Here is a 50,632-nt window from a genome sequence, read left to right as displayed (position 1 = left end):
AGTCTTCCCAAGAATCCCCTTAGACTTTTTAAAAATTACTCTCTCTCCTCTGTGGTATACAAAGTGGTTGGGGTTAGATTCATCAAACCCCCTCCTGTTTGCCTCCTGTCTGTCTCCCTACAAAGAGATTTTCCATCTCACAGACCCAGTGTGAGCTCTCACATGGATCAGGAGGAAAAGCCACAGAGCCCAGATCGTCAGCAATCCAGAGAGGGGGTGCATGTGAGAGACTCCCCAGTGGGTGAGGGAAGCGTCAAGCCATGCCAGGTGCCCATCTTGAGAAAAGCCAAGCCCTGGGACGCGCTGGAGTCGCAGGGCCCAGAGGATGGGAAGGTGGCAGGGGTGCACTGGGGCTAGGAGGAAACCAAGACTTTCCTGGGAATTCTCAGTGAGTCCTGGATCCATGAGAAACTCCGCACCTGCCATCGGAACCGCTAGGTGTACCGGACTGTGGCTGCGCGGCTGCGGGAGCGTGGCTTCCTGCACACCCTGGAGCAGTGTCGCTACCGGTTCAAAAACCTTCAGAGCCACTACCACAAAGCCAGGAACAGCCACAGGCCGGGCACCTGCCCCTTCTATGACGAGATGGACGCCCTGAGTCGTCCCTGGGCCCTTGCCCACAACTTCGATGGCTTAGAGGTGGCAGGATGCCTTCTGTGCAATGGAGGGGACTCCAAGAACCACAGGGCAGCGCCGGGACATGCGACAGGAAATGGAGGTAAAATGGCAGAGGAGCCCAGGAGCCATGTTCCCCAGCCTTTGAGGGGGAACCACAGTGGTAAGCTCTCCCTGCCATGGCCCCTCAGAACGGGGAGTCATGTGGGAAGCTCAGGGGACATGCTGATGGTCTGTCACGATGCTGTCACTAATGTGTATCTGGAATGGCCTTGCCAGGAGGAAATCGGGATTTCTTCAGAGGAACACTATTTACCTCTTAGCCTCAGGTGTTGCTAGAATCAGCCCTCTGAGGAACCAACAGGCCGGGTGACTCACAACCACCACATTCAGGGTTTAGCTCTGCTCTGGAGCAAAGGGATCTCCCTGCCTGCTTTTAGTAACAGAGGAGAAATAGAAGAGAGAGGTTATTATAGAAACAGAGGAGAGAGGTTGGAGGTACTTAAATTTCAGTTGTTTGTGCCCATCTAAAGAGCCCCACAGATGTGAACTCTGCTTATATTATATATACAAGTCTGCCACCTAAAGGCTTGTATGTTCTTGGGCAAGTTGGTTAACACCCCAGGCCTGCACTTTCTCATCTGTAAAATGGACAGTGACAGTACCTCCTCAGTGGGCTCTGTGAGGGTCCTCACATACTGTGAGCTCTCAGCAAATGTAATAATTATTATTAAGAGAGATGAGTGCATTGTCCTGTACTCCTCACTTATGGGGGCAATTTCCCGAGTCATTCAACTTTCTCTTCTGGAAACTAGGATTTTCTGGGAGGTGCTTCCCTTCTCATTTCACTTACCACTTCCAGGTATGAGAACACAAAGTGAAGTACAGAACTGCATGGCTCTTTCTGCTTTTCCTTGGGCAGGACTTCTAGGTCCCCAGCCAGATGGGGTCTCAAGGCTGGGCAGAAGCGAAGAGCTTTGGAAGGATGATCTCTGGGACTTCGAGGCAATTCGGGAAGGTTCCTGTACAGGTGGGAAATGAGCGAAAGCTACTATTCCACCCCCGCAGGCGTCGGGCCTGGAATTCTGAGCATGGACAAGCCAGCACTGGGCAGGGGCTGGGAGAGGAACCCAGGCCCTTGGCCTTCTGGGCTTACCATTCTGAGGTGCTGAAACCATGGGAGTGGGGAGAACAGAGATAGGCAGCATCCGGAAAGCCTGTTCCCCTAACTTTGCACCTTAGTTCCTTGGAAAGTAGATTCAAATTATTAGTGTTTATGACTTCCCTCTTAAATTTCTATCTGAATTTAAGTATTATCTATCACTTAACCAGGTAAATAGAAGTAAGTGTGCATGGATAACCCCCAAATTAAAACTACAGTCAACCTTAGATTATTGGAGGAATGAATTTCTTATGGTTGCAATGAGCTCCCGTCCCTGGTGGGGTTCAGTCATTTTTTCTTCTTCTTCTTCTTTTTTAATTAAAGTTTATTGGGTTGACAATTGTTAGTAAAGTTACATAGATTTCAGGTATACAATTCTGTACTACATCATCTATAAATCACATTGTGTTCACCACCCAGAGTCAGTTCTCCTTCCATCATCATATATTTGATCCCCTTTGCCCTCATCCACCACCTCCTTCTCCCTTAGGGTTCAGTCATTTTGATGAAATATTATGGCATCCAATAAATAATACTGTTCGTCCCCCACTCAGATTCCAGACCAACTGAGAGAGAAATGAGTAAGACACTGAGATCGAAATGGCAATGTTCTAACTGGTGCCACTGTTGGAGATTGTGGCTTAGGGGTGTGGCCACAGTGGGCTTCCTAATCCTGAACCCCAGGACTGAACCACAGGCAGCACTAGACAGCCACAGTCTCACCCTGCAGGGTCAGTCTTCACTAATGATATCAGCTCGTTGATCAAAGAAGCCATTCCTCCCACTTGTAAGGAAGGAGATGGAGAAAGGCTCAGAGAGTTATTCTGAGCATGTCCCTCCACCTGGACATTAGTATCCAAGAGAAATGTGGCTTTTTAGGACTGATTCCAGTCCATGGGTGAGTGGCAAGAGAGGAGCCGAGCTTGAGGGCAGAGCCTCTGAAGAGTAAGAAGCTGCTGTGACTAAAGAGGGAGAAATGGGATGGGCCTGCACACTGCTGACTGGCTTTTTCTTTGCCTTTTTCCATGTGACCTTGTTTAGAAGTGGGGAAGTGAGCGAGCCCTGGAAGCCTGCTGGTCTTAGCTGTGATTCAGCCATATTCCAGCTCATTTGTTCCTGGTTAGTGGAAAGGTGGCCATGTCCTGTCCGTTGCCATCAATAACGTGTTTTGAAGTATCCAGTAAGGACCTCTCCCACTGTTTCCACTCTCCCTGAATTCAGAAACTAGGTTATATGTGCAGTTTCATTTCATTCTTTCAGATCTTGAAACAAGGCCAGAGAATGAGAATTCAAGCCAGGACATTTCGGAGCAATTACCTGGGGCATTGTTAGAAAGATCCAAAACGATGCTTCCCGATACCTTCACTGGTGGAAAGACTGACAAAGTGAGTATGGGGCAGAAAAGCAATGGGAAATAGCCTTAGAACATGGACAAGAATCCCCGTCTCCTCCAGAAAGACACTTAGGTAAATTCATAGGCCCTCAGGGGACCTACGTAGCAGAAAAATCCAGTACGTGTTGTGACTGTGGGAAACATTTCAGCCAGAGCTCACATCTAACTGTCCACAGATTAACCCACACTGGCAGAAAGAAACTTTATAAATGTGGCCTCTGTGGGAAAAGCTTTGGCCGAAGCTCACATCTGGTCTGCCACCAGAGGGTCCACACTGGGGAGAAGCCCTACAAGCGCCCTGACTGTGGGAAGGGCTTCAGTGACTATTCAAGCCTCACAGCACACCCGAGTCCACACAGAAGAAAGGTCTGTATAAGTGTGGGGAGTGCTGGAAAAGCTTCAACCACCCAGCGTCAGTTCTCCTTCCTTCTCATTATGCACCAGAGAATCCACACAGGCGAGAAGACCCATAAGTGTAGTGAGTGTGGAAAAAGGTTCACCAACAGCTCACACTTCAGTGCACACTGGCGAAAAACCCTACCGGTGCCGAGTGTGGGAAACAGTTCAGTAAGAGCTCCACCCTCATCAGCCATCAGAGGATCCACACGGGAGAGAAAACCTACGAATGTCTCAAATGTGGAAAGAGTTTCAGCGACCGCTCAAACATCATCACCCACCGGCAAATTCACACTGAAGAGAAACCCTATGGATGTGGGGACTGTGGGAAGAGCTCCATTCAGAGCTTGAGTCTGATCATACACCCGAGAATCCACACAGGAGAAAAACCCTACAAGTGCAGTGAGTGTGGAAAGAGATTCAACCACAGTTCACATTTCAGTGCACATCGGAGAACCCCTATGGGGGAGACTCTAAGCGGAGGAGCAATGTCTTTACTGCATCCAGTGTGAGGACACGAAGGAATCTGTCCCCGAAGTGGTCTGTGCTGCTCGTGGCTCTAAACCACGACACCCACAGAGGTGAAGGGAGGATACAGATCCCAGTCCAACAGACCTTTTCTTGTTTCTCTCACTGAATGCTCACTTGGCTTATGAGACAGTACTCGGGGCTTTCTTACCCAGGCTGTTAGAACAGAGACCAGTTCTGAATTTGACTGCATCAGCATCTCAGTGCATCTTCACTGTGATTCTGTGCCTTCATTTTCACAGGTTGGTAGTACGAGGCTGAGATTCTTGTCCCTAAGACACTGCCCTTGAAAATGGGGGAGGCTCCTGTGCTGATGGCACTGACGATGGATCAGCCATCAGATGGTGGGATCAGCTGCAGAGCCAGCAATGGCTAAGCTGCTGCTTCTCAGAAAGAGAAGGGCAGCTAGACACAGAGATATTAACTACATACACTTTAAAGGTCTCCACTGTTCTTTATGGGAGGGTTGGGGCCAGGACACGTCTACATTTCTCTACATCCCTTTTCTCAGAATTTACATGGAGTTAATTGAGAGGAAAGCACTCTCTTATGTTTAGGGGAGGGAAAAGGAGAAAAGACCACTGCTAGAGGCTGACTTTCGAAACCATAACCTACTCTTCCTCTCAACATATTAGGTTGAACCACATGATGTTGCCATTTCTGATCTATAAAACCAGCAATTTCAATTCAACCTAAACAGAATTTTTGCACAGCAGAACTACTCCAATGCCAGCAGGGCTGCTGCAGAGCCTTACGGCTCATACTTATCCTAAAAATGGGACTGGGACTATGGATGTGGCCCAGCATGACGCAGTGAGGAAAGCCTTCTCTGTATATCTACCCAGAGCAATACTGAGAACCACGCCACTGCCTCAGAAGACCCTTGGTTGGAAGGTTTACCTCTCTATCACCTGCCTCTGCCAAGTCCACTAGGGCCTGTCTGTACTGGCTGTCCAGACTCCACGCGGGAGGCCATGTGCAAGTCAACAGGTCCCCACCATGGGGGCGCCTGCAAGAGCAGAGTCCCTGCTGGGGACTGACACACAGGGCAAATGGTGCTTGGAAATAAACCAAACTCAGCTTCTCCCTCTTAAAATAGTTTCCTCTGTGTGTTGGATTTAAACATGTTTTCCCACAAATTTCCAGAAACCCAACAATTATAAAACAAAGCACAATCTGCATGTATCATGACTGTATCTAACTAGACTTACAGAATGACTCTTACGTCTTTTTCAAGAACACAAAGAACTTACCCAAGTAAGTGCTGTCTGTCAAAAGTAGTCACTTCGATGGGCTGTGGCCTTTATACGCTGTTGTCACTACTGAAGACTTTCTTTGAGTTTTGCTTTACGGACCGTCTTCATACCTTAGAAAGCCTCATATCCACGTACTTCCTGCAATGCACACGTGTCTGGCACACGGGAAGGCTAAGTAAAGCCGACAGACAGCAGTGTGCTTATTATCTAGCCTGGTGCATTCCTTATCTGCGAGACTTGCTTAGCTCTGCCCAATTTCTGCTTTCCAAAAACAATCCCTTCAAAGGGTGTCAATTTGCTGCCACTGAGGAGATTTTTCAAAGAGCCCATTTCTGGAAATGGCTTTCAAAGATGTAGCCCAGAAATCTGAGTTGAGAATTTGTATGTGGCCAGGAAATAAATCTGGTGTGGGTTAGTTTAAATCAATTCACTCTTTTCGATATGAAATTCTTTACGAAGGTGGAAATTCCTATCAAGTACGTCAGGACTATATCAGGCCGCGTGGGACTTGCAGATTCGCTTTTTAGTGAGCACGGTCCCGGCCTCCCAGCTGATTCGGCCCAGGATGCGGGCTCCCACTCACCTGCTTCGATGACACTCCGCCCCAAGAACATGACCTTCTCCCTGGACTTCTCTCCCGGACTCCAGCCTGCTCTTTAACACTGCTGCACCGCCCTCCAGTCCAGAAGAGAAGGAAAACACGAACAGCACATTCACTGAGTATTCAGCGGGCCAGGCCATGCCGAGCACTTTATTTCAGGGTCTCATTTCACCGTCTCGGCCGCTCTGCGAGGTGCTACTAGGATTCGGTCCATTTTGGAGACAGGACTTGGGCCCCGATCTGTCTGACTCTGACACAGGTGTCTCAGTCACTATGTCACACAGTCTCCCAACTGTGCCAACTGCTGGGAGCCACAGCTGACGTGGCGGTTAGGCTGTAAAGTCAGTACCTAGGGAACGACTGTGTATGGTCAGCATTGGTCTTGAGAATCCCTCCCACAGCCCATTAGGTAAGGACAGCGTCTCTCTCAGGCCTGTGAGATGCCTACGTGCCGAAAGCCCATGGGATTGAAACCTGTCACACACAACTGCTCCGAGTGAAGAACAGCCACCAAATCTTTACTGTGACAATCATCCTACCAGATGATTTTTCATATATTACTTCTGAATCCCCAACAACCCTACATGGCAGTTACTAATATTGTCCTTTTACAAATAAACAAACTGGGGCTAAGAGAGGCCGGTTTACTTGCCCAAGGCCACTCAGCTGGTAACAGGGACCTGCGGTCACTTGAGTCCCAAACCAGTAGTACCCTGACTGTACAGCAGCTCCTCCTCTTCCTCGAGGCCTGGCAGAAACCCCTGGTGTCAGCGGGAGGCCCGGGGGTCCACCCAGTCCCACACGTGCAGAGACGCGTCACTTGCTGCCGAGAGCAGCGTCCTTGGTTTGCGGGGGTGCCAGGTGTGGGTGGTGACCAGTGGAGCGGCATCTGGCGCATTACCGTCTAGGAGGATGTGACCTCTGTGAGTGAAGAGAGGTTCTGCCTGGCCCTCTGTTCCGGCCCAACACGTAACATCATGGACCTGGACCGTCGCATCAAAACCTGAGGAAGAACGAGAAAACAGGACTCACCGAATCCCTCATGTAAGTTCTATAGTTTGTTCTATTGCACCAAACCAGGCTCTGGGACAAGGAACCAAACTGTAAGGAGATACTTAATGGCCAAATGGAGGGCATGGGACACCTGCCCTCATGCTGGCAGCTGCCAGCTGCACGGGGCACGTGGTGACGATCTGTTGTCCGTCTGTCTCGTGCCAGGACCGAGGCTCATCCTGGACAGATGTTACTTGATCTTCACAACTCTATGAAGGAGGTACTAATATTTACCCCCGGAAACTGATGCTTCAGAGACTTTTCCAAACCTTTTCCACTTGCCCCAAATTCTAATCCCTCCACATCTAGGTCCCGCTCAGCAGACGGCCTTGTCTCTTACTTGAAGGGACACACAGGAGCCTTTAGATCAACATTCTCATGGCCCCCCATGACCTAGTTATCCCCACTCACTCCACCCTGCTGTCTTCTAGTTACCAAAGAGCCAGTCCCCTCCACCCAAGCTGGGTTCTTCTGCTCTTTCTGGATCCTGCCATGATTCATCATCCTTTCTTGCTCTCTCTCAACTATTCTTTCAACCTTTCCCCGCTCAATGGATCCTCCCCACTGGCCGTTAGATACGCTCACATACTCTCATTCAACTAGACACTGCGAGGCCAGACCCAGGAGCCTGCTGACCCCGGGGACTTGCTACAATTCCCAAAGCAAGTAGACTGAGAAGCACCCCTGAGCTCCTCTCACTTCTCTCTGGTGCCGCCCAGGGCTGTCCTAGGTCTTACTATCTGCAGCCCTCTTGACCAACCTCAGAACTGAATTCCTGCTAGGACAGAAAAGGCCTGCTACCAATGTGTGAAAGGTTAGTAGCCAGGAGGGGGAAGGGCTACCCCTGAAGAACGTGAAGAGTTAATGTGTGGCTTCCTGTGAGCAACGTGAATTTCCGGAGCCAGGTTTATGGCGGGGCCAGAGGCTCGTTCCTGAGCGCCCTATATTCCCCTGGAAGAGACAGATCAAATAACAGACACGAAGTCCTGCTAGCAGTACCTGAAATGGCCAAGCAGTTGTCCAGGCCTGGAGCCCAAGTCACGTGCAACAGCTCTGGGTCAGGGCTCGGTGAGGACACTGGGCACTGGACTGAGCTCACCGGGTGGCAGAGATCCCGGGGGTCAAGCAGACAGAGCTGCCCATCTGAGCAAAGGCTGGCAATGCCCCTGCTCCCAACTTCTGCACACCACCTCCCTCCTCCGGACCCAGCGCTGGGGCTGACGTTCTCTGACGGTGCCCACTTCTGGCGGGTGTCCACGAGCCCCAGCCGGCCCGAGGTGCAGCAAAAGGCGAAGGTGTCTGCACCCAGGACCTGCAGGCTACTCAGCTCCTCACTGTCACTGACACCTGGAAGAGAAAAGCTGCTGGAGTCAGATGGCTCTGGCAGTTTGGCAGGGTGGGCTGGTCACAAGTCCCTTCCTTGGGGAAGCACCCCAGTCCCAGAATGGGAGCTCCTGGAGGCCAGGGCTTGCCGCTCATTCATATTGGGTCCCAGCATCTCACACACAGGGTTAAATTCAGTTCAAATGTGGCTGAGTAGGGCTGGGGAGCGGACATGGCTGGAGAGGCTGGCAAGGGATGAACTGTGGCCGTACCGGAGGTGTACGTGGTCTTCTGGGATGCCAGGTCCACGACCTTCAGCCCGCTGAGCCGCACCCCATGGAGGACCCCTGGTGCCACTGATGAGAAGATGGCCACCCGGGGCCAGAGACTCGCCTCTTTCTCGTGCACAGCGATGGTGCTGACAGCTTTAATGACATCTGCGGGAAAGTGGGAGAGGTGAAAATCCAGGCTGTTAATGAAGGTTTGAAGCATTACATGGTGAAAACTGGTCAACATTTACAAAGTCAAGGAAGAAAGGGAGCTGACAGCTGGCAAGACAGGATGCGGAGACATAAACACTCTGCATTATGTTTACATTTTGAAACTGTCAGAAGCACTTTAATTCCTTTATAATTTGTCTTATGAACTGTTTTGCAAATGGGAGATAAAGAATCACAGCCGCCATCTCAAAATCCCTCAAAGCAGTTCTTGCTTTTTACAGTTTTGTGGAGAACAGATAAAGTAAGAGAAAAAGGAAGAACACACTGGAGGTGTCATTTACACCTTAAGTGAAAATAACAGGTACAGAGTTCATGAACTAATATTACTTCTTCAAACACATGTTCTATGACCTCAACAATTTGTTGAAACCTTGCAGGTAAAGGTTACAATACAAATGTCTTTGTCTTCAAATGTAAACTGGACAAGAAAGTCCACATCCATTTTACAATGCACAGAAGAAAAGACACAACCTCAAGTTGAATCAAATTTTGGTTTTATCTGTTTGTGTCAAGCCTGCTGGGTTAGCAGGCACGTTCTCTGAATCTACATTTGAGGCTTCTCTTAAAAGAAGCCATGTACAACCAAATTCAAAACAAGTAGTTCGCTACACAAACTACTTAAAGGGAGATGCATATTTTTGATTTTATATTTTCTTGCTCCAAGAGGGGTGGGGGGTGTCATTATGTGGTTCCCAGATTCTCTGAAGAAAAGGAAGATCTATGTTTGTTTGTTTTTTAATTCTAAAAGAAAGGTTAAGAGTCAAAATAAGGAAGGAAGGGATGAGAGAAGAAACACCAACTATCTGTGTGACTGAACAAGTTAGCCTGTCTGGGACAGAGTCTGTTCTCAGACTCATGAGAATTCAATGAGATCACACATGGAAAGTGCTGAGTACAGTGCCTGAAATATAATATGCACACTCATTAACATTGCTATTCCATCTTACAGATTGTTGAATCTCAACAAGCATCTATGAAAACGTACAGTGAACCAGAATGCCAAATGGCCTGTGACAGCATTCTGTCTCAGCCTACTGGGGAAAAACAACAACTAAACTTCCCCATGAAGATCTGAATAGGCATTTCACCAAAGAAGACGTGTGAATGGCTAATAATCCCATAAAAAGATGCTCAATATTATTAATCATTAAGGAAATGTGAAGGAAAGCCACAATGATATACAATTTCACACCCATTAGAATGGCTTTAATAGAAAAGACAGACAACACAAATGTTGGTGAGGACATGGAGAAATAGGAACCCTCATACATTGCTGGTGAGAATGTAAATGATGAGGCCATTTTGGAAAAGTGTGGAAATCTCTTAAAAAAAAAAAAAAATCAAACATAAATTTAGCACGTGACCCAGCAATTTTGCTCCTAAGTGTGTATATAAGAGAAATGAAAATGTACGTTCAGCAGAGACTTACATTAAACCGCAAAAGTAATTGTGATTGAAAAGGTTAAAAATAATTGCAAAAACCGCAAATTACTTTTGCACCAACCTAATATGTGAATGTTCTTAGCAGCCTTGTTCGTTGTAATCGCCAAAATTCAGATCCATCAACTGGTGAATGGAGAGACAAATGTGGTACATCCAGACAATGGAAAACTATTCAGGCATAAAAAGGCACAAGCTACCGATACATGCTATAACATGGTATGACGTGGGGGACCTCAAAAGCATTATGCGAAGTGAAAGAAGCCAGATATAAGAGACCACATACTGCAGGATTCCATTTATAATGAAATGTCCAGGAAAGGCAAATGTTATTACAGAGACAAAGAGTAGGTTAGTGGTTGCCTGGGGCAGGGTGTGGGCATGGGATTAACAATAAATGGCATGATGGAGCTGACTGGGGTTTCAAAAATGTCCTAAAACTCATTTATAGTGATAGCCATACAACTTGTTAAATTTACTAAAAATCACTGAATTGCATACTTAAATGGGTGAATTTCAATAAAATTATATGAACACCTGGAAGCTACAGCATAAGACAAGTGACAAGAAACAACAAAGGAAGGCCACTAGGGTCAGTGACCACAAAGCAAACAAGCACAAGAACTGCCTTTCTGCAGCAGCGACACTTGGGAAGAAGCCAACAAATGCAACCAGTTCCTGGGAAGCATCCAGGTGGTGTGGCGTGGGGACCTGCTGGCCGGCAGAGGATCACACAAACAAAGGGACAGTTCCCAGAGCAGGCCTGTGCATCTGAGGCATACTTCCACGCTGGCGAACGATGCTCGAATTGAAGGAGGGCTGGAACGGCTGAATCAGGGCTACAGGATCTGGCACCTAACTGAGAACCATGAACCCACTGCTGGAGGAAACGCTATTTCCCACGAGGGAACTCCCATCCCCTCCCAGAGGGAACAGACTGACACCCTCCGCTCCTTCCCCACTCCCCTCTTGGGGAGCAGACGGACTTCTCTGAGTGGGAGACTGATCAGCCCCGCCTCTTGCTCACTCAGTTTTCCCTCCCGAGGCTGGCATGCCTGCAGAGAGATGACTCTTCTGCCTCCCCCTTCTCCAAGCGGTGAGCTCACCTGAGCAGCCCTAGCTCTGCCCTCACCTCTGCCCCTGCCCAGGGGAGAGGTAGTTCAGTAGGTGCTCTGCCTATAGTCATAGTGGGAAAGGAGCAGGAGGTGTCAGTCGGTTCCCTCTGGGTTGGTAAATTCGATACCTGAAGTGAGTTACAGGAACCTCCATTTGTGGCTTGTGTGCCACGCTGTGGTTGCTAATTCATTTCTGCCTGCATTAAATACACACTGCATCTGAATTCCTATCTGACTCTGAATCTACTTCTTAATTTGCTCAGATTGGGGGGTAGAGGTGTGTGTCAACCCCACATAGTCAGTCACTCACCACTGTCCTCTGCGACCTGCCACACCTTCAGGTAACAACCTGGAAGGCCACTGGTCACCAGCAACCTATTCAGGATGGAGAGGAGATCTCAGTCCCGACAGCGGGGAGCTCACCCACATACACCCTCCTCAGCCCCCAGCTTTTCCCCTCTCGAGCCCACTCAGCTTGGGGTTCCTACACGCCCCACCTCAGGAAAGCTTACTGCAGGACGGCATCATCCAGACCAGTCACCTCATTTCACAAGAGGAGCAGGCTCACTCCACTTCAGGGACAGGCCCACAGCTCATGGAGAGTCATGGGACTGAGCCCAGGCTTCCATGTGGCCTGATGTGTCCTAGAGAGGACACCAGCACGGAGCCGGAACACACAGCCCTGACTCAGACTCTCAGCCTCTGCCACCCGAGCGAGAGCCCCAGCCACCCACCATCAGCTCTGAGAAACTACGAGCATCCTTCTACTCAGTCTATTCCCTGAACAGCTCCACAGATCTGTGAGTTACAGTAGTCGAAAAGTCTCTGAGGGGCCATGATGCCGCCGAGCAATAGTCTTTGTATTCCAGAACTGGGTGTGCTCACATGTGCCCATGTGCTGAGAAAGAGGCAGAATACCCTGACATTTCCAGTCACTCCATCCTGAACGGAAGGTGTGGGTCACAGAGCTGACCATACCTGGTGTTTGGCACGTGTTTCAGATCAAAGACAGACCTGTCGGAAAACCCTCCGTGGCATACCTTGAAATCTCTCTCCGGGAATAAGCCCTGAAATACAAAGGGGTGGCTGATCAGATAGAGCCTGCTCTGCATAGGAGTGTTTCAGACGAGCTCTAGGTAAGAATCAGATTCCAGCCGGGCAGGAAGCCATGGAAGCTGCTCTGCTGGCAGCAGATGCTTCTCTCTGGAGGGCCTCAGTGTGCTGTGATTTGTCAGTGTGGGTCTCAGCTGCCTACAGGGACAGTTTCCTTTCCTGTATCCAAAACCCTTCTCCTAACCTTCCACCAGCCTCCTTCACTCTAGCACAAGCATACTCCAGGCCTTCTTAGAGGAGTGACAGAGGCTTAACAGCTTCATCGAAGCAAGCTGCAAGGTACCAACCAACTAACACGTCCCCATTTCTCCTGCCACCTCCCACTGGAAGTCAGGTAGGTTCTTCTAGCAAAAAAAATATAACAACTACCTCTGATACCATTGTTTACTGTATCAGGCACTGTATTTAGTGCTTTATCTATTTTATCATGTTGAAGTCTTACAACCACCCTGTGACACAGCTTATCCCTGTGCTAAAATAACAAAACTAAGGCAGAAAGCTTAAGCAACTTTTCTAAGATCACACAGGGATTTTGTTGTGAATTTGAACCCAAGTCTGTCTACCAAGTCCATGCTCTTAGCCACCAGACTCTACCATCTCTATGTGAGGAACCGCAGGCAAGGAAAAGGAGGCAGAGGAAAGCGGACAGAGGAAAAGCCAGTGATGAGGTGGGAAGTAAATCACGTCTCTCCTTAAGGCTCAGTCTGGGGGAGCTCTGGCTCAAGCTTTCGGGGGTGGGGTGGGGAGATGAGAGCATTAGGTAGGAAATTCCCCCAGGGCAATAGGGACAGGGCTGCCCTATCAGATGAATCAGAGTGATTTTATAGCAACATCAGCCAGCTACCAACTCTTTTCTTTTTGACACGTTCTCTCCTCTTGTCCTCTTGCACAGTGACCTTTTCTGAGACTCCTACTTCCAAGAGTATTTCTTGTGGGTTCATCCTCCACCTACTCCTTAAATGTATGCCCTGAGGTTCTGTCTTTAGCCATCTTCTCCTCTTATTTCTTGTTCACTACACATTCATCCTCGGGGATCTTAACCATTCTAAGAGTTTCAACCGCCCTCCAGTCCCTTCGGCTCCCTAAATCTATTTTTGATAAAGTAAAATTGACCTCTTTCTCTAGGAGCCCTCTGTAAATCTTGGGACATTCCCTAGCACTCATCTCTGTGCATCTCTGCCTCCCCCCATCAAACTATAAAGGCAGGCCCAGTGCTTGTCTCCCGACCCCTGTCTCTCTTTCTAGAATCCCGGACAATATCTAGTAGACAATAGGAGCTCCATAAAGATTTAATAAATGAGTAAAAGTAGACACATATACACAGCATTTATACTTTAAGTTACCTGGTTTTCTTTTACTGAAAGTCTGAGAGGTAACACCAGATGAAGAATCTCATTTTTTTTCAGGCTTTCGTAGCCAGCAACAAAGACTCCTGGAGAAAGAAGCAGCAGTAGCTGTGACAAACTGCTAGAAAGATTCTGGACCATAATTGGGCCTAGAAACTCAACCAAACCATCCAAAGCAAAGATACCATTGCCACTGGTATTCACGCAGCCTTGCACTGGAGGATGGAAGAGACCTAGACCTTAATAAGGGGAATGTAAGTGCTGACGGGGTATAGAATTGCTACAAGTGATGAAGAGGCTCTCAGAAGAGTGGGTTGGGTCCCTCTGGGCTGAGCTCCTGAGCACCTGAGGGGATTCCATATTCTCATATACCTTTGTCCTCAATCCATTCAAGGACTCGAGTGGCTCCTGAGAGGTCGAATGCATGGAAATCCTGGTACCTGCATGATAGGGACACAAAGTCACACGGTGCATGGCCCCTTACAGCTGTTACAGAACTCTGAGAGGGCAGCATGGTTCAGTGGTTGGGGGCCCAGGTTCTGGAGTCAGAAAGACCCGGTATCAAGTCTGCTTACACATTTTGCTCCTTGTGTGACAGGGACCAGGCCAGTCACCATTTCCCTGAGCCTCCGTCCTCACCTGTAAAACGAATCTCCCAGAGTTCCCAAGGTTGATGTGAGGAATCAATGAGATAACCTGTGTTCAGGGTTCAACTCAGAGGTTGGCCTAAAATGATCGGTCACTTAGTATTAATACCCTCCACAGCACTGCTCTTGCCAGCACCTCACACAACCTGCGCGCCCAAGCTTATGCCATTTCCCAGACGCGGGAGCCGAGGCCTCGGCGGAGTTCTCTGTACGGCCCCGCCCCGCAGTCAGCGCTGCGCCAGCCCACCCCAGGATTCGCTACGGACACCACCTCGAGCCCGTGCGCCCGCCAAGCCAGCGCCAGGCCCGCATCTCCGAGCCCAGGCCCATACGACTTACAAACGCAAGGATTCCACCAGCCAGTCCTCCGCGGCTTCCATGGCAACTATCGCTTCCCGTACCCCACTTCCGTCTGGGAACCTTCCGGGGCGGGAGCCACCCTCTCGCGAGAAGTGGACGCGACAGGCTCAGACCTGGAGGGCGTGGCCTCAGGTCAGGGGGCGGGGCTTAGAGTTGCGTGACTGCCACTACCGACGCAGTGCGCCCTCGCCCGGCTAGTTCCGGGGTTCTCCCGGCAGAAGCCCTGGAAAAATGACATCGAGTCAGGGATTCCCAGGAGGTCAGCTTCGGGCGGGGCCTGAAGGACCATATACAGCCCTTTTTACGACCGGATAAGATACAGGATGCCCGGTTAAATTTGAATTTTGGATAAACGAATAATTTTTTTATTATAGGTGTTTCCATACTGTGGGACATCTTACACTAAAATGATTCGGTTTATCTGAAATTCGAATTTAACTGGGTGTCCTGTATTTTTATTTGCTAACTCTGGCAAACAATCTTATCTAAGGCCAGAGAAGAGCGTAAGACCACAATGGGGTCTGGATCCCAGCTGGGCCCTCCTCTCAAAGCTTGGCACGAGGATGAAATGAATGGGAAAGCAAAGCCCCGTGGCCCGGTAGTGTAGGAGCTCCCTTTTACTAAGGAAACAAGATTTGCCCCTGCCGGTAAGTGGTAGAGGAGAGAGCAGAACACCCCTGCCTAGCACAGGACCTGGCATACAGCAGGTGTCCAGTACCTGCTTGCTGAATGAGCGAACGAATAGGAGTTGTGAGTCAGTGCCAGGCTGGTGCCAGGCCTACCTCACTGAACACCTGGTTCTCCAGCCCCCTTTCCCTCCCATCTCCTCAGACACGCTGGAAGAAGAGGACCAGACATTCTATGTAAAGGGCAGGGTTTTATTCACAACTTCAACAGGGAAGCAAGAAATACAGCAGGAACATAATTTGTGTCTGCATTGGCGATATTCCTGGCAACACCCCCAGAAATCACAGTATTGGAGTAACAGAGATTTGCGCCCAGGATTTACACCCAGATGGGGCCACTACCAGGGTCCCATTCAGCACCGGCCCTGGGTGGGCACAATCTAAGCCACGTTGTCGTATCTTCCTCATTAATCGCTTCACTTCTGCAGCCTTTGCACCAGCGGCCTCCTGTACTGAGGGGGAACACACAGAGGAATTGACCTCGGCAGAGGAGGCAAATGATAGGGGCCTCCTGCATTCCTAAGTGCTGAACATCTGCAGAGGTAGGCAGCGGCAGGCTCTTAGCTGCGGCAGTCCCCCCACCCCCCCAGCACCCATGTCCCTGGAGAAGGGCCTGAGAGGGGTCAGGGCAGTGGTTTTCTCACATAACAGCCCGACCTCACAGAGTGGTCATGACAGTCAAAGGAGATCATGGAAGTCAAGTCCAAGGATGGTGCCTGGCCCTCTGCCAGCGTCAGTGTTGTCAGTCCCCACCCCCAGCTAACCCCCAGACCTCATTTCTGCAGCCCGTCCCCCAGGACGAGGTACTGTTTCCTCTGAGTCTCTATAGCTGGTCAGCACATTTCCGGCCTTCAAGACCAAGGAGGTTAACAGCATCTCCCTTCAGACTCAGCCCGCCCCAGCCACGCGCTCACATCTGAGGTTCCCAGGAGCTGGTGGCTCTGTGCACGAGGAGGGTCAGGAAGGCTGACTCAGCTGGACTTCTCTACAGCATGCACCTCCTTTCTCTCAAAATGTACGCACTATACGCTGGGCTCAGTGGGGGGTACATAAGTGAGTCAGCAACAGGCACTGATGGGGAGCTCACAGACTATAACAGCTTCCATCTATAAGCGCTTTCTGTGCTCCTGGCATCATGCTGAACATGTGACACAAGTGGTCCCAGTTAATGGGAGATGGGCATTATTATGCCCAATTTAGTGATGAGGAACATGAGGCTGAGAGGTTAAGTGACATTTCCAAGGTCACATGTCTACTAAGTGGCTAGGTATTGAGTATAGTGCACTGTCACCAGAACCCACATTCTATATCACACGACCTTCTGCAAAGAGCAACAAAGTACCAGGGAAGGTGGTATAGGATGAGGACAGCACCAGGAACAGGGAATAGATGGGCTGCCCCTGTCCCAGGCTAGAGACTAAAGCTGACTTGGCTTTAGCTTTGGGGCCTTGAAATCCCTAGGTCAGTGGTTTACAACCAAGGGTGATTTTAACTCCCTCCCCTGTCCCCAGCCAGAGCACCTCTGGCAGTGTATGGTTGTCACAATTGGGGAGGTCGGGGGGTGCTCTAATGGATAGAGATAGGGATGATGCTAAACTTCCTCCAATGCACAAGACTGCGCCACAGCAAAGAATTACCCAGCCCAGAATGAAGCCTGCACAGGTCACTGAGGCAGATAACAGACTTGGAAGAGCACCGGTCAAGGTGAACAAGGTCGGACTCTTGTCTCGGCTGCTAACGGACTCTTCTCTTGCCCTCTCTGGGCCTCAGCACCCCAACTCTAACTACAAGCATACACAGGACACGATAAGGGTGGACAGCCGGAGCGGGGCAAGTCTGTGTGGGCAGTGGAGGGAAAGTCCAGCTACAAGGGGCTGGACACTCCTAGGCTATGACTTTAGACCGGGCAGCTGGTGAAGGGGAACTTCCGCCCCCACTTCTTGCTCTGTGGGGTTTGCTGGGAAGGCCAGTCAGCTTCCTTTCTTTGGAGTCCTCTCCCTCTGAACTTTGGATCACAGGGAGAGCCTAGAATCCCTGGATTTCTGGGGCCCATCACACCCTGGCTGGGCAGTTACACCCTAAGCTCAATGCTGGACCCAGGGGCAACCTGGCTGAGTCTCTCTCCTGGGCCCGAGGTGGGGGTCTTGCTCACCTGGGTGTGAGGTGCTGGGGCGATGAGCCTCGTGCCCAGAGTTTTCTTTAGCAGGAGGATCCTGAGCAGATCATGACTCAGCTGCAGTCTCTGGTCCCTCAGGGAGATTTGGGGAGCTGTCCCCAATAGCGATGGGCTGGGGGGCTCCAGACTCTTCTTGCCCATGAAGTGACCTAGAAAGGAGGTGCCAAGGCACAAGGAAGTCAGGGAGCGAGAATCCTATCCCAGTGGAAAGCTACCCTTCTCTCCTACCTTTCAGTTCTCATGGCAGGAATATCTGCAATCTTCCTCATCACCCTCTTCCTCACCAAAGAGCCATAAAGACCCCTGGATGGTGGCAAATCCTGTACCTCAACTTTTTCTGAACAGGCAGAGGGTGTGAAGATGGCACAGCTAGGAAGAGGGTGCGATGGGCCAGGGAGAAACTCTGCCAGTTGTGCTGTCTGCTTAGAAGAGGGATGGAAAAGAGCAGGGAAGGAAGTGGAGATGAAGAGGTCCGTGGAAGGTAGAGGTGCAGAGAGAAGCCACACAGGTTAAAAGAGGAGTCAGCAGAGTCTTGCTTAATGGAAAGGACACCAGCTAGCAGGCAGATGTAGGATCCAGCCCCAGCTCTGCTGAAAACTGGATGAGTGATCTTAGTCAAGTCACTGACCTGAGTCTCAGGTTCCCCATCTATTCAATTAGATGAGGCCCAGGGTTCCCCAAGCCCGGACACTAATGTCTATGGCTGAGGGATGGCCAGAGAAGGGAAAGGGGGTGAGAGCAAGGTGTGGAGCGCTTGCCCGGTCCCGAAGACTTACCGGTGGCCCAGAGGTTGCCCCGCGGGTGCACTCGGATCTTGCTGGCCAGGCTGCGGGGGTCCGGGAGATCCCAACTGAGCCGGGCGGCACTGGCAGTGAGCATAGCGAAGAGCAAGAGGCCACTGATCCACCGAGCGCCCTCCGCCCGCAGGGCCATGGCTGTGGCCGAGCGTGCCTCTGCCACCGCCTCTGCCACCGCTGCATGAGTCTCCGGGGCCCGCCCTGCCTGCTTTTAAACCCGCGCCCCTGGGGGCGGAGCCTGCCCGACGAGCCCGCCCCGCGCGGCCCCGCCCTCCCAGAACCCTCCCAGCTCGTCAGCCCTTTGGCCCTTTCTCAGGACAGGGGTTTTGGTCAGGGACACCCACGACCTGCAAGCTCGCACTCCTGCCCCTCGTGGGCACCGCATCCGTGTGGCGTTCTGGCCCGAGCCCACCACCTTCAGACTAAGGACGTGGCCCTCCACCCTTCCCACTCCCCTCCCCTTTGGGCCAACACAGGGTTACTTCGCCTCTGAGCCTCCCTTTATTAGGGTAAAAGTGGGGGATGCCTCCTGCTGTGTCACACAGGCGTTAGTGCCCAGCAAAATGCCAAGCACCAGAGGAGATCCCTCCCTCTTGGGACTCGGACCGGTCTCACTGCCAGCACTCGCCAGGTAACTAGAGCTCGGGATGGGAAAGGAAAAAGAGGCACAGGATGGGCTAGAAGAATGATGGATGATGAGGTAAGAAGCACCCCCCCCAACACACACGCGCACGCGCGCGCACACACACATGCCCTGGGGAGAGCCTGGCGTATCAGTTGAGCAGGAGGCAGATTTCTGGGTCAGGGGAGTGAGCACTACACCAGGAGTCCATATACAAGCTGTGTGACATCCTCAAACCTCACTTTCTTCAACTATAGGATGGGAATAACCACACTGCCCTATTTTTAATATTTTTACATTTTTTAGCAATTGTTTTGCGTGGCAGGAAGCAGTAGCCCTGTAGACTGCCCTCTCACTTGGCACTGCCTCCTCCCAAGGAGCCGTCCAGCCTTGTTGTGGAACCAGCCTGGGTCAGTGGCATCACTTCCTGAGTAGGGAAGACGCTGTGCTCCAGAACACACGTGCTTTAGCTTAAACGCTAACTGAACACCAGTGTTCAGAACACTGTGCTGGACACGGAAAGAGAGGAGACAAGAGATAATTCCTGGCTCCCAAGGGAGTTTACCATCTCGTCGGACGGACGCAGGAGCAGGGTGCAGACCAAGCCCTGGACTCTGGACTGTGGCTGTGACAGAAGCTGCTCGGTAATGGTGCTGCTCTATGGATCACCACAAGGGGAAGCGTGTACGAGAAGCTGCTTGGCATGCCGAGCTCCCAGGAGAATGACACACAGGACACGGACATTCCACCTCCAGCCCTGGCTTTCCCCCCAGACCCCTTGCTTATCACCCCCACGCTGGCATTCACACCTCTGCATTCTTGTCACTGCTGCACCACGGTGTACAGATAGAGCTTTGCTCACCTTCCCATAGCAGTCACCCCCTTTCCTCTGCATCACTCCACACCCTCCTATCTCCTCTGGTCCACGGATGGCAAAGGGAACACACAGGAGCTGCCACTGAGTGCTGCCTCACTTAAAGGCCTGAAGGAACCTTATCTCGTAAGTTTCTCTCTCATTTTATAGCTGGAAACAGGTTCATGGTTGAGCCACTTGCCCAGATGTCACACGGGAATCAGACTTCAGGTCTGTTCAGGCCACTCTGTCGGGGCCCCAAAGTCACACAGGGCAGAGGATGCTTTTCCTAAAGCACACCCACTCTGTTTGACCATCCCAAATTCAAACAACAAGTTGGTCGCGATTTCTCCAGGGGAGAGGCTGACTTAGTTTCACCTCTCTTCTGGGACTCGGCTCTGATAGGTTCATTTACATGTCAGCCAAACCTCCTCTGACACAGCCTGGGTTCTCAGCTCCGAGACTGACCCCAGATGCCCCTGGGATCATTCTGTCTGTCAGCCTGGCACTGGACAAAAGGGGCCTCTGAGGACCCTGGAGAAAGAAGCAGGGCAGCAGCTCCACAGCCAGCTACGAAACAGACTTAGGAATGAGAAGCAGTAGGCAATGCAGAGAGGGTGGCTCGACCAAGACAGCACTTCCGCGGGATCTCCTGGGAGTAACAGGCTCTAGGTTTAAAATAAGGCCTCAACTGCCACTGCCTGTTCCCCAAAGTCCACTGTGATGGCAAAGGAAGCCCAAGGGCTTCCCCTACCCCCCGGGAAGACTGACAGTGAATCACATGGGGAAGCTCATCAGAGTTTCTACAACATTCAAGGACACCCACGGAAAACGCAGGAAGATTCACAGTACAATCCAAAAGAGGATTAAGGCAGGAAAGATGAGTGGCAAATCTTGTTATCACCAACATCAACAAAACATTTAAAGGACATGTATATTACTGGTTGCTGTATTTTCATTAAATTGGAATCCATCACAAGTGACACCTTTCACAACTGAATCTGTTGTTTTCCAAAAGCACCTGCATGCTCTTTGATCACGAGCACTATTCTGATGTAGTCAAACAAATGGAGAAAACCAGAGTGTGGACTTCAAACACATGAAAGGTACAGAGGACAACACAGAAAGTGAAAGCAGAAATTTAACTTGGACGGAAATGAGTCTAGTAAAACGAAATGACAACTAATGTAGAGCTGCTCAGATTAGTAAAATCACTCCCCCCGCAACCCTGTGACCACAGATGCCCATTCTGCGGGCGGGGGAGACGACGAGAAACATCCTGGGGTATCTCAGGTCCTGCTCTTTAGTTTCAGAACGGGGAAGGGACTGCAGAATCAGGAAAAAACAGCAGAATCTTTAAGAGAGATGGAAGGGAGAATCAGGAGTATTTGATACTATTTCCCAAGTCAATTGCCAAAATATAAAATGTTTTTTAAGGCAATATTCATAGGAAGAGAAAATATCTGCATCAAGTGAGAAAATGATGACAATCCCAGCAGTGGCGAAGCAAGCTACGTAGCTGCTGTTCAGACGCTTGGGGAAGTTGCGAAAACCTAAGCTGGCGAGAAGCCCCAGGCCCAGCCTGTGTTAAGTATTTGGGTGTAATAGTCACGTGTTTCCAGGAGCATTTCAGTAGCTGAAATAAATACTCTTTAAACTTCAAAGAGGTTTAAACGCTCGGAAATTCACCTGAGAATCTCACTATTTCTAGATTGACTAATCTGAGCAAATGGACGAATAACCTAGAACCTCTACGGAAGAAATCCCGAGGGCCTTGCAATTGGGGGGTTTATTCCAAGTAAGTCTCATTAGACTTTATAAAGGCAGAAGGACTGCGTTATGACACCCAGCACCAGGACATGATAAAAGCGACCGACTTCGAGTTCTGGCTCTGCCATCTATGAACCAGAAGATGCTGGACAAATCTCTTAGCTTCTGATTTCTCTCTTTTGTAAAACGGAGTTTGTTTTGAGGACGAACTGAGAGCAAATAAAGCTGCTATAAATTCAGAAGCACTTAGCACAGCACATGGCAATTCTAAGTGCTCAATATTATCAGCAGGATCCTGGGAAAAACAAAGCCTGCTATAAATCTGAAGCCCACTGAGGGGGGAAAAACAGATTACCTGGATAGCAGCTGAGGCCCTGGTGTTGAAAAGACAGCCAATCAAGCGCCTGTTACATCATGAGCTGCTTGAGGAACTAAAATGTTAGCATATCTACCTCTGCTTTAGACCAATCCCAAGAAACGAATTCTATACAAGGTTCTCTTTTTCACTTATGTAAGCTGTCAGGAGGACAGCTTTGATCAAACTTACTTGCCTGACGTAGTGCAAAGTACAAATCCTTTTAACAAGACCCCCTGAATTAAAGCTGGAATCCAGCTTAACAAGCTAAGTAAACGGGCCAATTAAAGTAAGAATTCAAGAGAAATGAGTCTTAATCGAGAGTAGGTGGCATTCCAGGCACTCCGAAGGCTGGCAGAACAAGAATCTATAGCTTGAAGTCACAGACAATATAATAACGGAACTACATATGAGAGCTGAGTAACTACTGTTTTTATAATACAAACGTAAGAAAAAGCAAGACACAATATTCTCGGCTGGTGAGGGTAAGAGGTCGAATATGACAGACATGAGGGGGACTGCATCAGAATGGAGAGAGGTACGAAATTTGTATGTTTCTTAAAAGAGGTCATGAGTTTTAAAAGATTACAGAACACTCTTACTAGAAAGCTAGCTGAAGGCTCCTGGTCTTCTGTGAGGCGCCCTCTGCAGAAGAAGCTACACCTACACTAACGACCTTTCTCGGACACAGCTCTGTGACAATCATGAGGCTAATCCACACAGGGATTAATGCATAACATCACACAGTGTCCCTGCAGTGAGTTCCCAGGAGGGAAATTTCTTGGTCCTCAGTATCATTACAAGATTTTTTAAAAAAAATTCTATGATGCCCATTCCATAAAACACAGAAATGATTATTTCCCTTTTTACATTAACCCCTAAGGAGTTGAGAACCAATGTTATGGATCTCCTCCAGCAAACAACAGACTCTTTTGATGTCGTATCACTCCTTTTTTCATCCCTTTCTCCTCTCACACTTTCAATTATTTGCTATCTTATCACATGTACTAGATGTACCTTTATGAGCCGCTGCAAATCCCTTTTGGAACAAAGCAGCGTATAAATAAATCTAAAATGTGCAAAGCGCTGTGACAGGGACTCAAATCAAAGGCTGGTCTTGCCTTGAGGCCTTCGAGGGACACACATCGCACAAAGCACTCTGGGCACAGTGTCCCAGAGAAGCATGAAGAAGGTCCAGGCAGCACTGAGCAGGAAGTACCGGACGCTCGAGTGCTTAGTCGAGAATAAAAACACTCTTGAGTTCCCTATGCATCTATCGTTGCACTTAGGATTCTCGGCGGAAAGAATCGGTTTACACGTTGCCCGTGCTAAGGCCCTGAATTACTGGCAGAGGAGGGACCTGCCTTACTCATCCTTGTATCCCCAGGGCCTAGCCCACAATCTGGCGCAGAGTAGATGCTCAATAAATGCCTGCGAGATGAGAAAGCTTTCAGCAGGCAGAGCAGTGAGCTGGCACTGCAACCAGCATAAGCAAAGACTGGGTGTCTGTACAGGGAGGCCAGTGGCAAGGGTGTAAGAATGTAGGGTCTGCTGAGCGCTGAGGCTGGAAAACACCCTGAGGGCCTAGGATGCTCCATGACTCCTGGAAGGGAATGCCCTCACCATTTTTGGATAATCCTGGCGTATTCTAGTCTCTCCCACTTCTTGGTTACACAGAATTCTTTCTACATCTAGACTCACCAGAGCTGTGTCCTATCTGGTGTTTAACTTCTAAGAGCCTGTCTGGTATTGCTCACAGTCTAGTGAGGGAGAACAGTGACAGAGATCAACCTGGCCGGAACACAGCCTGAGGAGGCGTCCTGACGGAAGGGACGTCTTCAGGAAGGTGACAACCCATTCAGCCACCAGAATCAGCTGCATCACTTCTGAAGCTCCACAGAGTGACGCCTGTCTAAGAAGGCTGCCCTCAGATGCTGAGACAGCCCCACCAGCCGTGTTCTGAGGGGTCACCCGGACTTGGTAGCACACTTCTGCAAGGGATTCAAGGGTCACGGAGCCTTTATTCCACGCCTGTGCTCTTGCTAGGGGCTTAAGTTTAAAGACGGGCCAAGCAACTGGAAGTGTCGAGAGCGAACAGAGACACAGGACTAGAACTGAGGACAGGCATCGTGAAATAACATGTAGGGACTTAATAGTTGGAGTAAGGAGAGTGGGTGAGTAGCAGCCAAGAGACAACCCCGTTACCAATTTCTCATTTGAAGTTTTATCAATTCTTATTCTCTTCAATTCCCTTCACTCACAACGGCTAAGCCTTTCCAGATGTCAGAGAGCTTTTAATTCCATTAAGACACCAAATTAAACATCACTGGCAGTTTCTTCCATTTTTCAAAGAGCTTTTAAAATACATTATATTTACTAATACAATGTCCCAGTTTTAAATCTTATGTTTTAGCACTAAACTAGACCACATAAAACTGGGACTATCATACCTGTCCCCACAAATCACCTCTTTTATTTTGGCTAATAGAGCAATTCAAATATTTTCACGTGCTTTGATTAGTTTTCAGAGAAATTTAGCTGTTGCTTCCAACTAGAGCATCCAGCAAAGGAGGAAAAACAGTAATTTCATAAAACTGGGTGTGAACATAGGCAAGTGATGAAAATATTACTGTTTTCCTCCCAGTACGTATATAAGGAGGAGAAATCTGGATGGCTGAGGACACATGGACACGGCAGTTTACACTCACGCGCGCTGGGGTCACCAAGGGCACTGGGGTCCCACTGCTTCTCCCCAGGGGAGTCCCAGGAAAGCCGGCTCGGACCCTGATGCCACTGAGCGGTCCACTGCATCCTCTGTCGGCGGTTCGGGGGACAACGGAGTCGGTAGCACTGTCCTGCCATTCCACACACAGGGGCGATTTCGGCACTCTCCTTGGCCCATGAGAGAATGGAAGCACTATCGAAGCCTCGCAGACAGGTAGAAGGAAGCACTTGTCAGCAGTGATCTGCCAAGTTTCATCCTCTGTTGGGATCATTAAGAGCCCATGCCCAAGGCCTGACGGCTAAAGCCTTGTTAATGGATTTAGGACGGCACTACTCTCCACAGGGGAGGCCTTCGGAAGATGAATTGTCCCTAGTCTCATTCCATTAGCATTGAAATATGAACTGACTTCCACCTCAGCTGAACAAACAGTAGAAACTGTGCATTTCGCCCAACACAGAAAACTTGCTTCCTTTGATATTTCATATTAGCCCGAGAGAACGGAAAGAATGAAGAGCATTCTATGCTTAAAATATATCGCCTGACCCTACTCTCCCCATCAACAGCAAAAGAAGAAAAGCACACCTGGCTTTGCACTCACCCCAGAAACCTTGCCTTCTGAAGTCTACATGAACAAGGCCTGGAACTGAAGACAGATCCAAGTAAATTGGAGTTTACAGAAAACAAGTAGCATGCTTGCCCGCCAACACCTCCCTCGCGCCTCCTCCAGCTGGAACATACTGCCTTCGTGGACACAGGGCTGAAAAGTCTCAAGTGTAGAGAAGGTTGAGTCTGTACAGCAAAGTAAGATTTTCTGAACCTCTCAGTAACACTAGCGGGGTTTATACACATTGGGGTCACACCCTAGTCAAGAATCAAGTTTATGACCAGCGGTTTCCTAGGAACATCCGTCCCACTGGCTACTTTGGCTTCACAAAATCAAAAACACAACAAACAAACAAAAAACAGTGGTAGTATGAGGACAACCTTCTTAGCTGAAGGACTGTTTACACCAAAGCCTTTATCTCCCCCAGGGGGGGCTAAAACCCAGCGCAGGAAGGCAGATGCAGAAGCTTTCCCGACAAACACAAGTCAGGGATAAGTTCAATATGCAAAGTCTTTTATTTAAAATTTTGCAAAGTTAAGACTTCCGACCACCTCAGTATATGCCATTCCCATTAGGAGGAATGATGCTTCAAACTCGTGCAGAGCGAGCTGCGTGTTCATTTACAGCACTCTGTAGGCACTTTAGAAGTGAAGCGTGGCTTCAAAGTACAAACACTGGGGGCTTTGGCTCAACCTTTTAATATAAAAAATTCACGAATGTACAAAAATGCGAAAGTGTGACAATGACAACATATGAAATCCTGTGATTGAAAGTCCCCTCGAGTGCACGCGGTGGTGCCCACACACCCGCCCACACAGACTCTGGCATGGAAACACAAACTAACGCAAACCAGTGCTACCAAGAAGTGCCACCACGTGTGCTCTCCACGCCACCAATCACAGACCAGTATCTACTCCAGACATCAGTAACAAAAAGTGCGGCATCTTCCAGGAACAGCAAGGCAGACTTCTTACTCCCGATGGACCAGCACAAATAAACCCAGCAAAAAGAGCACTGCGTACTAGAGAAAAGAAACACAGGACACAGTCAGAGAAGCCTTCACAGGTCACACGTCTTCCGAGTTACTGAACTGGCCTTGGTGACCAGGAGACATTACTCAACTATCCAACTAGCTTTCCGTCTTTTAACTGTAATCTGTACTTTCCCAAATGTAGCAAAAGATCACGTTTTTAATGAAACATGTAGGACAGGATCTTACCTTAAATTTAGGATAGTCATTCATGAGGATCGTCACAATCCCAATATAAGGAACAAATCTAAACAAACAAACAAAAAACTGATGGTCACGGAACTTCCTCAGTAGCTGTTATAACATTCTCAGTTCTGACAGAAAACGAATTTTCCATTCACGAAGCCCATTCATGTATATACCGTCCTATTAATCCTTTCCACAGCCCAGCGAGAGGGACGTTAGGAATAGCACCATTTTATAGATGAGGAAACAGAGGCTCCTGCACACAGCACGTGGCTCCTGTGCGGTGGGACCAGCACCACATCCGAGGTCTGAGACCTCGAGTTGGTGACTCTAGTGCTACACGCTGACTCAGTGCTGGGGCTGGGTGGTCATCATAAGCTTCAGGGAACTGTCTGTCTAGTTGGGGAGACGAGGCAAACACAGGCAGGACGTTACAAGGTACTTCATGCTAAGTGTCCAAAAGTGAGAGTAAGGGTCCTGTACCAGGACTTAAGATTTCCCCATCCTCATCCTCTCATTTCTTTAGATTTCCCCATCCTCATCCTCTCATTTCTTTAAACACCTGTAACCTGGCTTTGGCTCTCTGAATCCTGCAACTTTCTAGAACAGTTTAAATCACCATATGCAGCAGACCAGTCTCAGCTCCCACCTTCCTTTACTCTGCAGCATTTGACTTTGATGGTCACAAACTTGCCCCTGAACACCCGTTCTCCTTGGTTTCTCTAACACACCACGTTATCTATTTCCACGCCTTCCTTTTCACTGCTACACTTTTGTGTTTTTCAGTAGCTCTTTCTTTCCTCTTGCTCCTAAACTTTGTCCCCTCAAAGTAGGTAAAACCACCTGTTCAATAAACTCATGGCACCTGACATATTTCCTTTGAAGTCTTCATCACAATTTCAATTACATAGTTAGTCGTCTAACTAGCTGTACAGTATCTGTCTCCCCTAGTCGACTCTAAGTTCTGTTGGGGCAAAAGTGATGCCCATCTTGTTCCCCACCGTATCTTCACACCAAACCTAACACCCCACACACAGCAGACATCTGGTAAATACTGCCTGCCTGAAAGCTTGAATGTCCAGGCCTCTTCTTTCCTCTTTCCCATGGGGATCTCATTTTCTCCCAGGACTTCAATTCTCCTCTCAACACAAAAGACTCGTCAACATCGTAAGAATTCAAGGCAGAAAGAGAAAGATAGCAGGGTACCACAGATGTGCGAGGAAACAGCAGTGGACTCGAGCTGCCTGGGTGATACGGTCCTAGAGCCTGTCCTGGAGAAGGGAGGTTGGCTGAAGTGGAGACTGACCTTTTCATACTTTAAAATAGCCCAGATACTTTTATTCAGAACATCCACAACCTCTGCACCATGCCAAAGGTGCACAAACAGAAATTACCTCCCCCATAAAAGCCTGAGGCCAACTTGAAAAACAGAGGTTTGGTCTTTGGTACATTTCACTTCCTTTCAAGAACTCCACTTACTTCCGGTCTCCTGTCGTCACCCTGTCCTGCCCCTCTCCCTTCTGGCAGCATTACCCAGACCTATCTCTCTCTCCCCCCATCCCCTAACTCCCATTCCATAGGTTGATATTTCTTAAAAACTTAGACCTCTGTTGTCAGAATCACTTGCAGCTCGCTGTATCTTCCCCAGATTTACTGAATCAGAGCATCTCTGGAAGGTGGGACCCAAATGACTTTTCTGCACACCGAAATACAAGCAGCACAGCTCGAACAAGTGAGATGCATGGGACAGGCATGTGGAGGCAAACATTACCCCCTCTTAGGGCCCACACTTTAGATTCAAGCCTTCGGGCCTCTGAGAGCTGAAAATAACAGTCACTACAGGTCGGCACAGCTAAGGTCTAGGAGGATGGATAGAGCCTCTCTCTCTGTATTTTTTTTTCCATTATTTAGAAAATTAGTGTCTGTACTCAAACCCATGTAGATAACACCTTACATATGTAACACAGTGCATTACTCCTGTACAAATGGAAAAAAATGTTTAACGTTTCTAGACCAATATGGCTATAGATTCTCTCTATATTTTTAATACACATATTTTTCTTTTTAATGTAATAACTCTGCTATCTCTTTTGTCTCGTTTATAGCACCTTCATAAAAACAACAGCTTTCAGTGGGCAACAGCTTAGCTCTGTCATCTACTTTAAGAACATAAAGGCAAGTGCCTGGCAGTAAAATGCAGATTAAAAGCTCTAAGAGTATCCGCGATTTCTGTTAAGACAATATCAGGCTGCTAATTCTGATCTGATCACCCATCAGCAGCCCTTCTCATGGGCAGAGACTTCTGCAGTTACCTCTACGCAGTATCTACACTTACAAGAACCACAACTTTTGGCTCCCAAGAATCACGAAGTCTGCTTGTGAGTTATCCATGGAAACATTTTCCCCCAAAGGCTGGTTTTTCCTTGCCACCATGAATGACAAGGAAGCACCTTGATCTGTAGGATAATACAAGCAAAACATAAGGCTGCCAGAATATGACAGGCAGTCCAGAGTCAAACAAAAGACTTAAGTTCTCGGTATCACCACTTCCCTCCATGGACGGAGACAGCAGAGAGCGCATAAAGCTATCATCAGTCACCTTAAATTCAAGTCAGTTGCACTGTTTTCCTCCCCTGCTCAGATGAAGTCTGCTAAAGTAGAGTTCATGATAAGCAGAAGGTTTAAAATAAGTAAAACAAATGCCACACACAAAGCCAACTCCAACACCAGCCTGGGCCAAGTTGCCATCTAGAAGGCAGAGTGTGGGTATATACATGTCCTGGGTGTTCTGGGATTGAAATGCTGCTGAGGATGTAGCCTCAGGAGGGAGAACTACCTACTGGGAGACAATACTCGTCAGCTGTTAAAAGGGGTCTGTGTCTGGGAAGTTTGGACCCAGTAGCTAACTTACAAAGGATCATTGTTTCTGTCCCAAAATGACCTGCCTCAAATTCAGTAAAAAGTACATTTTAAAAGCCTCACGCGTGAAACTGATTTCAGTCAGCAGACAGCCCAATTACTCTGCTCTTTCCTTATGTTTTTATTTCCTCTTTCCATTGTCAGTATTTCTCTATCCCCTGATCTGCCAGCTTTCATTCTTTACTCCTGTTGCTCTCTACTCTTCTTTGACTAACAGACCTTCTAGTGCAGAGGTGTCCAAACTGTGGCCCGCAATCCATTTTTAATTGGCCCGCAGCAAATTCCAAAAATATATTTAGTTTACTTAAATAAACCAGGTGAGGCAACACATACTTCACCTCGAGTGAGTGGCCCAGCTGTTTGTGTATTTTACCACATATGGCCCTTGGTAAAAAAACATTAAAAAAAGTTTGGATACCCCTGCTCGAGTGTCTTTCAACTCCTTGAATTTAGAAAGAATCATTCCTACTAAATACTTAGTTGATTCAGTATTAGTTTCATTTTCTAAAACTGTTTTTATTACATGTTACAACATGAATGAACTTTGAACACATTATGCTACATGAAAGAAGCCACACACAAAAGAATATATATTGTAAGGTTCTATATAAAATGTCCAGAACAGGCAATCCATAGAGACAGAAAGTAGATTAGTGGTTGCCGGGGGCTGCAGGGAGAAGGGGATGGAGAGCGATTGCAAATGAGTACAGAGTTTTCTTTCTGGGCTGTGGAAACGTTCTGGAATTAGATAGTGGTGATGGTTACACCACTTTGTGAATATAACAAAGCCCAATGAATTCTACACTTAAAAATAGTGAATTTTATACCCCATTTCAACAAAAAATTTATAATGTGTTTTATTTAGAGCCTTAGACCTCAGTGTAAAATTTTTTAGTGTGCAGCTGTTTGAAAAGAAAATTATTTCAAATGCATGAAGACATTTGTACCAGTCACAGAACAATGTGCAGAAAAGTTCTATTCTCAACATCAGGGTACAGTCTGACTTTGAAATACCAGTTTAGGGTTTTATAAACACAATTTCCACAAAAGGAGGTGAAATGCCCCATTATGTGTCAAGGCAAATGGTGGTATAATTAACGGAAAGTGAATTTGTACAGTTAAGATCCTGTGCTCCTGCTGTTCATGCTCCGATGTTTGTACTTCCTGGAAAGTTACCTAATTCAGAGTACCAGGCTATTACATTTTTTAATTAAAAGCCACAGAAGGGTCTATTATCTTCAATTTTGGAATTTTAGAAATAGCACTGTATATCGTTTGGGATTTTTCAAATCCTTCAGAAAGATAAATTACTTGAGTGAAAGCCTGGCTCCTTCACTCTTTCATAGGGCGATGCATCTTTTACCCAAACAAGAGGCCAGAGTGAGAAGAGAGAGCTGCATTCAACACCTAAGAACCGAGATCCAGACAAAGAGACAATGTTACACTGGTAGGAGTATAAATAAAGCAGCATGGCAACATTTGTCAGAAGCTTTAAAACATGCACGTTTCACCCAGTAATCCCACTTCTGAGAATTTACTGTGAAGGAAGGACTGGGAGACGCACTGAGATATACGACAGGGACGCTCATCACAACGTCGTCCACAATTAAAACAATGGCAACAGTCAGCGCGTCCATCAATGGGACGTCGTCCAAATAAAAAATACATCAATAGTCTCTCCATACAGTGGAATAGCACACAGCTTTGAAAAAGACAACATGGAGATAAATCTTTTGATTCGCAAAGATACTATTAATAATAACCCTGGGGGGTGAAAAAAGGTTATAAACAGTGATGACCACTGTTTCCCCATACACAAAACATGCTTATTATGTATACACAAATGTATATTTTAACATCTGCATCTTTAGAAAGGCTAAAAAAATCATACATCAAAAAGTTAAATATTTATGGAAGGGGAACAGAAGGAGAGAAGTGACTTGACTTTTTGATGATTATTTCCTTATGTTTCTACATGAATCTGTACATTTACAATTAAAGGAAAAACAAAAAGACTCGAAGAGGTTCCTGAGTGAATAATCATAGTAAGTTGTTCTTGGGAACTGAGGGAGATGGGACAATGAGTTCTCAGAAGCACTGATGAGCTAATTTGGATTCAAAGGTGTGTTTGGCTCTGATAGGAAACGAAGCTCCCCTGAACTGGAGGCATGCACACAAAACCCAGCTCTGCAGGGGACAAAACACTTGCGTGCTTGTTCTGGTCCGATCTCTCTGGCCCTAGACTGAGCCTCTCTTGTGCTGTAACGGAGGCGGCTTCCACCCAGTAACTCGCACGTGCTTCTCTGTAGGAAGCGAGTCCCTCAGTGTGGTGGCCTGTTCGCTAACAGAATCCCTGAATCCAGAGTACGTCCTAAGTCAGAACGAAGAAGCAGATGTGCCGACAGTGCTAGGAGTGCCTGCCATTGGCACCTACATAGTGAGAACCAGCAGCTGCCCGGCTCGGAAGTGTTATGCCAGTAATCTTGATGTGATGGTGAAGAAGGTGGGCTCCGGAGTCAGCCAGCCACTTGTCACCATCAGGGTGACCTTAGTAATAAGCAACCTAATTCGTCTATTTCCTCATCTGTAGAATGGAAACATTAGGGTTGTTCTGAGGTTAAAATGAGGTAATAAATGTAAAGCACCTAGAATAAGTGTCCGGCACATAGTAAGCCCTGATAAATGTGAGTTATTGTTAATACTATTAATAATAAGAAGGCAGTTATAATCCCGTACTCCCCTGTACCAATAACTTACAATTCCTGGCCTCCACTGATCTGCTCTCTTGATACAATCTGAAATAAACAGGCTTAATATAACTCTTTAATTTCATTTGCCCTCAATAATTTCAAGACTAGAAACATAACAGGATGGAATAAATTACCACGATAAAATGAATATAGGTGAAGACTTCACGTTGCTGACTCGGTAAATGACTGAGAACTGTAAGTTCCATGAAGCAGGAATAACAGTGCTCTGGCTCCCCAGAGCCTAGCGTAGCAAAGACACCAGAGTACAGGAAAGGTGCCCAAGAACATTTCTTGAATGAATTAAATAAACAAAGCAGTTTTTAAAAGGTTACTCCACTTCACCGTCTCATCACTAATGTTCCATTCTTTCATTGTGCCGTTTCCTCTGCTGTGCAGCAGTTTACCTGAAGTTTCAGATGCATTTCTTAGAAGCAAACTTTTGCAAAGGATACAACAAGATGAGTTGGTAGAACCAGGACTGACCCATTATAGTCAACGTGTGTGATCAGACAAGACGATTGAGAGGGCCATGAAGAACTCAGCAAATGCCCCCCTCCATACTTACCCCCTCGCTCTCCCCACGACATCCTTCTTCTCTAGCCAATGTTGCCCTTGTTTATAGAGGCCTCGATCATCAACCGCATTATTATCTCCTTTGGTCAAAAACTTGATGTGTCCATTTTGCCTGAAAAGAGTAAGAGAAACCCAGGTCATCAAATACCTTCATACCATTTGAAAGCACAAAATGTGCTCATTAACCAAAAATTCCTGTGGAACTGTGGTATTTTATCCTTATTCCTAATATTTAAATAATTATTTATTTAATAAAAGGATGTTCACAGCTGTGTAGTTTGCAACAGGGAAAAACGGGAAACAAGCTAAAAGTCTAACATTCAGGAGTTGAAATACTATGCATGCATTAAGTACAATGTTGTAGAAGAGTATTTAATGACACTGGAATAGCATACAAATTGTATTAAGTGAAGAAAAGTTTACAAAATAGCATGTACAGTATAATCTCATTTTTATATCGAAATAAACACAAACCACCAATTTTCTGGAAATACAAAGAGCAAAGGAACACACTAAACTATCCCACTGGATATAATCCCCAAAACGAAGACTGTGGAAAACTACAGAATGACCCAGTTTCTTCAACCAATAAGTTGCAAGGAACAAAGAAGTTGGAGAAGGAATTTAGACATTAAATAAAAAACGTATAAAGCCCTGTCAACCAATTGCAACCAAGGAATTTATTTGAATCTGGATTCAAACAAACTGTTAAAAAAAACTTATGACACAATTGGGAATTTGAACAAAGATTGGAAGCTTAATAATACAAAGGAATGAATATTCATTTTTTTTAGGTATAGCCATACTAACTGTAGTTATATTTTTGAAAAGCTCATTGATTATGTCTCATAGCTATTTACTGAAATATTTACGTATGACATGACATGATATCTAGGATTTGATTCAAAACAAAGGCAGGAGAGGGGGAAGAGATGGTCGTGTAGGTGGGGCAGAATTGGCCATAGATTAATAATTATTGGGACTAGGTGATAGGTACATGGGAGTTTATTGTACTGTTTTATCTACTTTTATGCATGTTAGAAAGTCAACATACTTAAAAAATAAAATAAAAGCAAAAATAATAGCATCTTACTCGATCAAAAAATTATTGGTTTAATTTTACTACAGAACCATGAGGTTTCTAGTCACTTTAAAATTTAATTGGAAGCAAAGTGCATTCTACAGTTGACAAAGACTATCTTAAAATTAATTCAAGTGAGTTTGGGTTAACCACTAAACTAGAAAGAAAAATTAACTTCAGACTCCACTTGATATCCACTAATATCCACTTAGAGGCTAAGCCAGAAACTGGCTCATTAGACACTAAATCTGCAGATGAAACTAAATTGGGAGGTGTTGCAAACATCAGGAACAGTTAGGTGGAAACAGTCACATTAAAAATGAGACTCCCGTAAGAAAAAATGCAAATATATACGGAGAAAAATAATCTGCAGCTGACACCTCAGAAGTGAAAGAATGAGGCTGCTGGAGGCTAAGAGGACAGGTGCCAAGAGGAGCTATGCAAGAGTGAAAGTCAGGAGCAGCAGGAAGGAGAGTCAATTCCACCGTGAAAGTAACAACAGCCCCACAAGATGCAAAAAAGTAAAATCAAATAGGAGGAAAGCCTGGGAAATGGGAAACACTCCAGCAAAGAAAAGGGATGCCACAGGAGATCTGGGCTATTCCCAAAGACTTGATTTGCCACACAACCAACCAAACAAACAAACATACCCATTTCTCCCCTTTGTCATACAGTCAGGAGAGATCACTATTGCTGCTTGAAAAAGCATAGCTCTCCATCTACTTAATAGTGGAACAAAATGCTCTGGTGGCAGCCAGCTCCAATGAGAGCTGCTCTTAACCCACCCCAGCACTTCCCAATCTTAGGTCCCAAACACTGACTGCTGATACATTTATATAGGACTGTTCCCTTGCTGGCATAGGGACCAAATATTTAATATCATCTACCTCCAAGGAGTTCAACGCGCTTACAACTTAATTCAACCATCATACTGTGATGGTCGAAGGAAGGAAATGAGCACTTAATAGATGGTTAAAGATAAACTATCTAGTATGTTTATAAAACAAAAAGAGAATTACCCAAAATTTAACATTCTCTCTGGGTGCTAGGATTATATGGGATTTTGTTTTCTGTATTTTGCAATTTTATGCAATATCGTGTGTAAAAATACACATAATAATAAGAATGTTCATAAGATAGAGATTCAACATGTGAAAAAAAGAGCTTTATTTGATATTTACAAATTTACAAACGCACCGTACATAAGAAGCAGATGAAAAAGGAAAGGAGGAGCGAGACAAGAGAGGCAGTTGAACAATTCCTACTCCTATTCTTCTTACAGCTCAAGATTTTCTTCCCCTTTTTTTAAATTTTCTTTTTAAAATTTTTATAAGTTTATTTGAGTCAAACTGACGACATATGCTGGGGAGCAAGATCTCAAACGCTCTCCAGTATTTTATGTCTTATGAAAGAAATGAGTAAGAGTGCAGAAACCAGTCTGAAGAGATTCAGGATGCACTGGCTACCAAACTTAATTTATTTTGGTTGTTATTTGGTTCCACATTTAAAAACAGTATTCATACTATTAAATCTAATGATTATTACAACCAGGTATTTCAGTCTCTCAAAAAAAAAAGGAAACTGGAAACTTCAGAATATTAATGATATTATTTAAACGGGCCTGCAATTGAAGGCATCTCAGGAGTCTAAAATAAATCACTGAAACCCCCAGATTATAAGTACATACAGGTTTCAGATTTCTGTTAAAAATTATTTTTTACATGTAAGGAATCTGTAGTTGATATAACATCTGCCAATGAACCTGCCCTGAAACAGGATGAATTGTTTAAAAAAAATAAAAGAAAAAAGAAACACTCAATTTCAAAGGATCACACATAAAATTGGATTGCTTTCTGCTCTATGAAGGCAGGGCCTGGGTTTAATTTGATTTTCTCTGATAAATTCAGGGGAAAGTGGGTTCTGCTATGTTCACAACAGGCAGTGCTGAGAATAAACAACACAAATCCATTCTAAGACTCTGGAAAATACTATCTGTGCTGAATAAACCTTCACAATTCCAAAATAGATTTCTAAAAAAATTAAGTTATTCTTTCCTAGTCAATAATAAAATGCCATTGAAAAATCATCATCTTTCAAAATATATACTCAAATCTGAAAAAAAAAGTCAGATCTTTATTTCACCAACGAAGAAAGAACTCTTCTAAACGAGGGATTTTCAAAAAGCAGTAACTGGCAGTTGCTTCTTCTTTAGGTGGAGAAGATAAACTACTTTAGAGGGTGTTGAGAATAAGATAATATTTATTTAGGCTTCCGCATACTCAAGAACCTAAATCAACCCCACCGTTTCATTGCCCCATGTGTCCCCCAGGATGCCTCCTTTTCCCTTCATTTCTTTCTTTCCTTCCCTTCTCAACGTTTTCCTTAACTAGAAATACTACAGAGTTGGAAGGGAGGGGCTGAGGAATATGTAACTGGACAGGGGAACACAGGCTTAGAATGCAGAGAGATCTTACCATTCATTTTCCTAAACCTCTTTGTATTACAGATAGGGAAACTGAGAACCAGAGAAGTGAAATTGTTTGCTCATTGGTAAGCCTCACCTCCACCCGCAGGTGATTCTCAAGGTTTCTTTTCCATGGGTCCTTTCTAATTCTACCATGCCACAGTCGATATTTAAAATAACTTAGATTTTAGAAATTGTCTTCAGAATTTGAACAAGTTAATAACTGTATTCTTATTTGAAATGTCTGTTAGATTGCCTTACAGATTTTTTTTAACAGATTCAGGCTACCTCCTCCATTATATCAGAAGATTCTATGTGGGATCAAGCTTTCCATCATTTGGGGGTTACACACAGTGCTGGCATACATACGTACAGTACAATATACTGGTGCTGTGGCCTTGTCTACCATGCGGACAACTAATGTCCCGGCAAGTGACCACTATGCTCCCCCACCTCAGAGGCTCAGGGACCACAGCAGAAGGCGGGCCGCGTGACACTGCAGGAGTGAATCATGAGGGAGGGAGTGTCAGGCAAAATGTTTTCTGCTTCTTATTGTGACTGATGATCAAGTTCCTCTCAGTGACCAAGAGTTCACCCCGGGAGGGTGGGCCCGTATCACTTGCAAGGGACGTTCTTACACAGGTAAGGAGGCCCAGTAAGTTGTTGACTGCTTTGGAATACATAGGGTTACGGATTGGTTGGGAAGGGGAAGGGAACCAAGAAAAACCTCCAGGGAAATAAATGAACTAATAAATAACGATTTAGTTTTCCAAATGCTCACCAAGCCTTCAGGCATTCATAAAAATGGATTGGAAGAGGGACCTAGGAGTTTCCTACCCTTTTTAATCTGTAGGCTATCAAAATTAAATACTATAGACACTAAAACATAAAAATATTTTAAACCAGAGAAGATACGGTTTGCACATACTTTTCATGGATCTTCAAGACTCGGTGAACTATAGGAATCTCTCTTCCTTCTATCCTAAAAACAACAATTTCTCCCACTCGTATGGGATCTTCCACTCGATTTGTTAGAAAGAGAAGATCTCCTCTATGAAATGCAGGTTCCATGCTGCCACTGGGAGGGAAAGAAGAATAGAATAGCAAAAAACAAAAAGTCTGAGATTAAATTTGCTTTCAAAATTAGATATTCAACAAAACAAAAGTACCAACTTCGGCGTAAACTCAGTATCTTAACCACATACACTGACATAAATGTGTACTGTTCATAAAAAATGGTTTCTTCATACTAATGAGTTACACTAAAGGTTTCTTTAGTTATTAGCATTCATTAACTAGTTTCATTTCAAGCATTACTATTCAAAGGAGCTTAAATATTGAAAAGGGCAATGTTACTAATTCCTTAACCTTTTAAAATCTCAAGTGACAAACGGAATATAAAAGAATGAACTTTGTAATCACTGCCCTTATTCTCACTTCATCTGAAAACGCCAAATATATTCAAATATTCAAATGAGCACTGGATCATCTTCTCTTGCCATTTAGAAAGATACAGACCAAGATGACCTTATGATTTCAACCCATTAAGAAGGAAGAATGGCTCATCAAGTCAAAGAACAGTCAGCCACAGAGATAATGCTTGTGTTATCACCTTATTTATTTTAAAAAGAGAAACAAGAAAGAAAACCAAGGACAAGGGCAGAAATTTTTGCCTAGGATTTCAGAAACAAGGGAAGGATTCAATTCCACGGTAATTATTGAAGACAAACTTCTCACCTCTCACCTGTTCTACCCTATCCCAAATTCTTCAAAGACCCTAAGATATTTGTGCTAACTCAAGCTCCAATTTTCAAAAACAACAGACATAGTAAGGGGCAAATGGGTAGACGGGGAATAAAATTCAAGGAAGGAATACACAACGTGCAAACATTTCTGTTTGAAGACTCTGCCTCTGTACAAACGGGAAACATGGCAGTGCTTCCCAAACTTTGCTGACCATTAGGATTACCGGGAAAACATTTTTAAAAATCCCAACACCCAACTCATATCTCAAGCAATTTAAATCAGAATGTCTGGAATGGGAGAAAGGTATCGGTATTTTGTAAAGATCCAAGGTGGTTCCAACAGCAAAATTTGGGGACCTCTAGAAAGATGGATTTTCAGTACATCTTTATTCTTAAAAGTTTTGTTAAGGTTCCTCGTGGGGCATTGAGCTCCTTTTTCTGAAGGTTTTTGGACAGAAGATAGGACATGTGTTTGGTGAAAATATTACAGAAGGTAGTCTAGCTGTGTAGTTTTCAAGTTCTTACTTTGATTGATTTTAAAAATCAGTGCCATCCTTTGTTCACCTGCTTGAAAATGAAACCTTGCTTGAAGATTACATATAAATAAAACAGATAAAAACAGATAAAAGCTGAGTGGCTCTGGCTGAATGACTCATCTTTATTGAGCACAAAGTGCTATTCTAAGTCTTTTTTTTAATCTTCAGAACAACTGTATAATATAGGTACTATTATTATCCCAACTTTATAGACAAGGAGACTGAGGCTTAGAAAGATCTAAAGTAATAAATAATAAAAAAAAAATGATAAAGGTGAGATTTGAACCCAGGGAGTCCGACAGAACCCGCTCTCACTGTGCTAAACTGCCTCTGAGCCACGCTAGAATTTGAAACAGGGAGTATCACAATAATATCTGCATTTAAATCACTCCAACAAAGAATTAAAAAACAATGAAAAACTTAAAAAGTTAAATAAACAAAAGAAACATCATTGCATAAGCTAAAAGACATTCAAATATTTATTGGATTAAGGAGTAGAACTGGAACAGATGAGGAGGCAGATTGGGAGACTAGTTTGTCCAGGCTCTTACTTATAATTGAACACTTGGCAACTATTAAAAGTGTTATTAAAAACATGAACACAGTTTATTTGTGAAACAACATAAAGGCTTACTTTTCTTTAAAAACTAAAAAACACGGACACGAGAATGATAAGGGGAAAAAATAGAGAAAAGGATGCATATATGGAATTACCTCTATTATGTAAGAAATAATATACATGAAACAAAAATGTTAATAGTGATTATATCCCAGAACTAGGGGTGACTTAGCTTCATCTAGATTTTTTGGGGTATGTTTTCAACATTTCGTATAATGAAAACATAACTAACTTTTTCCTGATTAAAAAAACATTCCTCCCCTTCTCCCGCCTCCCCCGTCTGTTTCAAGCCGCTGTCTCTCAGTCTAGTTGTGTAGGACACAGCTCCCTGGCCCATGCTGGTGCTATGAGCCTTGTGCCCACCCCCAGGCCCCTTGGTTCGGGTAAAAATTATATTCCTTGCAGTGACACGAAACCCTGGCCAGATAAAACCTATCTGGCCACCCAAATCGCATGAACTGTCTTTCTCTAATGACTACTCTTTCCCGTCTCAACCAGATTCTTTTCTAATATGACCTGGTCTCTTTTCATTTCTTTTCTTTATACCACATTGGCAATCAGTAAAGTTTAGTATATAAATAATCTCGCTACCAAATAAGTTGTCCAAACGTCACTTTTAAGTGCCAACTGAAAATACTTTCCAGCTGTCACAAAAGTGTACTATTTTCAGGGCCACCAATGTGTTGAGCAAGTCCTTAGTCTAATTCACTATTCATTCCAACATCTCCAGTTTAGCAGTCGTTAGATTGTCCTTAAATATCTGCACCGAAGGGACCTCAATCTGAAATAAACCCAGGAGAATCTCCACAAGAAGCACCCCGGGCCCTCTCTCTACACCTTTTCTCCACGCTTCCAATTAGCGTGGCTTCTCCTTCTGTCAGTGTTTGAACACTTCACCAATTGAAGCTCTCCACAGACTGTGTGGGAACTTAGGCACATAATTTTAGAACTGCAAAGGTCTTCTGACATCACCTTGGTCTAGCCTTCACTGTATAGATGAAACTATGGGTCAGTGAGTAAGTGAGTGACACGAGGTTGTAGTGAGAAAATGACAGCTAGAGACCCAAGTCTCTGTACTGCCAGCGGAGCACGTTAAGTGCTTTCCAGCTAATAAAATCCCCACATTTCTTTGGAGCTCTAAAATCACAGTTGCATTTGATTAGTAATACAAACTAAGGTAAGAGTGTGAGTAAGGTACGAGTAAGACACTGGAGACCCAGTGCCTCCAACCATTTGCTGCTGGAAATATATCCTCGTAAGACAACGAAGAAGTCAAATTCATCTTGTTAAGAGTAATGTACTGTTATCTAGACTCTAGATAATGTTAATGGTTCCATTTATTTTGTGTTTATACTCCATTATCTCCAGAAAAGATTTCGGAGAGCTTATATAATTAAACCTCAAATAAGACAGAACTATAAGGATTCAATTAAATAACCAACTGGTGATTCTCCAAAAATGAGTTAGTAAGTTAGGTTTTTAAGGCACTAAGAATATGAATACTAGCACAGGGAAAGAAGTGCAATGGAAAGAAAATTCAGTACTGGTTGTCACTTGAAGAGATGGCGTTAATATCTTCAAAACTCCTGAAGCCTACTTAGAAGTGATATTTAAAGGTCAGCAGGAAACATGGAAATAATTAGTGGTGCTTCTGTACTGACACTGAGAACACACTGCAGAAAAACTCTTAATTTGGAGTTGATATATAATCTAGAAAGCTAGCAACTAAATATCAGCCCTGACATATCAAAGCGAAGAGCGTTAAGACAGAAGAACTTCAGGAAAATAAAGTACATTGAAACACTGTCTTAAGAGATGTGCCAAAAATAAAGGTCACAGGGCCGGGCTGGTGGCTCAGGCGGTTGGAGCTCCATGCTCCTAACTCCGAAGGCTGCCGGTTCGATTCCCACATGGGCCAGTGGGCTCTCAACCACAAGGCTGCCCGTTCAACTCCTCAAGTCCCACAAGGGATGGTGGGCAGTGCCCCCTGCAACTAAGATTGAACACGGCACCTTGAGCTGAGCTGCCTCCCAGATGGCTCAGTTGGTCGGAGCGCGTCCTCTCAACCACAAGGTTGCCGGTTCGACTCCCACAAAGGATGGTGGGCTCTGCCCCCTGCAACTAGAAACAGCAACTGGACCTGGAGCTGAGCTGCGCCCTCCACAACTAAGATTGAAAGGACAACAACTTGACTTGGAAAAAAAAAAAAAGTCCTGGCAGTGCACACTGTTCCAATAAAGTCCTGTTCCCCTTCCCCAATAAAAATCTTAAATAAATAAATAATTAATTAATTAAATTAAAAAAAAATAAAGGTCACAGAGTACATATTTTATAGAGCAGTCATAAGTCCTTCGGGTTTGAATGGAAAGTGCTGACTACGATTGAGAATTTCTCACAACTGAGAAGCAGTAACTCATTTTCTTCCAGAAGAGGTCCTGGGAAAGAGGAGTTTCTAGAGCGATGATACTACAGTCATATCTCAGCTTTCCTCCCAAGTAATGCCATGCACGGAAATGCCTTGAAAAGAAAAATTCATTGTTACCTGAGCACCACTACAATTGGACTTTCACTTCCAGTTATGACCATTAGCCCCTTCCAGATCATTAGTGCCGAGGAGACAATCATTCCAAAATTTAGGACTTGATAATAGAGCTGCAAGAACAAAAGAGAAGAGATCAGATCCGTGTTGATCCCCACCCAGGAACACAACGGAGCGGAGTACCAATTTACAAGTTTCAAGCAGCATTATCAGGGCAGCTGAAGGTCTGAGACATGATTTTAAATACTGTAATAATCACACCATCAGCATCGCAGGACAGCCCTCCTTCTCTCACCCCAAGCACCCTGCTCCATTTTGTTTGCAATAGATGTTACATTTACACGGTAAGTTATTATTTTCAGAACCTTTTGCCTAAGTTATTTCATTTGGGCTTCACAACCATTCAGCTTAAATTCTATCACATCCATGATACACACCAGCCAACAGTAATAAATTTCTGCTTCTTAACTCCTCTAGTACTTCCTTTTCTGCACTATGTCTCCCTTGTTAACCACAGGTTGTTCAATGACATTTAACCTCACCCTTCATTTTATAGTGGAGGAAACAGTCTGAGAGAGAGGAAGTAACTTTACCAAAGACATATGGCTTGTCAGTCACACAGTTAGGACTCGAAGGCCAGCCTTCTGTCTTAATAAATTTCCACCATCTAATAAACTGTAAAATTCTATGACTTGAATAAGCAGATACAATATCAGACAGGCATTTCAAGTGAGGGAAATAACATGAACTAACTGTGTGGGACTAAGGCTGGATAATGAGTAAAAGCAGACGGGGTGACTGGACACCATGGCGATGGTACAAGAAATGAAAAGATGGCAGGGGAGAGTACTGAGAGAAATCTGGAAAAGCAGATTGAGCTCAGATTATGGAAAACCTTACATGTACCATTGAAAATGTGAACCTGAAAAGACATTCACAAAATACTGCAAAGTGAAAAAAAGAAAAGTTTCAAAAATATACACAATGTAAGTTCAATTTTTGTTATTTAAAAAAATATATGTGCATGTGGACATTCTACAAGACAACCGATCCAGTCTTCAAAAATTCAATATCAGGAAAATAAAGGTGGGAGACTGTTCTAGATTAAAGACACATAACCTAGGACAGAAATTCAGCAAAATAAAAGCTGATAGTAATTTTAAATACTATAATTTAACAGGCCACAATCTGAACGTTATGTACTGCTCACTTATCTATTATAGTTATCACATATACCAATTATACTTCCTATTCTCATAAGAGACATTTGAAGTTCAACATACAGGGTATTTTCACAGCAGTCAGACTTCCGGTAATCTCAAGCAAAGACAGAAATGACCATGGAAGCCAAAATGTCTGAAAGCTACGAAAGAGCAGTTGGCCTCAGTCTTAAATTCTACTTATCTCAGGACCTCAAACTGAGAAACTCATCAATCCATAACCACAATTCCCCAGCTTTCTACTCACAGAAGTGATGACAAGCTAGGATATGGGAGGCAGACACACTGACAGCAGCTACAGGTAAAACTGATGGCATTGGAAAAACTGAAGCAAGTTCAGAACAGACCCTGTTATTGCGGCCCCAAAAAGTCACTGCTGGTCCCAGAGGGGATCTCAAATAATAACCACAGCAAAAATCCTGAATAGTCAAACAGGCATAAAATATCAATAACAGTAAGACAAGTTTCATTTAAAAAATCTGTTAAACCGTTTTAACAGCTGACATATGAAAACATACCTGTACAACACATGTACAGTAGCTTCATTCACAATAGCCTCAAATTGGAAAAAAACACAATGTCCACTGACAGATGAATAAACAAATTGCAGTATTTTCATAATAGAATACTACTCAGGAATAGAAAAATATGAACTACTGACACGCACAACATAAATGAATTTGAAAAAGATGGGCCAAGCTGGAGTACCAGAGACCAAATTTACATTCCTGCCTGAAATAGCTAAAACACTGGACAAAACATATGAAACAACAGTTTTGAGACATTGGACATGTGACTGTGTCCAGGGAGCATAATAGAGCTGTGATTCCTTAAAAAGGAGAAACAAAGGTGAGCCCTACGACTGTCCCACCTTACGATTGTCCCAACTTATTGGCTGGAGAGTTTCCGGACCAACAGCGAAGGGGAAATGCAGACAGAGCGTGGAAGTCTGCTTGACTTGAGGATAAAGAACTGGGAGTTTGGGGAGGCGACGGCAGCTGGACAGAGGCTGCTGGACAGAGGCTGCAGCACAGCACAGAAGTGAGAGCTACACAAAGACCCGCAGGGGTCTCCTCAGTCCTCGGCTGAGAGGTAATCAGCTAACACAGGGGAAAGAAAAGGAACCATCTAAAAAGAGCAGATGGAACAATGCTCAATGTTCACATGGAGCAGGAAGGATGTGACTTCTTGAAAGTACTGAAATAAAAACTATCAACCTAAACTTCTATGTCCCGTGAAATTGCTTTCACACATGAAAGCAAAATAAAACCTTTTCAAACGCACAGAAACTAAAATTCATCATGAGCAGACATATAATACCAAAAAAGAAAAAAAAAAGTTTTTAAAAATTCCTCCAGGCAAAAGGAAAATACCAAACAAAATCTGGATTTTAGAGAGGAATGAAGAGCACTGGAAATAATATGTTGGTAAATATAAAACCTGTCTTTTTCTTCTTTAGCATTTGTGGGATGCACCTAAAAGTAGCACGTAGAGGAATTTCATAGCAGTAAAGGCCTCAAATTATATGTTGTGTTTTGTTTACACTCAGTTAAAATATTTTATAATTCCCCTTGTGATTCTCCTTTGATCCATGGGTTATTTAGAAATGCATTGTTTAATTTCCAAATATTTGTGGATTTCCCAAATCAAGCTTCTACCTAAAACACTAGGAATAGCAAATGAAGCCCAAAGTAACACAGAAAAGAAATACTAAAAATAAGAGGAGAAATGAGACAGAAAAATAAAGAAAATTAATCAAACCAAAAATTGGTTCTTTGAGATCAACTGGCCAGACTAATCAGGAAAAAAAAGAGAAGAAATGAATTACTAATATCAGGAAGGAATGAGAGAGGTGACATCACTAGAGCAATTACATATTAATTTGTGTTAATATACAAATATTAAAAGGCTAATAAGTATTATGAATACCTTTACACCAATACAGTCTTTGAAAGAACAAGCTACCGAAGCTCACAGAAGAAATACATAACCCAAACAGACCTATGTCTATTAAAGAAATTGAATCTATAGATTGCAGACAATTGCAGAAGAGGGAGTATTTCCCATCTCATTCTACGGTCCCCCCGTTACCGTAGAATACCCAAACCAGACGAAAGATATTACAAGAAAACTACACAACAGTATCATGGGTATAGATATAAAAATTATTTGCAACACTTGAGCAAATCAGGTGCAGCAACTACACATCATGGGGTGAGAGGTGAGAGACAGACATTAAGGGCCTGGCAGAACCCAGGTCACCCTTGCCCTCCCCGCTCCGCGTCCAGCTTGTCCGGCTAACAGACCAGGGGAGAGCCTTCCACTTTCGCTCCTTTGGTGTGATCCCCCTCCATTGGCCAGACGTGAAATTCAGCCCCAGATTCCATGGCAAGCGTGGATGTGCCCACCCGTAACAGTGGTTCAGAGGACCTGGTTAGTGACATTTCTCTGATTCTCTATCTCTCAGTTTTAGACTCTTACTTATCCAGCTTCTCCCACAATAGAGTAAGATCTTATTCTTATAATAAATCCCTTATTTCCACAATATTTAGTGGTTCTGCTTCCCAGACTAAACCCTGACCTAGGAACTGTAGCAGGTAAAGGCCTTAATCCTTACTATGGCGCTGTATTCTAGACTTCACTCAGTTACACAGGATAAAGAGTGGTTAAGAAGAATATACTCTTGGATAGTACGTGCAGTTTATAACATACTTTTCCCTGGGATTTCCTTGTATATGTCATGGAGGCTGATGTCGAAACTTGGCAGTTCATTACTAAATGTTGATACCCTGCCAGTGAGAAGATTTTCCTGATCCTGAACAAGACCAGATTAGTTTTCAATAATCAGAAAAAGCAATGGATCTGTCTTCTGTGTTGCATATACCTCCTATTTGCTGCATGTTTACTCAGATTAGGTCCAAGTCTAAGAGAAATCTCCTAGGTTTCTATGTGCTTCACTAGAGGGCCAATTCATTAAAAATAAAGTTATCAAATATTTCCAGAATTCAATCAGATATCAATATAACAGTCATTAACAGTTAAGTGATCCTAAGAGACAGGAAGATATAAAGAGACAGGAAGATTCCTAAGAGACAGGAAGATAGACAGGAAGATATAAAAAAAGTAGAGGATTCTGCCAAGTCCTAAGGTCTTTAGATTTAGGCAGGAAGACATATAGATAATTAAAATCCAAAGAAATGCAAAATTCAATCCAGTAAGTAAGAGAGCTAAAGAGGAGCTACGTAATAAAAAGCAAATTCTGTGAAAGTCAGATTAATCCCATCAGGGCTCAAATATGGATCTGATCACACCCTGGCAAATATCCTCTGGTCATTAAGAATTTTCAGCAAGCAGAGAAGACAATCCCACAAATTACATGTGAAAGTAACATAAAAATTACTTGGCATGACATGCTTATTTTCGTAGCTAGTAAACATTTTTTTACCCCCCTCTCCCCAAATTTATAATTAAGAACAGAAGTGATAAAAGGAAATTATATACAGTGATATATTTTAATGTCAAGGACTGTGCATACTTGGAATTTTAAGTATTTGTAAAATTTAAGAGAATTTGCCTAATTATAAGTAATAGGTCAGGTTTGTAATTCCAATTTAAAATGTATAATAAATTGTTGTAGATTTAGTATTTTACTTACAAAGTTTACTATTTGTATAGTGTTGAAACATTTGAGAGAACTTAAACTCCTAATTTATAAAAATTACAAGTATGCAGTGGTTTGTTAAGAATGACTGACATTCTTAAAAAGGAAAAAAATTTAACTTATTCATTAAATTTAATGTTTTTAAGATGTTTAAGTTGGTACATTAGCCCAAATATTCAAAGGCCCTTAAAAGTGATTGTTAAAATTCGCTAGACTGTAAATAGATTTGTAAACTGATTCTAAAAGCTTAAGAACTCAGTTTTTAATTTTAGCTTTAACAAATTGAATATTATTTTTTTCAAATGAAAAATAACTCTAATAAATTGGCCTTCCTGCACACAAAAGCCATCTCAATGGGCATCAAAAAACTAACCCACGACAACCAGTGCTGTGCTGGAGCCAATCTGCTAAAATTTTAGCAATTTTGCAAGCTGGTTGTTAAACACAGTATTACTAAAAATTAGTACAATTAAAAACAAAGGTAAGAAATGGTCTCAGTTATCAGTTCCTAATTATTTTACTACATTTTACTATTATCTGTATTCTTGAGGTTAATTTTTCTATTTTATCCACTAGGTGGAAATTACAGTTGCATGTTACCATATCTCTTCCTAATTCCACAGGCAGTGGTGTCACGTTAGTACCTTGAAATCAGTCCCGTTGGGAGTATTTACACTACAGAAATAAGCAAACTCTACAAACCAGGGCTTCATGGATTAAGAAATGCCTCAGGAAAATGGTGATCTGAGACTTTAGTCACATTCCAAAGGGGAGAAGACAAATAAAATAGTATATAAGCTAAAAGGACTTTGGGGATCACCTAATATTTGAGGGCAGTCCACAAAATACTCAGAAACAATAAAAGGGGAGTTCTGAGGACAGTTAAACACACAAGGTTTGAATAGAACAATGTTCATAGAGACACTGATATGAAATAGGTGGAAGAATAAACTGGGACGAGACTGAAATGGTAAGAAATGGCAGGATGTAAAATGACTGGGTCTTACAACAAATGCCTTTCTAAGAGGTTTGGGCTTTAAACCTACAAGGCAATGGGGAGCTACTGAAGGTTTGAGGGCGAGAGAGAGGAGATTAATCTGGCAATAGTGTATAGGATGCAGTGAAGGTAACAAAAGACTTTACTTTTGAAAATTGTGAAGCAGACCAAAAAAACCACTACTTTACATGTAATAAACAAGTCTTGAGTTAGGCATGCAAAATCAATGAAAACTCAAAGTTCAAAAGAATACCTACTCTGTGACTCCATTTATATAAAATGCAAAACCATCTGTACTGATAAAAAGCAAACCAGTGATTGCCAAGTGCTACAGGAGAGATGAACTACACAGGGACACAAGGGACCTTGTGAGCGATAGAAATGCTCTGTATCTTGATTGGGATGGGTGTATCTGTGGACTCTTATCAAATGGTACACTTTAAATCCATGGCGTTTACTGTACTAAAGGATTCCTCTATGAACATAGTAAGAAAAACAATTACAACTCAAATTAATCAGATATTTGATGATATGTAAATATATAAATGGAGAAGTTATGCAATGACAGCACTTATAGAAAAGTAAAACTAAATTTCTAATTTCCCTCTTTTCATGCGATGAGCTCTCAGTATCTATAGTCTCGGTCAATTCTTTTCCCCCCAATGTTATGTAGAGGTAACACCTCATTTGAGTACCTTCTCTCACCCCACCCCCACGCTATCCAATCCCTCCTACCTCCTTCTCACAAGCTCTGGATGCTGCTCATTTTCTTCATTTGTATAATGAGAACATTACCTGCTTCACAGGTATATAAAGCACATCACACATAGCAAGAGCTCAAGATACTTATTGTTTTGCCTTAACCATTTTCTACCCATTTTTTTATGCTCCTTTAAGGCAGTCTGTCTTATTTACCTTTGTATTTCTTTCATTGCATCTAGCATAAGGTACAATGAATAGCATAGGCCCAAAATAAGGATTTCTTCAGAGAAATGTCTGTGGCACATAAAAATTCAGATATGGATGAAAAGGAAAACACAATAAAGTGTTATCTTAAAGGCAAACTTTTTGTGCAATTTGAAAATGACCAATTATGACTGAAAGAATTAAGAAACATGTCTAAGAGATGGTGACACTGAGCTAGCTAAAGTCTGAAGGCGACTAAGGGGAGGTTGCCTGTCCACTTCCCTAAATGGCAATTATAAATATGGCAAAATACAAATCCAAGAGGAAAATCTTTAGGTGACATCAGGATAATTCTCAAGAGCAAAATACTGTAAAAAGGTCCGAGGCAAGCAAAACTAGGCTCTACAGACACCGATGGAGCACAAGATGAAAAGGAGCAACCTTTTCTAATAACTAAATGATCACAACAGAATTCCCAGTACTACTATGTGACTGACATAACGATCTAGAAGTTCAAGACGGAGTAAGATTTATGGACAAAATCAGAAGATCTAAATTTCAAGATCCCTGTACCACTAACATTGGTCGGTATACCCGAGGATTGTGAGGACTGCCACCATAACGCTAAATGGACTCAAGGACAAGTTTAATACCTGTTTCAACTCTAAGTCAGAGGTGGGTCAAGGAAGTCAGTGCAGCCCGCTGGGGCCCAACTGGATGAGAAGAGTTGCGGCCGGCTGAAAGCAGCAAAACGGCTTTTGTGGGGCCTACAACCGCTTTCCCGAGCATCCCTGGAGCAGTGAATTGCTAAACCTAGTCTCCGGAATCTATGGGGAGTCGCTGCGACTGGAGAAACCCCGAGTTTGCCGCCTTACCAAGTCTAAAACAATAAGCAACCCCAACTCCCTCCGGTTTCCATTTGCTCCTCTGCCTCACTGAGAAGAACGGAACATGAAGACTCGCTTGTCGCTTCGCCCCTAGCAGGCCCATTCTTAGACAGGGACTAAAAATAGGGGGCAGCGTAAGCGACCTCTGGCCTCAGACCCCACAAAGAGATGGAATGATCCAGGCGTCAGACCTGCTCAGGCCCTCACACACGGGCCCAGAGGTCCCCAGGACCCGGCAGTGGCAGCGACCAATGGACAAGGGGAGCCCGGAAAAACAGTGAGCGGCCAACCTCACCTGCCGTTTGTTCATCCGCCGCACATCGTCCAAAAAATCTAGAGACAGCATGGTGGGGCCAGCGAGCGGGACACCGAAAGGAGAGAGGGCGCAATATGACCAGCGGACGGAACGGCTGGCGCCGGGGTCAAGCTCACACAGGACAGGACCGAGCGTCGCCCTCACTTCCGCTTCCGGGGCGGGAACCAGAGAGGCCCGCCCCTTCGCTACGGAGAGCAGACAAAGGCACTCTCGAACTTCCTGATCCAGCCTCCCGGCCTGACCTCGCTGTAGGAGGGCTGTCTCACTCCGGACCTCGCCTGCTGAGAACCGACCCGAGCACACTTCTGTGATCACACCCGCGGCCCCTCACGGAGGCGTCGACCCGGGGGTTAACGCGGGGGCCGCCCTGCAACCTCCGGAAGGCGGGCCCTCGTGCACGCCTGGCCAATGAGGAGCTGTGTTCCCGACTCCGCTGAGGGTCTGGGTGTGGCACTGGACGCGTCGCAAGGCCTTGCGGTCTCTACGTAGTTGGGGCCGGTCTCCCGCGCAACAGGAAACCGACACCTGAAGTGGTTTCAATAAGTGCTCTTCCCCTAAGGGTGGAGAATGCGAGAGATTTTGAAAGCACTACCTGAATCTCTCAGAAGTTTAAGAAACTTTTGGTTGGAGAGAAAACAAACTGGTACGATTGAAAAACCAAACGATGCAAAAGTAACGACACCACAAGTGCTGCGGGTAATCAGGAAGTCCCTTTCTCCCTGAACTTGACCTCGCTAACAGGATGTCTCCTTGAACTCCACCTCCTG

The 50,632-nt window shown here is 44.9% G+C and overlaps 3 protein-coding genes across 7 annotated transcripts; all 3 read right to left on the bottom strand.

Annotated features, from left to right (window-relative positions):
• Nucleotides 1–4,553: 4,553 nt before the first annotated feature.
• On the bottom strand, nucleotides 4,554–14,930 carry WDR73 (WD repeat domain 73). Its single transcript, XM_033100054.1, has 8 exons — nucleotides 14,828–14,930; nucleotides 14,214–14,281; nucleotides 13,839–13,927; nucleotides 12,361–12,449; nucleotides 11,693–11,757; nucleotides 8,600–8,764; nucleotides 8,004–8,351; nucleotides 4,554–6,954 (listed from the first exon to the last, which is right to left on the bottom strand). Exons 1-8 carry the CDS (start codon nucleotides 14,866–14,868, stop codon nucleotides 6,719–6,721), a joined length of 1,101 nt encoding a protein of 366 aa, XP_032955945.1. The 5' UTR covers nucleotides 14,869–14,930; the 3' UTR covers nucleotides 4,554–6,718.
• A 778-nt stretch (nucleotides 14,931–15,708) lies between these two features.
• On the bottom strand, nucleotides 15,709–25,772 carry NMB (neuromedin B). Of its 3 annotated transcripts, none has more exons than XM_033100130.1 (3): nucleotides 18,487–25,772; nucleotides 17,687–17,859; nucleotides 15,709–15,981 (listed from the first exon to the last, which is right to left on the bottom strand). In XM_033100130.1, exons 1-3 carry the CDS (start codon nucleotides 18,641–18,643, stop codon nucleotides 15,817–15,819), a joined length of 495 nt encoding a protein of 164 aa, XP_032956021.1. In that variant the 5' UTR covers nucleotides 18,644–25,772; the 3' UTR covers nucleotides 15,709–15,816. The 3 variants fall into 3 exon arrangements, with proteins under 3 accessions (XP_032956021.1, XP_032956022.1, XP_032956020.1); XM_033100131.1 differs by having other exon boundaries at nucleotides 15,713–15,986; XM_033100129.1 differs by having other exon boundaries at nucleotides 15,723–16,014.
• Nucleotides 25,773–25,923: 151 nt separating this feature from the next.
• Nucleotides 25,924–50,278, bottom strand: SEC11A (SEC11 homolog A, signal peptidase complex subunit). Of its 3 annotated transcripts, XM_033100126.1 has the most exons (6): nucleotides 49,845–50,254; nucleotides 41,882–41,991; nucleotides 37,368–37,517; nucleotides 32,887–33,006; nucleotides 26,656–26,713; nucleotides 25,924–26,457 (listed from the first exon to the last, which is right to left on the bottom strand). In XM_033100126.1, the coding sequence occupies exons 1-6, from the start codon at nucleotides 49,893–49,895 to the stop codon at nucleotides 26,407–26,409; spliced, it is 540 nt and encodes a 179-aa protein (XP_032956017.1). In that variant the 5' UTR covers nucleotides 49,896–50,254; the 3' UTR covers nucleotides 25,924–26,406. The 3 variants fall into 3 exon arrangements, with proteins under 3 accessions (XP_032956017.1, XP_032956019.1, XP_032956018.1); XM_033100128.1 differs by lacking the exon at nucleotides 26,656–26,713 and having other exon boundaries at nucleotides 25,933–26,457; nucleotides 49,845–50,278; XM_033100127.1 differs by lacking the exons at nucleotides 25,924–26,457; nucleotides 26,656–26,713 and adding an exon at nucleotides 32,279–32,366 and having other exon boundaries at nucleotides 49,845–50,274.
• Between the last annotated feature and the right edge of the window lie 354 nt (nucleotides 50,279–50,632).

The sequence above is a fragment of the Rhinolophus ferrumequinum genome, chromosome 28 (assembly GCF_004115265.2).
Source record: "Rhinolophus ferrumequinum isolate MPI-CBG mRhiFer1 chromosome 28, mRhiFer1_v1.p, whole genome shotgun sequence".
NCBI classification, from domain to species: domain Eukaryota; kingdom Metazoa; phylum Chordata; class Mammalia; order Chiroptera; family Rhinolophidae; genus Rhinolophus; species Rhinolophus ferrumequinum.
The sequence above is the reverse complement of the archived record's forward strand: the minus strand, read 5'-3'. Positions and strand labels throughout refer to the sequence as shown.

Excerpts from the sequence above, each read along its gene's own strand:
- WDR73 (XM_033100054.1), bottom strand. The coding sequence starts at position 14,868 with ATGGAAGCCGCGGAGGACTGGCTGGTGGAATCCTTGCGTTT. Across the intron at positions 8,352-8,599 it reads GAAGACCACGTACACCTCCG|GTGTCAGTGACAGTGAGGAG; the intron begins GTACGGCCACAG and ends TTTCTCTTCCAG. Across the intron at positions 6,955-8,003 it reads CAACTGCTTGGCCATTTCAG|GTTTTGATGCGACGGTCCAG; the intron begins GTACTGCTAGCA and ends GTTCTTCCTCAG.
- SEC11A (XM_033100128.1), bottom strand. The coding sequence starts at position 49,895 with ATGCTGTCTCTAGATTTTTTGGACGATGTGCGGCGGATGAACAAACGG. Across the intron at positions 41,992-49,844 it reads GGCGGATGAACAAACGGCAG|CTCTATTATCAAGTCCTAAA; the intron begins GTGAGGTTGGCC and ends TTGTTCTTGCAG. Across the intron at positions 26,458-32,886 it reads GTCGTGGGGAGAGCGAGGGG|TACGCAGTGCTCTTTTTGCT; the intron begins GTAAGTATGGAG and ends TCTTTTCTCTAG.
- NMB (XM_033100129.1), bottom strand. The coding sequence starts at position 18,643 with ATGGCCCTGCGGGCGGAGGGCGCTCGGTGGATCAGTGGCCTCTTGCTC. Across the intron at positions 17,860-18,486 it reads GGGCAACCTCTGGGCCACCG|GTCACTTCATGGGCAAGAAG; the intron begins GTAAGTCTTCGG and ends CCTCCTTTCTAG. Across the intron at positions 16,015-17,686 it reads CCCCAGCACCTCACACCCAG|GTCAATTCCTCTGTGTGTTC; the intron begins GTGAGCAAGACC and ends TCCTCTGCCGAG.